The sequence below is a fragment of the Callithrix jacchus genome, chromosome 10 (genome assembly GCF_049354715.1).
Source record: "Callithrix jacchus isolate 240 chromosome 10, calJac240_pri, whole genome shotgun sequence".
NCBI lineage: Eukaryota > Metazoa > Chordata > Mammalia > Primates > Cebidae > Callithrix > Callithrix jacchus.
This window is the reverse complement of record NC_133511.1, coordinates 10,750,669-10,822,757: the sequence shown is the minus strand read 5'-3', so window position 1 is coordinate 10,822,757 and position 72,089 is coordinate 10,750,669. Positions and strand designations below refer to the sequence as shown.

Below are 72,089 nucleotides of genomic sequence, written 5' to 3'. Positions count from 1 at the left end.
AAGTGATACACACTTAAACAACCAAATCTCGTGGGAACTCACTCACTATCACAAGAACAGCAAGGAGGAAATCGGCCTTTATGATCCAATCACTTCGCACCAGGCCCTCCTCCAACACTGGGAATTACAATTTGACATGTATCATCAGCTATTAGAATAAGTGATTTTTTTTTCTGCCCATCTCCACCCTGATCTACAAGTGTCAAAAAAGAAAAAAAAAAATCTTCGAATTCCTCTCTTAAGTATCATATGACGTAAGGAAAAACCCGCAACTTCCAAGGGCAGGAGACGAGTCCCGCCTGTGCTCTTAACTGGCTGGTTGGCCGTGAATGAGTGCTTTACTGCTCTAGTTTATGCTTATCTGCTGGTCAAGTGCATAGGTTGAAATAGACGATTATAAAGTCCGCTCCTGTCCTGAAAAACATGAATGATGATTTACAAAGATGGCAACCTGCAGATAATCCCTGAACACAAGACCTTACTGATAAGGGTAACGTAGAGGCTGAGCATACAAACTACTAGTGTTCTTTTGGGAGTTTGTCTACGAATCCAGAAAGACAACCTTGAAAGGAAGCTTTACAGCTCAACTTACTCAAATTTCATTCAACATTTAAAATCATGATGAAATATGAAAAAAGTTGATGATTTGCTCTCCTTTTTATAGCCTCATTTCAGGGCCTAATCTGCATATTTTTGTGCAAGGATGGGAATGAAATAGTTGAGATGTCTTTCAAGATATTCCCTTAGTGTGAACTTTTATTTTTTAGTGGAAAGAAAATGTTGCATCTTGTATTACTCAAATTCTTTGTCATTCTCTAAATATTTATGAAAACCCTGATAATATCTCCTGTTATTCTCAGTAATATGATCATTTATCTCAAAAAATTTGTTTTTTGAATCATCTGAGGATCTTGATAAAAATAAATTCCCTACATCCCCTTTTAATTAAGGAAGACTCCGGAATCCAGTGTACACTGTGCCAGGGCACACTTCCTTCTCAGCATTTGCTTCTGGCTCTGTGAATTCAGGGGAATGTAAGGTCCAGAGACAGCCTACTTGGTTTTATCTGGGGCAGGCCCATATGACTCTTTATGGGAAACATGAAGTTCCTGTCTTGAAGGAGACAGAATGATCACTGACCCCTGTGAATTTGTAAAATAGAAAAAATTCTGGAATAGTAATCAGAGGGAGTCACAAAGCCAGCAGGATGATCTTTTTTTTTTTTTAGGAAAAAAGAGTAGAATCTTGAGTTAGGAAATGAGAGTTCAGGCCTCGGCTCTGTTGCCTGGGCAGAGTTATTTATAGGGACATTGGCAATGCTTTCCCAGTTGGGTTGCCCTCTAGGTTAACTGTCCTAACACAGGTTGTTGGGTCTTTTAGGGAGCCTAGGAATTAGCTCCATCTTTGCTGATAAACCTCTGAACCAACTGAGGACTAGGATAAAGAGTCAGTTTACGGACAAAAGTGAGGATGCTGATGAAGATAAGTGAAAGAGTCAAAAGTAGTGTGCTAACCCCTTCCTCCCCAAACTCCATTCTGGAACAATAACTGAGGGAATGCACGGGTTGGCATTCTTTTCCCAGTGTGGGTGGAGAAGAAAGAAAGAGACTATACCCTTTATGTTGAGGACTGTTGGTACTTTAGCCCCACTGCATCAGAAAGGTAAGACCAACCAGTTAATTCACCTCTATGGTGACAGAAAACTGCTCCTTACAGAAAGCACAGAAGTTGGAAACAGACATTTCCTTTTAGGACAAAGGATAAGAGCCAAGTCACGCTGGGGATGGGCTGACTTGAGGTTGAGTTGAGGAGGCCACAAAACATTCTCATGACAGAGGGTTATGGTGAAGCCCCTGACCTGCTGATGACTGGAGTGACAGCTGTTTGAGGTCTATGTTTTTATGTTCAAGATTCAAGGTTGAAGGCAGGAGCATGTGGTTGGCTGAGTTTGGGTCACAAGGCTCCCCAGGGACAAGGGCAAGTGGATCCCCTGAGTGGGTCCAATCAGACTATTTATATTGTGGAAGAGTCAATTCCAATAAAATAAACTAGGCATCATTTAGGAAGGGGAAATAGCTCTCCAAAATCAATAAAAACCCACTAGAGTCACTTCATTTTATCAACTTTCCTTGCCTATGGGATCTAGCCCAGGGTTTGTATACAAGGACATTTACAGTCTGCCAGTAGCTTAAATTTCTAGACTTATCTGTTGTATTTCTGCCCTGTCACTTTTTGGCTTTTCCCCTCTAATCATTCCATACATATCCCATGTTTTTTCATGCCTCTGTACTCTGGTTTCATCTGCCTGGAATATTTTCTCACTCCCTACCTTCTATCTTTATACCTGGAGGACTCCTACTCATCCTTCAAGGCCCAACTCCTATTTACTTCTTGCCTTCTTGATAACAAAAGGCAGAATGAAATAATCCCTTTTCCTCAATTTTCTGTGCTAACATGCAGGTGTACAAATAGTAGAGATACGTACACATATGTACTGTTATATTACCATGTTGTATCAAATTTATTTGTTTATCCATCTGACATGACAAGGGCAGGGATTGCATATGTCTGATACTTCTGGGCTTCACAGAAACGTGACAGTGATTCCGCACGTTCAGTTGTTTTTTGTTTTTTCCTGAAATCTTCACACAAAGGCTGTTTATATGTAAAGAGTACTACACTGGAAGTCGGAGGACTAATTCTCTCCTAGATTTCCATTTTTATAGCCACAGAATCATAAGGTCTCAGTTTCCTTATCTGCATAATTGGAAGGTTGTATTGAAGCAGTAGTTTACAGATACTAACGGCATCTTAAACAAGATAGAAATTAATTTCTCTCTTTCATGCAAGAAATCCTGAGATAAGAAGGCCAGGTCAGCTATAGTGGCACCACAAAATCACCAGAAACACGAGTTCACACTAATGAATCTTCTGCCCTATTTAGAATGTTGCTTCTTTGTCCAAGATGGCTGCTGGGATCAATCCAGGCTCCATCCACACGGGCAGAAGAAGGGAGGAAAGAGAGAAGGAAAGCCAAGGCGCTCAGTTTTCTCGTGGAAACTTTTGAGAAGTTTTATGCCTAACACTTACAGCTCATTGGCCAAAACTTTTCCATGTGGCCAAACCTGGCTTCAGAGAAGAATGAGAAGTGTAGCTTTTCAGCTGCACAACAAGATGCTCAGCTATACATAAAGGTTCTCTTTGCCAAAGCTACAAGGGAGAAACAACAGTGAGAGGTAACCAATGCTCTCTGCTATCTTGGACTACTTCGGCTAAGGCGATTAGAGAAGACCTGTTAAAGGAGATTAAAGCTGAGCTTACATTTGAAAGATGAGAAGGATTCAGTTAGGGAAGAAGCTATGGGAAGAATGTTCCATGAAGAAGTGACAGTAAATGCAAGTTGGTTAGCTGAGTTGGTAAGACAGAGGCCACACTATATACTCATCAACTGTTCACCAACTGCGTCAATTTCCTTTTCCTGGGCATTCTGAAAGTCAATATATACCAGCCTTTCTTGCGGTTAGGTCGAGGTCTTGTGACTGAGTTCTGGCCAATGGTCTTTGTTCCTTTTCCAGGTTCTGGGAAGCCCCACCCTATCTTCTTTTTTCATGGCAATCATGAATGCTATGTGTTGAAGGTGATTATGTCTCAAAATGGAGAGATCCTGGATCCTTGAGTCCCTTCTTAAAGGAGGACACATCAGACCCTGATATTAGTAAGAGATAATCATTTTATGAAACCACTGACACTTTCAGGTTGTTTGTTCACTTAGTATATCCTACCCTATTTTGGCTAATATAGGTATATTTAGAGGACAAATAAAAAGCAAGGATGTCTTGAATACAGTAAGTGAAGTCTAAAGTGGGAATGATATGAGATGAAACCGGAGAAAGCAGGTACGGAAGCAGACACTGTGTGATAAGTTTGTAATGATAATCCAGTACGAAGATGATGGTGCTTGAATTAGAGTGGTGTCAGTTGAGATGGAGAGAAGTAAATGGACTCCAGATACATCCTGGAGCAAGAAACACTTCTTTTATACACAAAATAATGTAAAAAATGAAATTTTTGATTGCAGAAGAGGTGGAGGACCTAGATCCACATGCATATAATCTCCCCTGCTCTCTACCTTAACTCCAAGACATTTATCTACAGAACTCTAAGATTCATAGACACACAGTTTAAAAACACTGGACTAGACGGTGCTGGAGATCTTTTCAACTCTAAGATTCTGTAATTTTATTTATTTCTTACTTATAAGACATATCGCCTGGACTATTTTCAGTTTGACTCTTTTGTAAATTAAATGTTACTTTGGGGAGCCAGATTAAAAAAATTGTATTGAATCTTCAGAAACTATTGAGCAGAATGCCAAGAAATTTAGATGCCTGGTAAGAATACACTTTTTAAAATATATTTTTTTCAATTAAGTAACTAACACATGTTCCTTATGTAAAAATCTAAAAATAAAATGAAGAGAGAGAGAGAGACTACAAAAGTTACCATGGTTCTACAACTCAGAAATAACCATAATTAATTTACATGTTGGTTTCATCGAGGTGAAGAGTGGAGTCTTGGAGGATGGCTGTGCTATGTAGTCAATTGTCTTGGGAATGGGGGTAGGTTGGGAAGGGTGTAATATAGCCAGTCTTGAAATCAGAAAGAAAAGGATGTAAGGTGTAGATATCTAATGTGTCTCTAGGGACTCTGATCTGCGTTCTCAGTCCAGCCACGGTCTAGGACTGTGACTACTTCTCTCAGGCCCCAAACATTCCCACTGGGAAAAGAACAGGCTGCCAGTACAGGCAATGTAAGAAGAAAAAACAGCAGCAACAACAACAAACTCAGCTGGACATGGTGGTGTATACCTGTAGTCCCACCTACCTGGAAGACTGAGGCGGGAGGATCAATTCAGCCCAGGAGTTCGAGGCTGCAGTGAGCTATGATTTTGTCACTGCACTTCAGGACGGGCAGCAGAGTGACACCATGTCTCTAAAAAAAGTTTAAAAACATTTCTTCAGAATCTTAGTTTTCCAGGCAAAGTCATAGTATTGGAATCAGAAGAATCTGGAATAAGTGTTGATTCAGCTCAACCTCCTTGCTTTCTCCACCTGGCAGAGGAATCACTGTGTTTTATGACTCCTCTGGGGCATGCGGTAGAGCCTGACAGGCAGTGTGCTACTGCGGTTTAGAGGACAGTGTCTGAAACCAGGCTGCCTGGGTTAAAATGCCAGCTCTGTAATTGACTACCCAAGTGATTTGGAGCAAGGTACATACGTTCCTGTGCCTCAGTTTCCTTTTTAAGAAAATAGAGTAATGATTCCTGACTTGTAGAGTTTCTGAAGGAGAAAATAAGTTATTATAGGTAAAATACTTGCAGCAGTGCCTGGCACTCAGTGACTTTTCAATAAATGATAGCCATTATCAGTATTTAGTAGGAGAGCTGGGACTTAATAACAAGTTGCTGCATACCTGAATTTGGTGGCCACCATCCGCCTTCTCTTTTTACCCTTCATGTACTGAACATGCCTGCCTTCCAGCCTCTACATGGCAATCATAGTCAGGTTTGAACAGCATAAACCTGATCATGATGCTTCTCTAGCTGAAGCCTTTTGTGGCTTCTCCTTGACCTGGAATTAAGTCTTAATTGTTACCCTGTCTTATTCGAGACCTCCACTACCCACTATTTTCCTACCTCTTCCTTGCATTCCTCTCACCCTCAGCTCTCTGCGCTCCAGCAATCTGTTCTCTTATTTCCTCTTATTTCCATTTAAGGCTCCATGTTTTCTGTGTCTTTGGACTTTTGCTCGTGCTATTCTCTCCATCTAGAACACTCCTTTCTCCCTCTACCCCCTTTTATTTTGCTAGCTTGTACTCACCTTGCAGGGTTCAGCTTAAGTATTACCCTCAGAATGGGTAAAGAGCAACCTTTAAGTAGGCCTTTGATTCCTCACTCTATTAGCTGCCCTTATGCTTATCTGCTATATATATATATAACTATGTATGGAAAAAATATGTATTGTACACAATATATACACACATACACTTATTCATAAACCAAAGACTGGAAATAATGAAACCAAAATGTAAATTAATTTTAGTTATTTTTGAGTTGTGCATCCTTGGTAATCTCTCTCTCTCTCTCTCTCTCTCTCTGTGTGTGTCAGTAGAGAAACTCTAAAAAACCTTTTCCTTCTTTTTCCTAATCCCTTTAGTAACCATCTTCCATACTAGTTTATAAGAATCATGAAGTTATCATTATTAGTGTTATTTTATCATTCTACTCCTCTGTACTTAGGATAGCGTACCTAGAGGTGCTTAATAGATATTTGTGGAATAAATCGATACAAGAAAGAATGAATAATAATACATTTGGTGATATGGCATTTGTATGTGTATGGGGTGATACTTAAGCAGAGTACTTCCATCCTTCATTATCATCTTTTAATATGAAGGAAAGTGTACATTTTATAGATGTTGAAAAGATTATTTAGTATCACTGCAAGAAGAGAACATCCTTGTTAACAAAACTCAGCTAGTATGAAGCATTGCCTAATTTTTCTTCTCTGCTCCAGGCCAGTTTACATAGAACAACATCTCATTCCTGCCTCTCCCCAAAAATATCAACTGCTTTTCCAAAGCATCATCTTTTTGAGATAGATCCTTACTTTCTATACAGACAAAGGTCTTTTCCACACTTTCCCAGATTATTGCATGTGTAAGTTTGTCATCGTTGATGTGACAAAGTACCACATATTTAGTGACTTAACACCGCACAAATCTATTATTGTACATTTCTGGAGGTCAGAAGTCAGAAACAGGCCTAACCCTCAGGACTAAAATCAAGGTGTCTTCCTTCCAAAGGTTCCTGGGGAAAATCCACTCTTAGACGTTTCCAGCTTCTAGAGACTGTCCAGCATTCATTGGCTTGTGGTCACACCGTGCCAATCTCTGTCTGCTGATTCACCTCCTCCTATGACTCTGATTCTCCTGTCTCCCTCTTATAAAGACCCTTTGGATCATATCAGGCCCATCCAGATAGTCCAGGATAACCTCCCTATCTCAAGATCCTAACGTAATTGCCTTTGACAAGTCCCCTTTGCAATATAGCATAAAATATTCATAGATTTGGGGGATTAGGCTGTGGACATCTTCACGTCTGTTGGGGGTGGGCAATATTCTACTTACCACATTGCACTCTTCAGACAGGAAGCAGATCTGAATCTGTTGCCTCATCAAATAGTCTCATATAAAGACCATCCAGTTCAATTCTCTCCTTAGAAATGAGAACACAGACTTGCCTGGGAAGATGGATGTTGTTCCAGGCCAGAGTTTTCTAATTACATGACATTGACCTAAGAGTGAAAGAACACAGAGGGGCAAGTTTAGGTGCAAGTAAAAGCAGGCACCTCTTGTTGGCTTTCACAAGCTATGAACAGCAAACTCTTCCAATGAGAAAGACTAGTTGCTGGAACCAGAAGGTAGAGTTAGGAGTATTCCATGTCTTGGGCTATTCAAATGAAATTGATTTTGCCCTAAGAATCTCTTCCGTGTTTATGCTTTGGTCTAAGTTAGGCTTTTTAGCAACTTAGTTAGAATCTTACTTGTATTTGAATTTGCTCCATTTGATACTTAGCCTTTTACATTTTCGGGCATATATTGTTCTGATTTGGAGGTTGATTTCCATCTGTCATGAAGCATCCTTAACAGGGCTGCTCTTGCCTTTGGCATAGGCCTGTGATCTTGGGCCCAGTCAGTTAAGGACAGCAGAATAGGATTACTTTGGTTTCAAGCACATTCCTTTGCAAATCTCAATGAATGATGAGAGGAGACTGTTCTTTTGTAGGCCAGTGGGTTAGCATGTTCACTGCTGAGCCTTCTGAGACGTCATGAGGCATCTAGAACTGTACGTTTATATAAATACATGACAAGGAAGGGAACTGTTCAGGCACCCCAGTTAATTTGTATACATGCTAAATATATGACTTGGTAGTTTTTTTTTTACTGAGTTTTGCTCTTGTTACCCAGGCTTGAGTGCAATGGTGCGATCTCGGCTCATCACAACCTCCGCCTCCTGGGTTCAGGCAATTCTCCTGCCTCAGCCTCTGAGTAGCTGGGATTACAGGCATGCACCACCATGCCCAGCTAATCTTTTGTATTTTTTAGTAGAGACGGGGTTTCACCATGTTGACCAGGATGGTCTCGATCGCTTAACCTCGTGATCCACTCGCCTTGGCCTCCCAAAGTGCTGGGATTATAGGTGTGAGCCACCGTGCCTGGCCCAACTTGGTAGTTTTTTTTGAAGCCTATCTTTTCACAAGTTTCAATGACTGGCAAGGGTATATGTCTATTACTATACTTGAAATAGCGATGTTGCCGTCAGATCACATTGTCTTAATGGAGGTTCTTTTCATAAGTGGCACAAAACGAGTGGCTATGAAGAAGAAAATGATCCTTTCTTTTTGAAATAATCTTGAAGCCAGAGTTAAAAAAAAAACTATTATTTGGGTTGGATGCTTTAAAAATTACTAAATATAGACCATTGAAATAAACAACTAGTGAAGACGGTTTTTGGGTGCATATAAGGTAAAATGTTACCTTCAGCCATTTGGAAACATAGACAGGCACTCTTAATATTTATTTACTTTAGAAAGAAGGTTTTGAAAACAAATTAAAGTGAGCTTGTCAATATTAGCATTCCAGTACTTTTAGTATACTGGTCTTCTATGAACTTATTATGTAGTGTGCAGTGGTTGTTATGATCAAATGTTGAACTTCCCCAGATTTCATGAAAAAAATTAAGCTGATGGGTAGAATAATACATTTTTCTCTCACATATGTATATTTAAATTGTTTGTGTCTGATGCTACTTGTTTAATATCATATAAGCTAGTATCTATTTAAGTTTTAAACACTTAGCGGTAGGTTTATTTTGATATTTCCTGGTATTCTACATAGAGTATCATCACTTTCAGCCCCTATATTATTTGAACAGATTTTAGAGTTTAATTTGATAACCCTATCCCAACACTGTCTTTTGATATATTAGCCTAAATAACTAACTACCGGACTTGGTTACTCATGTGTCCCTGAGGCCTCTCAAACATAATAGTTCTAAAATAGCAACCTTCCCTCCTAAGGCCACCTGTTTTCTTTCTGCAATATTCACCCAGTTTCCCAAACTTTAAACTTAGAGACATCCTTGATTCCTCTTTCCTCAATATTTAATTGGTCATCAAGTTCTGTCAAATTTGCCTATTCAATATCTCTATAATTAATCTCTTTCCATTGCTGATTTTATCATCTTGGCTCCAGTTTCTGTCTTGAAAATGAGATACTAAGGCAACTTTCCAGCCTTTCCCTGGAGTCCTGTCTCCTTTCATCTCTTCTTTGCAACCTGGAATGATTTTTCAAAAAGACCAATGTGATCATTATCCCTTCCTTTTGGAAAAGAAGTCACTGGTCTCAGAATAAAACCCAAGCTCCTTTGCATGGGCTATGTCACCATCCATGTATGGCAAACATGATCTACACTCCCTGAAATTAATGTCACAGCTAGTATAACCATGTGCAATTCCCTGTGTGCAATAAGCGCTCTTTTCTTTCTATTTTGGAGTGCATTCAATCATCCATCAAAATGCTACCGAGTGCTGCCTCTCTACTAGGCACTGTATGCCATTACAATGTTCATAGTCTCATGGGGAAACCATATATAAGTGTAATATTTTTTGGCTATGTGCAAAGAAAGACCTATGTACAAGGTTATAGAAACACAAAGTATGTGTGCCTAATCCAGCCTGAGAAGATCAGGGAAGTCTTTCTGATAAAAGAGGCAACAATTCTGAGTCTTAAATGATGAGAAGGATTTAGTTCTTCCCCTAAGAAGTTAATATGACCATTGAGGGTAGTTGCGTAGCACTTTACATGTATGTTCATGATAAGAAATCTAAAATGTAGTGGGTACTATCTGTATGTCAGGCAGTGGATTAAATGTTTTACTTGTATCTTGTTAATATTTTTCTTAGTATTGCATTATAATGTCCATCCAAATAGTTCTCTGTATTGTGTTCACATAAATCTAGAATAATGAAATAAAAATTGATGTTAAAAAGTGAAGTACACTTATGATAGAGCTAGTCCTTTCAGAAAAGTGGTGTTTTCACAGATCTAATGAGGAGACCACATTAGAAAATCCCAAAAGAAGGAAAGATTGTTCCTATGAAGCTGGAAATGAAGCTTCATAGTAATTTGGAAACATATTTGTTCTGTGAAATATATTGAACAAGTCATTTTCAGAAGTAAATTTTTTTGTTGTAAGAAGCTGGTACTATAGTTCCAGTTCTTTCGTCATCTCCATCATATCAATATGTAGCGTTCATAGTGCTACATTGAGACCAGCTCTGGTTGATGCGCACAAACAACTGTATTCAAGAGGGTTGGTGAGGCTGAAAAGAGGAACTGGTGAGGAAAATGGTGATCGGGTGGTGAGAGGGGAAGCCAGAGAAAGCACAGTGAGCTCAGGAGACTAGAGTTAATTCACAGTGCTTCTCTTCCCACACAATTTCAATTTCTGTTGTGTACTCTAATGGTGGGACAGTATTGTTTCATTAGGAGGTGAGAACTGCAGAGGTAATTTCCTTGTAACAATGCTTTCTGAAGCCACTGTTTCCATCATCTTCTTAGTAAAAGTAGCTCATGCTGGTTAAGTTGTTTCAACTTCACTAAACCTGAAGAAGACACAAATAAATTTATAAAGACAAGAGTGAATTCCCCTAGTAATGGAGAAAAATGTTCCAGTCATAGCCCTGAAAAGCAACCAACTGAAGAAGAAGTGGAGACTTTCCAGTGAAGTTTACAAAGACCATCAAGTTTGGATTTGCCATAGGCAGTCAGACAAGAAAGGAAGCCTTAGTCATGTCCATCGCATTAGGACCAAGGAAGTCTAAAGATTGTGCTGTCATTCCAGAATCATGTTCAGAAGCAGAAGCTTTTAGTGAACCACAGGCAGTGTCTTTAGAAGCAAAGCTGAAGATGGTGAATATTGGATGGAACAAACCCACAGCCACAAAACCAAGCCCTTTCAATAAAACACACAAGGGCTTTTTGATAATCAGAAACTATGGGAGGAAAATATAAATTCTCATCTTGGAAATGTTCCCAACCAAGATAATTAAATGATGTCTTCTGAGAATGGGATATGGCCGCTACTTTCTTTCCTAAAAAGAACTTATTTTTATTTTGGATTGAGAGGGATACTAATAAATTCATGAGTTTGGAACTAGAGGGAATTCATGTTTTATGTAAAAATTTTAGACACTTGGTAATTTTGCAATTTCATGTGATCAGTATCTAAATGTAACAGATAATAAATCAGGAATGGTGGTGGGGAGAGGATGCTGTGAAGCTGACGTGATCAGTAGTAATGATGGAGAACTAGCTTGAAGCTGTGCAGCCAGGAGAAATGCCCTGGCCACTCACATCATCCATCTAGTCTTGTAAGGACAACATTGCTGTTTCCACAGTGCACAAAATGCTGCGGCTGGCCCTGTCCACACTATTGGACACCAGGTGCTGGGTGCCAGCACTGGCATGGTTGCCACTGAAATTTTACAGTCTCAGTCATCTTGACTACTGTTGCCACCAGCAATAATTGTTTATGGTATTTTGTTTTGTTCAATTTTTCATCTTTATTGCTCAATTCAAAGACTGGGGTATGTGTCTATTTGGCAGAGCCTAGAGCATATACCTTTGCCCTAGTGGCACGACAGCCTGGGTAAAGCATAATAGTACTGGGGAATTTTAGCTTCTACAACAAGAAATGGGTTCTGTCTTATGCCTTGGGAATTCCTTAAATAAAGGAAGGGATACTGATGCTGGCAAATGGAAATACCATGTCTACTCTTCTCTCCAAAGCGCCTAAGTTCCAAATGCCTGCTGTGTCTGATGACAATTGAGACTGTAAGCTAATGATTTAGATGAAGAATTATGAGGTGCATAATTGAATTCATAATTGAGCCCTGAAAACTATGTATCCCAGGCCTCTTGCTGAGCGTTCTACCTCCTGAGGTTAAAACTTACCAATTTACTCTTTCCTCTGTTAATGTTCTTCCCATCCTCTGTTTAATTACTGCAAAATCCAAATTATGTCATTGATTGCCTTGGTATGCTAGTAAAGTGAATTTGCTGTCCAAACTAAAGGTTAATAAAAAATGAATATAGTTTTAAGAATGAAACTTGATGAAACTATGTTTAGAAGTAAAAGTCTGTAAGATGAGCAAAGCAAATTTTTGAGTATAAAGAGTTTGGCCTCTTTTACCAAGGACCTGTCAAGATAGGCAGCCTTTGCACCAAAACAGTGAAGAAGGTGGCCTGAGTCATCATAGGAAAACATTACGTGCACCTGGGCAATGATTTCCACACAAACAAGCATGTGGGTGAAGACTGTCATTATTCCCAGCAAGAAGCTCTGCAACAAGATAGCAGGCTGAGTCATGCATCTGAAAAAGCAGATTCACAGGGACCCAGTGAGAAGTATTTCCATCAAATCGCAGGAGGAGAAGAGAGAAAGGAGAGGTAATTATGCTCCTGAGGTCTCAATCTTGGATCAGGAGATCATTGAAGTAGATCTTGACACTAGAGTAATGCTGAAGCTTTTGGACTTGGGAAATTCATCCTAACTGTAGCCTGAGTGACCTGCAGATTGAACTATCCACCACATGGAACTATTTGAATCTTTCTGTAATATGGCAATACTGTCAATAAACCTGGAACAAAAAAAAAAGAAAAAGAAAAAGGAGAAAGAGCTTGTATCTTTCCCCTGTAAAAGCAGAAAGTTGTTACATGACATTTAAGATTATCATCTGGTATCTTACTATGTTCTGGGAGGTTTACGTGAATTATCTCATTTAATCTTTACTATGTGATAGGTGTCATTATTAGTCCCATTTTATAGAAAATGAAGCAAAAAGCTAGAGAAGTTAAATAACGTGCCTAAGACAACACAAGCAGTAAGTGGCTGTACCATAAATTCCATTTCAGGTCTGTTAATTTCTAGTTTTTATGCTTTTAACTATTACATATGGAAAATTAAAAATAAAGGCGTCTAAGGATGTGTCTACTTGCAATCACGATATAGTTATTTAAGAAAATGCTTCATATTTACAAAATCTCCAAATATGAAAACACAAAATATTGAATTATTTTATAAAATAAAAGAGATTGTTTCAAATAAACATGATAGAATAAACATAATGTTTTCTTCTGCTTCCTCCCCCATGTCTCACTAGAATGACAATAAAAGAAATTTTAAAAGGCACAAATTAGCAAGGACATAAAGGCATAAACTTGTAACAGACAAATAATTTTTTTAAATTTGGAAGTAGAAATTTGGAGGAACTAAAAGGAACTGACTTAAGTGGCCTAAAAGATCAGATATCCAAGCCTGTAGTATGGAAAGCCAATGAAAGCAAACCGATTTATCCTGCAGAGCTTGAGGAAGGCACAGGAATTTGGGACCATGGGTATATGGAAAAGTAGGAGGCTCAGGATGGGGCTTAAAGAGATGGATTGGTTGAAAATATTTATTTATATTAGTGGCTAGGCCCCCAGATCTTCTTCCCTAGTGCCACTGTCCCCCCACACTCTGGCCAAGGATTTGAGGTTCACTCTAGAGAGAATGAATTACATTCTCTAGATAGTAAACACAAGCTAGTAAACATATTCTCTTTAGATAGAAGCACACAGGTTCTCAAATTGGAGAAGCTGTACACATCTGCAGGTAAGTTAGAGGAGTCCCTTTGAAGAAAATAGAGAATGTTAAGTGTAAATATGCATTTTGGAAAAGAGACCTCCAACCCAACCCCAGTCAGCTTCCTGAACACTAACAATGAAACTTGTAAAACCATTTTCTTTATCCTAAGCAATAAGCCTAGAAGATTTTCATTTGGGAAGCATAACTTGCACAAGGAGGAAGTGCTATGGAGACTACTTTTGTCAAAAGACAACTATGTCCATATGTGATCATCTTGCAGGGAAACCTACCAGATAAGTCCCACACAGAGCTACTTAATTTCCAATCAGGTATCCACAAATCATCAAATGTTTGAGAAACGGCTCTAACAATGCACTGAACAAACAGAAAAAAAGGAAAAGTGATGAAGCTTTTAAATATGCTCAGAAACCCAAAATAAGAAAACATGCCCATTAAAAAGAATAGATTGATTGAAAAAGAAAGATCTTGGATATTAAAAAGTGATAACAGAAACTAAAAATTTAGTGGACAGCTTGGAAAGTGAAGTTGAGAAAGTATTTCAAAATCTGTCTCCCAAAAGTGATGAGAAAAGGCAGGAAAATAAAAGGGTCAGTTGAAGAGTGCTGAAAGATATGATAATAGAAGTTAACACAAGTTCCAAAGAGAGGGATCAGAAGAAATAAAGAAAATATTATTGAAGATCTTTTCTAAAAATATTTCCCAGAACTATGGGAATTAAGTTTCAAAGAAAAGACTGAAAGATTGATCAGAAAATTGGAGATAAAAACAAAAACTAAAACAAGGCATAGCACCATAAAAATTTAAAACACCTGAGATAAAGGAAAAATCTAAAAAACTCCAGGGGTGGAGGGATAGAAGGATAAAGGGAGGGATTATTACATACAAATGATTGCGAATGAGAGTAAGATTGGTAGACTTCTGCAAACAATACAGGAAGCTAGAAGACAATGGATTTACAAATCAGAATTTTATATCCAGCCAAACTAACAATCAAACAGGAGAGAAGAAAGAAGATGTTTTTGGACCTGCAAGTTCTTAGCAATTTTATGTCCCAAGAGTCTTTCCCAAGAAGCTCCTGAAAACTGTGCTTCCCTAAAGTTATGATGTCTTCCAAGGTAGAAATCAAAGTGTCTTGGAAACAGAGACTTTAACATAGGAACAAGATAAAGTCAATTTCCAGGATGTCAGAAAGAAAAGTCTAGGACAAATGTGGTGTGGCAGACCTCCAGAGCAATCTAGTCCTGTTGAGAACATGAGGAAAGAGGGCTCCAGCAGGGATGTCTGCAAGAGAAAAAAATGTAAAAAGCAAAACTGATGGCTTACTAGTTGTGCTAAACTCAGCTCTGTCAGAGTTGGGGAAAGAGTGACAGTTACATGGTAAACCAAACAATTTGACTAAATCAGGAAATTATTAATTCTAGAGAGTAAAATGTTATAGAAGGAAGGAAATGAAGCTACAATACACTATAGTGATTTACTCTGCATTATTTCTACATATTGATAAAATGTGAACAGTAAATATTGATTAAACCAAAAAGGCTGACACAGTAATTTTAGAAGATTAGGAAAAGGTGAGTTTGTACATTTATTTGTGTGTAAGAGGGTGAGGGGCATGGTTGTGAGAGTCAGATTCTCATCTTACATATTAGAAATTAATAGCTCTCAATTAAACTTTTAAAATCATAAAGGAAAAATATAAATATTTAGAAATATGGAGGTAAACACCAGAAGAAATAGACAGAAATATTGAAGGTGGCTGATTCTGGGGAGTTGGAATTGAGAAAGCAGTAGGTATTTGCTTTTTTATGTGTTATTTTAATAAAAACAAATTAAGAAAGCAAATATACTCCTTTAAAATCTAACATCTTGACAAACATCTTGTTACATAATTCTTATGGAATTATAAATATTGACTTTTTTGCCAAACATCTAAGTAATTAGATATCTAAAAGCGATTCCAAAGTTGTAAAGTAGAAAAGCTACAAAGGGAACTTGTAGAAGGGGAAAATAATTTGTTCCCTTTCTACAAATTATTTGAGAAACCATGTAGTTTATTTGAAAGTATTTCATATCTTAATATGTTCGGAAGGACATACAATAAATATTTTTGCATAAAAAATTGAGCAGGAGTAGTAAATGTTCCAATTTATAAAAATAATGAGACTATTTTTTGACCATAAATGTTACATATTATGTACTGACTGTAAAAAGTTCAATGCTACTTAACACAGGATCTGGTCATACATATGGGAGATGTTTGCTAAGTGTTTGGAACTGAAATTTTTGAGTGCCCTGAAGACCTGATGGAGCCAAGAATTAAGGGAGGGGGTACTCTCAGTTGACTTGCTACAATTTGATTTGTCACTTTCCTGATGGAATGAAAACGAAATTCAGAAATTCCTAGAGACTTTTACTAGGAGTGAAATTCCAAGCTTTTATGATTCTTGTCTGTAAAGGAACTTATTGGACTCCATGCATTAGGTTACTGACCTACATCTGGATTCTAAATGGATTCATGGTTTTCCTCATAGTCTATAAATCACACATCCAAAATAAAACCTTTTTAAATCTACTCCAGTCCTAGCCACTTTGTCAGTATTTTGTTAGCAACTGAAGAACATATGTTAAAAACAAAAGGTATTTCTAATATAAGGAACAGATTTTTTTCTGTTTCATTATTTTTATATTTCAATCTATTTGGTTCTTCTGCAATTAAAATTTTTCTTTCATGTATGAGTAACACTAATGTTAAAGTTTTCTCGTTTTAAGTAGTCTTTCCATTTTTATTTTTTAATTTAACAAATAAATATTTATTATTTATTGAAAATGTTGTAGAAAACACCATCTGAATATTATAACAGATTATAGAATGCTCACCATGCACCAGGAATTATTCTATACATTTTGCTTACAGAAACCCACTTAATCTTCTTGTATTACTTTTCTGTTACTGCTCTGCTAAATTACCACAAATTTAGTGGATTACAACAACACATCCTTATCATCTTGCAATTCTGTAGTTCAGAAGCCCGATGTGTTCCCACTGGGCTAAAATCAAAGTGTCAGCACGACTGCATTTTTTCTTTTCCTATTGGAGGCTCCAGCAAAGAATGGTTCCTTACCTTGTTCACCTTCAAGAGACCGCCCACATTTCTTGGCTCAAGTCTCCTCTCTCCATCCTTGAAGCCAGGCATTGCTTCTGTGATCACATCTCTTTCTGACTCACCCTTTTTCTCTCCTTCTTTCACCTTTAAGGATCCTTTCGTTTATATTGGGCCTGGCTAACTAACCCTATTTTAAGGTCAGCAGATTAGCAACCTTAATTCCATCTGCAAACTTAAACCCCCTTTGCTATGTAAGGTAACATACAGGTTCCAAGGATTAGGATATGGACGTTACAGGAATCTTATTCTGCCTTCTGTAGCTCTCAGTCATGCTAAAGGTACCATGATGATTAGCTTTGATTTACAGATGAGGCACAGAAAGGCTATGCAAATTCTCTGAGGTTTCAAAACTGAGATCTGAATCCAGGCAATATGGTTTAGGAGTGATTACTCTTAAAAACCACATTACACTAAGATAACTCATAATGAACATATTGTACTTTTTATTTTACTATTTTTTTCTGTGCTTTTAAACGTAATTATTAGGTTATAGGCATAATTTTGTGACCCTTTTTCTTACCCAGTTTTTACTTTCTGCATGAACTTCCCCCCATTCTTTATACTGTCTATCTGGCATCCCATTTCAGCCCCAGGGCCTTTGCACATGCTATTTCTTCTGCTGTGATGCTCTTTCTTATATCTGACTGGTTTACTCAATTTTACTTTACTATGTAAACATCTTGTCAGGAAGACCTTCTTTGATTAAGGTTTCTAAGTACACACCCTATATCTTTTTATCCTCGCACTCTGCTTCATTTTTTTAAGAGAATTTATCATTAATTGATTTCATGTGGCCTATTCCCTTACTATAAAATAATCTCCACAAGGACAGGAGCTTTTTATTCATTGATGTAGGCTCTCAGTGTTTCTTGAATTAGTGAATGAACAGTGGGAATTTTATTTATTTATTTTTGTTTATTTATTTTTTTAATGTGACATTTATTCAAACGCTGGCAAGTCATTTTTTTAAAAGTAGTGAATGGGTCAAGGGGACATGACAGCAGGTTGAACACAGCTCGCAGGATCCCAGATTGCAACCCATGAGCTTTAGAAAAATAGAATCCAAAATACCGGCCGGGCATGGTGGCTCACTCCTGTTATCCCAGCACTTTGGGAGGTCACGATGGGGTGATCACTTGAGGAATTTTAAAATTAAGGAAAGCCATTTATAACTTCACTACCCTAAAAAATATAATCTGTCTTCATGTTCTATGCATTGTCTATTTGTAAATATAATTTCACATATTTAATTATAGCACAGAAACATTCACATGTGTGTGTACATGTATGTATATATTCAACTGAATGTTACATCTTAAGCATCATTCATTCTGTTCTGTAGTCTTCCCAACTGTTAGTTTTAATACCTTTATGAAAAAAATACTAAATTGGTGTATATAATTAACCATCCTTTGATTAGATGTTGTTTAGATTATACTTTGTTCCTTTATTAACCAACTATTTAATCTTTGACTGGTAACCTAACTGCTCTGCATTTATTTGCTCATTAGGAAAAGTATGTCTAGATTATTACTATTACATACAATAACATAAGTAAAGTACCCAGATTATGTCCGACAAATAATTATTTCCTTTAGATTATATTACTAGTTCCCTTTTCTGGTTTTATTTCTAATATGTTACTATTACGAAATAACGCTTCATTGAATAGTTCTTGTTATTGACATTTTTGTGTTATTCCTTAGGAAAAGTATCCAAGAATGGTATCACTGAGCTGGAATGGTTCAAAATATTTGCTAAAGCAATTAAATCATGTCAACTTATGACGAATATTTATATGTTGGTTTTAGATATGTTTCCCAAAAGACAGATAAGTGATATGCCTCTTTATATTTTATTTAGAGCACAAGGCTTTTATTATTTCAGAAATATTAACCGTTATTCCCATTAATACTTTAAGCCTTCCAAGGTATAAAACTTTCCTTTGCTTCATGCCTCAGAAATATTCAGAATTATATTTAAAACTGTGAGATGATGATCTCAGTCCTTTTTGGGCTGAGTGGATTGTTCATTCATTCTAGCTCTGAATCTCCTTCGAATTTCTTAGAATTGTGCCCAAATTATTTCCTTCTGAGTTTTTTTTTTGAAAAAAAAATCTTTCTAGTTTAACAGTTGCTTTTAAAAATAGATTCATCATCAGTTTGTTGCTATAGTTGTCTATATCTTTCCTGATCTCAATTTAGTCACAGCATCTGTGCAAAATGGTATGAAAGCTATTTATTACTCCACCATCCAGAGGGAATGCTTGATTCCTGACATTTATATTCCCTTGAACATAAAAGCCAAATTAAAAGAAAAATCAAACTTCATGTTTTGGGGACTGAACAGATTGCTTACCATGGTTAGTAGAGAATGCCCTCCCCCGCCTCCTCTTCCTGAATTAGAAATACATTTTCATGGATGGTGTCCCTAAATGACCAGATATTTTTCTTTTTAATTACATTTGCTGGGACAGTTTGCACTGGGGAAAAAAAGGCCTACTGGGAGGACAGAACAACTTAATGGTTAAGAATAGGCTTTGGAAGCCCGTGTACCTGGGTTGGTCATCGATACATCTGTTGCCTTGATCCAGTTGCCATTAGATTTCTGAGCTGTCAATGGGGATAATAGTCCTTAGCCCATAGGTTTTTGTAAAGATTAAATAAATTAATGTATGCAAAGTATATGCAAAATGTCAAATAGAGGAAGTGACAAAAATGTTAATTATTATATAATAGTTAAGGTAGAAACAAAATGACCTTTTCATGCAAAAACATGAGCATCTTGACAGCCATTGCTACAAACCTTAAGAGATTTGCCATTGCCTGCCATTAAATCCGCTAAGGGTTTAAATGCTTTGTCAAGCTGACAGGCATCACTCTGTGATGGTTTTAAATTCTGTACTAAATTATATCTTTTAATAAGACTTGTTCTTCTCATTTGGTATAATAAAGAAGACTCTAGTATAGTTACATGGGTGATTATACAGACCACATACTCAAACCATGTAAGGTAATTTCTGACCACAAGTCATGAGATAGAAGAAATGTGAGTTTCTAGAACAGAAAAAAAAAAAAAAAAAAAAAAAATTCTATTGTGAGCCTTCACGCCACTGAAACTGTAGTGCTTACTTTGAGTTGATTTGGGGTGCCCTGTCCCCCAGAATTGGGGGATGGGAGTGTGATGTTGTAGCCAGGCTTGTCGTCTATAGATGCCAACATCTGTGAGCAATCTTCATTCGTATTCCATTGTCTGTAATTAGTCTATTATGGTTTGTAATTGTCACGTTCCTAACTGAAAGCCGTTTTTTGGGTTGCTAGAATCTCCTCGTTCCTACCACGATCCTTCAGGTGCCAAAGAAGTGAATCTGTAGCTCTCAGTCCATGTCAAACCACCAGGCACTCTGTGGGACCACCTAGAACTCTGGCAATTTCCATGGCAATCTTGGCTGCCCAGGATTTCTCAGCTGCTCTCAGACCCCACCAGAGCAAGGGATACTCTGTGAGGGAGCTGTGGGCCAGTCTTTGCTGATGCGGCACCCAAACTTTCACCTCCAGAGTCTCTGTCTCCCAGGGATATGGGTTTCCCTTTTATATTCTTCAGCCCTGTTTGGGAGTTTAGCATTTCTTTACCAAGCTTCTTTTTGCAAGGGACCCACAAGTTCTACAGAAATCTTGTTTCTCTCAGACCCTCTCTTCCTAGCCCAACAGAGAATCTCAACTAGATCCCAGAATGGGAAGGCTTTTCTGACTCATCATGCATTCCTCCAAATCCATAGTTTATGCTTATGACAGAGGCAGGAGGCGGCCAAGGGTCCCCGGTGAAACCCCGCCTTCAAGCCTAAAACAGCTTGAAGACTGAAAAACCGGACGGCTGGTCCCAGATGAAGCGCGCCCTTTCCGGACTGATTCTTTCTTAGTAATACCCACCTGAGCACTAGGAGGACGGGGTGGGGCCTCCAGAAAAGTTCACGCCATTATGGGGGCAGGGGAGGGGGAGGAACCTGCTCCTGCGCGGTGACCTGGGATTCCGTCTGTGAGGCGGGAAACCTGCTGGCAGGACTGTTTTGCTTTGCTGAGGGTTTTTTCCTTTTCCTTTTCGCCCAATAAATTCAGTTTTCTTCACCCTTCTGTTTGCCGGCGAGCCTAATCTTTCCTGGTCATGTGACAAGGGCCCAGTTTTAGCTGAACCAAGGAGAAAGTTCTGCAACACTTAGATTTCTCTTCTGAAGCACAATAAATTAAGATAAAAGAAAATGTTAAATAGCAACTTGCCAAACATCAGGAAAGACATAAAAAACGAAAGCTTTTAAAGACAAAATCATATCAGATGCAATTAAAAATATTCAAAAATTTGGAACCAAGTTCATATTCAGGAACATGGCATACATTTTGTAGGAACTCACGCAAAGTTAAAAAAAAAACAAAGGAGCTATACAAATTCTTACTACTAGTTCTTTCTCCCAAACTCAATTGCAGAAATGTCATAGAAGTGACAAAGTGTATGGATTTGAGGATTTAACATTAAAAATTGGGGTATCTCTGAGGAGACAGGAAGTGGTTGAGTCTTACGTGGGAGAAAGCAGTGGCTGTGGTATGAGAGGCATGAGGACCTGGGGATAAAGTGCAGGAGTTACAGAGCTAGGTTCTCTTCCTATTTCCACTCTATATTTGAGGACCTATGCTGGTCCCTCCACCAGTGGAGTTTTTAAAATCTAAACAAAAACAAACATTAAAACCAAAAATCCCAGCTGGGCTTGGTGGCTTACGCCTGTAATCCCAGCACTATGGGAGGCCAGGATGGGCAGATCACCTGAGGTCAGGAGTTCAAGATCAGGCTGGCCAACGTGGCAAAACCCTGTCTCTACTAAAAATACAAAAATTAGCTGGGCGTGATGGTGCATGCCTCTGTAATCCCAGCTACTCTGGAGGCTGAGGCAAGAGAATCGCTTGAACCCGAGAGGTGGAGGTTGCAGTGAGCCAAGATCACGCCACTGCACTACAGCCTGGAGGACAGAGCAAGACTTTGTCTCAAAAAACAACAACAACAACAACAACAAAACCCAAATCCCCATCCGTTCTATCCCAGTGCAGCCAGGGTCCATAGCAACCTCAGGGCCATGCTGGTGCTTACTGTGGTGAGGAACCATTAGACAGCAAATTGGTGGTGGTACTGGGTATTTTATCACTCCATCCAACTTCCCATTTGCGAGTTATTAAGTTAAAATTGACAGAGGAACACACAGCAGGATCAGGGAGCAGGAGCTGTGCACAGAGTTGGGCAGAGTTAGGCTGTGGAGCCAGGGTCTTCCAGGTTGGGTCATGCCCTCTTCTTTTTTAAGCCTCTTAAGAGAGGCAGGATAACCAGGGATGAGAGTTTGGCTTTGTCTCCCATTTCATATTACCAACCAGGGACATATGAGCTCAAAGGAAACACTACAGAAAAGCTATAGAAAGATGCACACATTTTAAAACTGTCCAGCCCTAAAAAAATTATCCAGCCTTAGATAAAAAAAAAAACAACAACAACTCAAATCCTGAAATATGCCACATGGATGAACCTTGAAGATGTCAGGCTAAGTAAAATAAGCCAGTCATAGAAGAACACATACTGCATAATTTCACTTATATAGGTGTCTAAAACAGCCAAACATGTAGAATCAGACAGCGGAATGGTGATTGCCAGGTTGTGGTGGGAGTGGGAAATGGGAAGTTACTAATCAACAGGTATAAAGTTTCAATTATGCAAGATGAGTCAGTTCTGCAGAGCTGCTGATCAGCATTGTACCTAGGGTCAACAGTACTGTATTGTGCACTTAAAGCTTTGTTAAGAGAGTACATCGCATGTTAAGTGTTTTTGCCATAATAATAATAATTTTAAGAAAGACTGCAAAGTGAATAAGCTATGCCACATGTAATGAAATTCATGGCCTTAATAAGTCAAGCATTCATTACTAATTTATATTTTCAAAAAGATATAGAAGAATTGTTGAATGAATTTTGAAAAGAAGAATCAAGTGGAAAAATTGGGTCCGGAAAATATGGCTATTGAAATAAGAACTCAATAAATGGGTGTCTAACAATATGGCTGAACAATTAGTTCGCTATAAGATCAGGTTAAGAAACTCTTTCAAAAAGCACCAAGATGTAATAAAAATGTTAGAAATATAAAAAAGAAAACAAATGATATGGAGGGTAGAATGGAAGTCACACCATACTAATCAAAGGTGTTCCTAGAAAGGAAAAAAATAAGTAACTATAAGATAGGAAATATTTGGAAAAAATGTAAACAAAAATTTGCTTGAATTCCAGGTTGAGAGAACTCACTGGGTGCCAAACAGGTTAGAAGATAAAACAAACAAACAAAAGAACGCCTGAAAACATTCCAGACATTAAGTACATAAAAGCAAACAGAAAATTCTAGCTTCCTCTGGGAAGTTTCATATCACTTAAAAAAGAACAAGAATCATACAGATATTAGACTCCTCAATGACAACACTGGATGCAAGATATGGAGTTGTCCAGATGAAACAAGTTCTATTTTTAATATATTCATGTAAACAGTTATAAGTATTAGGAGGTAATAAAGATACTCTCAGGCATACATGACCTCAGGCTTACTACATGAAGATCCTCTTTGAACTCATGCTTGGAGGAAGTTCTCTGATTAGAGGAGAAATAAATACAGATGAAAATGATAAAATATGTGAGAAAACAGGGTAAGTAACTTAGTAAAGTTCATTATTATTTCAAAAGAATGGACCAAAGAAAGTATATTTATAATCATGAGGAACTAAGTTCTAGTCAATTAAAAACATAGTTGGGGTTACCAGGTCAATGTATCCATAACCATCTATTCAGAGCCGCTTGTTTGGCACCCCGGGACCCCTGCATAGTGAGACAGCCAAGAGTGGGCAAGGAAACAGCCTGTTGCAGCAGAATGACCCTGGGGTGGGAATCAGGAGATCGGAGATTTACTTCCGTTCTGCCACTAATTTGCTGCATGCCCCTTGCAAAATAACTTATCTCGATTCTTCCAGTCTTTTTTCTTATGTGTAAATGAGGCAGTTGTACCAGAGCTAAGTTATTTTCAGTTTTCTTATTCTATGACACACGTAATCTTTAATCGGCAGCAACATATGGAGGTTTCTATCTACCTATATTTTTTAAATTTAGTATTATAATCACAAACAATAGTGGCCAACAGTGATCCTTTTGGAATATTAAAGCTGAAACTCTTCTAAATGCTTTTGTGAAAATATTATCTCAAGCTAAATGACATTTATCTCTCAGTTAGGCAGTAAAGGACAGAAATGGAATTTACATTCTACTGTTTATGCCCATATTTTATCGACTTCATTAAACTTTGCATTTAAACACTGTATATGTCTGTAACTTATTAGAAAATTAAATGAGAGTGACATTTGATACATACAGATGAGATGAAAGGTTACATTTGCATGAATCCCTGTTTCAGTTTTCAGTTTTAGTTCTGAAGTATAAGAGTCCTTTTTCTAGTCATTAACTCATTCTGCGCATGTATTGATTAGACTATAATCTGCTCGGAAATAGGAACTGTACCTAGTTTTCATGGCCCACAATAAGCACTCTATAAATGGTTGAATGAAGGAAATCACTCAAACACATATATGGATACCGCTTACTCCCATTCATGGTCTTATGTTAGTGCAGACAGCCCTCTGTTGGTGTTGGTGGTCAGGTCTTCAAGTGCTTTTGGTCACCTCTTTCCCAGTTCCCTATTCCAAACCTTCATCATGGTGGACACAAGTCACCTACACAACCCTTGCCACCTTCACTTTAAACTAATGACTCTCACATCTGCTTCACTGAGAAAACTGCACACTAGTAGAATAATATTAACACTCACAGTCTTTGTGTTGAGTATATTTTGGTGCTCTGTAGACAGTAAAACCCTCCTGCAATGCTAGTAAGTGAGGACACCTGGTTGGCAGTGAGTTCTAGGATCTGAGAACCCATGCCCAATTATGTTGTCCCTAAGTGTGAGTTGTTGGACACCTTATTGCGCAGTCCGTCACCCAAGTGTTTAGTCTATCTCACAGACCTGAGTTCTTCCAACTCCCATTTTTCTTTCCTTAGTGTATCCACACACCTGCTCATTCTTTCCTTTTCAAGGTCTACATTCCACCAGTGCATTTCATCTCATCCCCCTTACCTTTCTCAGGAATTTGCTTTTTCTCTTGTGCCTTTAATTTCTCCTCTGCTGGCTCCTTTCCCTCAGTCCAATCATTCATTTATTTATTCAATCAGAGCAGATTAAACTATTCATCCAAATTCTTCACTCCTCTTTAATAGGGTTACGTGTCCTCCCCTTTACCAAAAACTCTGTAGTATTCTCTCACTCTCATTTTTCTAGGTCTGTTTTCTCATCTGCAAGATGAAGTGCTTGAATAAGATCAAATTCTTATAGCTTTAATCTTCTGTTACATACTTAATGTTTAATTAGCTGCAATGATATGGACATTTTTATCTCTATATTATATATGTTTTAAATTTAGTTTCATAATCATAAATGATAGTAGTCAGAGTATATTTTCCCACCTCATTGATATTTGGCTTTGTTATGTGATTGCTTTGACCAATGGAAAATGCAAGGAATTAATAGCCAGAGCTAGCCAAGGCTTCAAGAAGCACGACATGCTTCTGTTTGCCTCTTTGTTTTCCAGTGGTCTCCTGTGAGAAGAACGTGCCCCCGGTAGCCTCTGGTTTAAGAAGCACGAGAAAACACATGGAGATGGAACTGAACACAACCCACAGCCTGGAGCCAAACCCAGCCTAAGCCAGCAAAGCTCTTCCAAGATCAGCCAAACTCAATTTGACCCAAAGATCCATGGGCAAGGATAAAAATGCTTGTCGTTTTAAAACATCAAGTTTCAGGGTGATTTGTTATGCAGCATTATTGCAGTAGAAATGAAAGAATACACTACTTAATCCCATTTTTCTATTCAACAATTATTAGTTGGGTAACTGATACATGCCACATGCTTATAATATAGGCTTCAGGGATACCAGGGTTAATAAAGTCAGATGGCAAAAATAAATGAACAAGATAGTTTTACATTTTGACAAATGCTAGGAATAAAACGAGATGGGTGATGTGATACATGGTGGTGAGGCTGTGGAAGAGGGCACAGTTAGTTTGGATGGTCAGAGAGAGGCTCTGAAGGAAGCATTTGAATGAGATCAATAACAAGGGTGAGGCTGCCAGAGGGTAATCCGGCCACAGTACATTCCTGCAGAAGAGCCAGGGCAGAGGTTCCATGGTGGAAATGAGTTTGGCTTAGGAACAGATTCAGGTATATCTCAAATAACTGAAAGCTGTAAAATTAACATCAGAAATATTCTGAAGGCTGGAAGCTAGGCTGCTATCTGGAAATAAAAGCCCGCCTCAGGAAGCAGCTGAGCCAGACTCGAAAACAAGGGTGGCAGCAAAGAGCAGTGGATTCTGGGCTGGGCTTGCTGGCCACCCACTTGTCACAGGCCTCTGGGGCGAGGTGGGTCAGCTGGCTTAAATATGCAGCTGGACGAACAGCTGCTGTTTGACTGCATTGGTAATACTCTGTCTTTAGTATCTGCGTCCTATTTTGTGTTTCTTGGGCCCATGTTTTCCAACCTCAACTAGAGATACTTTACATTGTTTTCACTGCATGCAAATAATTTCACAATTTTTTTGTGGAAAGCCTTTGTGCCCTCCTTTCTTGTCCCCCCCATTATTTTAATAGAAGTCGTGTACATACATGGTATAAAGAGTCAAAGGACCCTGTAAGGTTTGTTATAAAAACCAGCCACCCTCATGAGCAACAGCCCCCTGCTGACATTTCCCCATTCCAGAGGCATTTTCATCTTTTTTACATGATTGACATTTCACCTTCCTATCTCTAAATAACATACTTAGTGCTACTTCTTGATTTACTATTTTTAGGAATTTTAGATTGATTTCCCTCAATTGACTAGGAGGGCTTAGTTTTCTTCCTTGCTTCATTTATCAAACACCTTTCTATTGTATCCTATTATTGTTTCCTCTTGGTATAATGTTATGATCATTTTTCTGAGCTTAATATTTAGTATTTGTATTTTTATCATCACATAAATGCTTTTAATAGCTGGACCAGACTGTAAGATGTAATTATCTTTCCTTTCTGTAGCAGGTGGCTTCTAACATGGTCCACAGTGATCCCTGATGACTAGTATTCGATGCTTTGTGTATTTCCCTCTCCTTGAGTGTGGGCTGGGCTTATTGACTTGCTTCTACTAATTAGAATACAGCAAAAACAATGGATGCCACTTCTTAGATGAGATTGCATAAAGAGCAGCTATCATTTTGGGCACTATCTTTGGTTTGCTCACTCTTAGTGTGGTATGTAGAGCTCTAAAGACATCCCCCCAAATTCTTACCCACTGTATTCAATCAAACACTAATCTCAGTACTGCTATGAAGGGATTTTGCAGATGGAACTAAGGTTGTTCATCAGCTGACCTTGAAATGGAGGGATTATCTTGGGTCATCCAGATAGGCCCAATCTAATCACATACAACCTTAAAAGCAGAAGAGCAAGACAGGAGAGTAAGTCAGAAGAAGAAGGCAAGAGCAGGAGACACGAGGCAGAAAGGAAGATCAAAGAGATCAGAAGTGTGAGAAAGCCTCAGCCTCTCATTCATGGGCTTTGGAGATGAAGGGGATTACCAGCCAGGGAATGTGGGGGACTTCAGAAGCTGGACCCTGGTCAACAGCCAGCAAGGGCATGAAGATCTCAGTCCTACAGCCACGTGGAACTGAAATCTACCAACCGTCTGAATGAGGCTGGAAGTGGATCCTCCCCCAGAGCCTCCAGATCAGAGCCCAGCCTGACTGGCACTGATTTCAGCCTTGTGAGATTCAGAGAAGAGCCTCTGAGCCTACCTGGTCTTCTGACCTATGGTGCTGTGAGATCATAAGGGAGAGTCCTTTTAAGCTGCCAGATTTTGGGGAATCTGTTATAGCATCAACAGAAAGCAAATACATTGTGAGAAGCTAGCTGTCAAGTTAGGAGCATACAAAGGAAATTGGGAAAGTGATAATGTCAAGCATTCCTCATGATAAGGCTTATGTTACTGAATAAAACCTTCTGAAAGGATTACGCGAACAAGGTCATTCACTTATTCAACAAGCACTTACTGAGTGCACGCTGGGGACATGGCCCTGAATAAGACAGACAACATTCCCGTTTTCATGGAATGTACATTCTAGTCAGAAAAGGGAGTGGGTGACTATGGATTATTTTTGTGTTCTGTTCTTCCAACTCTACTTATAATCAGGAGAGATTTCATCACCATTAGCTTCATACTTTTAGGAAAACTCCAAGATTATTTAAGAAGCATTTAATAAACACCTACTGAAGTCTCAGATTGTCCAGGCTCCTTGCACCAAATGTGTGGTCAACAGTGATTTTAGTCCTCACGAGTCTTACATGAGGAGAAGACGGCCTATGTGGAAGTGCATAGCTACTATGCAATGTGATCTGTGCGAGAGGAGACAGTCAGGTTAGCCAAGCGGGGTGGGTTTCGGTTTCTGGAGCATTGGTTGAGGTGCACAATAATGAGATGCCTTCTACTTAGCAAGCACTGGTATTTTCGCTTTGTCTCTGAAAATAACAAAAGGGCCTGTATTTCTTCTCATTCTCATATTTCTGATTACAGAGCAGATCTCAGAGAAAGGTAAGAATGCATTATCCTTGAGCATTGCCTGCATTTTTCATTTCTGTTCATAAAAATCAGGGATCTATCAGATATTTGGCCTTGAGCTGGCTAGATGTGTTTGTTCAGTAGCAGAAGATTAAGATTTCTTGAAAGGCTCGGTTTTTTGTTTTTTTCTTCTTTTTTTGTTTGTTTGTTCCTGAGCACTAATATTTTCTGGCATTTGCTATTCCCAGAGTAATCTCATTACCATTACTCATTTACTAATTTAGTGAGAGACCATTTAGCTCAGGGGAGCCCTTTGTGTATTTTAGAAAGAGCTACATATTCAGGTTCCTTTGATCTTACAAAGAGAATGGAAAAGGAAGCTCTTCATTTTATATGCAGAAATAACTGATTCGAAATCAACCTTTTTTCCTTTATATACAAACATATGCATAGACATATGTAACCTGAGTAGAAATGTCTTTTATGTGTTTGTGTACATAACTCACCGTGGTTTTTTTTTGTAAAATACTGCTCTATTTGGTTTTCTCATTAAGATTCAAAGAGCTTCATATTTGTAACTCTTTTTTTATTGATTCAATCAACAATCAACTGCACTATGACAGTTTCGAGGATATGAACATGAGTATGAAAGAGACCTCAAGTAACTCAGCTTGGTTGAGGTGCAAACACGTGGCTTAATTTATATGCAGAAGGAGAATGGGTAAGAAATGCCTTGCCTTTGACAGAAGCTGGACCAGTGACAAGATGATGTAGCAATCTCTATCACAAATAGAATTTCAGGTTGGGATATAGCTTTTCTCCTTCAGGAGTGCCTCCCTAGGAACAATAGAATTGAGGTAAATAGAATTCTATTAGAATGAATTAGGCAGGAACTAGGAGTGAAAATTGGATGGGAAATTTCACGAATTTCTGTATAAAGAATTGGTGTATATAAAATTTCACCAATTTCTGTATAAAGAAACTGTATTAGGCCAAGCATGGTGACTCATGCCTGTAATCCTAGCACTTTGGGAGGCTGAGGCGGGAGGATTGCTTAAGTCCAGGAATTCAAGACCAGCCTGGGCAATATTGTGAGACCTCATATGTACTAAAAGTTAAAAAAAAAAAAAAATTAGCCGGCATGACTGCATGTACCTTTAGTCCCAGTTACTCCGGTGGCTGAGGTGGGCTTACTTGAGCCCAGAAAGTTGAGACTTCAGTGAGCTGCGATTGTATCACTGCACTCTATTCTGGGTAACAGAGCAAGACCTTGTCTCCGGAAAATGAAAAATAAAAAGAAATAGAGGTTGCATTCGTCAAGGTAATGCTAGCTGTTATTTTAATTTTATCCTATGCTTACATAGGATAACAGTGTATTTCTCAATCACATCCAAAGTGACTGTACCTGGCTGATGGAAGCTTTTCTCCATGCAGTGACTCAGAAATCAAAGTTTCTTCCAGCTTGTAGCTTTACCCACTTCAGCACTGTTTTTCAGTGTCACTGTGTTCTTCACCAAGTTGGCAGATGGTGAAAGAGATAGAGATGCTTGTGTGAGGCTCCTAAGGTCCATTGAGCGTTAGTAGCGGCAGACAGCATTTCTTGTCCCATTTTATTGGCTAGAACTCGGTCATGTGACCTCATCTGACTAGTGGGAGAGCTGGGAAAGATAGTCTAACTGTGTGGCTGGAGGAAAAAAGATCTAAACAGTTAATCTCTGACACAGAAGCCTTGGGCTGAATCATAGTATTTTAAGGTTGGAAGGTACTAGAGGGTTTTGTACTCATTTATTTTCTTCTTTCCTGCGTAGAGCACACATCAACTCTTTCTTAAATGTCGTACGATCTGGACTCTAATCTGTTAACATCCAGCGTTAAATTGTGGTTTCCAGAAAGGATCGCATTACTCCAGATATGATTAGCCAGTAAAAGCACAGTGGGACATTTTTATTTTTTTTTCTCATCATGTTAACATTGCCCAAGACCATCAAATAGTTCTTACTTTTTATCATTGCATTTACTCACCTAATTTAGATGTCATGGTTTGGAAAAGTGCGAACTGCATTTTGAAGAAGCCAACATAAACTTTTTAAGGAAATGTTCCCCTTTCTTGGCCGTTATTGAGTTCTTAATGTCTCGCACACTACCTGGCACATAGTAGGCATTCAATAAATATTTAATGGATGAAGAGGATTTTTAAGTATCTCTCAAGATTTATTGAACATACCAGACAGTTTCATATTTTCCATTCATTTATCTTTCTGGGCTGCATCCCAAGTAATGTCTGCATATCAGTTTTCCAGTTTAATACATTTTTAAAATGTCAGTGTCTGTACTTTTAATTTCTAGAATTTCTATTTGTGATTTCCCCCAGTTTATTTGCTTTTTGGATCTTAATTTTTCCTTTATGTCTCTGAATATTTTAAACATATTCTATTTTTAAGTCTCTTTCAAAATGGTCTAAGTTCTGTAGATTGTGACATTTGGAAGTTCTCCCTTCTGTCCTCCTCATTGTGTGTGTGAGCTCATCTTCATCTGGTGTTTTTATCATGGGACTCTCAGGTGCACTAAGGGTGGGAAAATCTTATGGGGTGTTGTTGAATTTATTCTCTACTGAACTTTTTTTTTACATAAAACCAATTTTAGATTCATTTTTATGTTGCTATCTCATTTTAGGGTTGTCTCACTTTGAGGCTAGTAAAGATGTGGACCACATACTCACAAGTGGCATGAGTTTGGGGTTCTTGTTTCTGGTGGATGACTGGGAATAGAGCCTGAAGTCTTAATTTCCTTCTTAATGGACTTGAAACCATATTATTTTCAGGCATATATCTAGTTCTTGTACCTCGCCTGTCCATTCTTTCTTCATTTTTGGCATCCTTTCTTGCTTTTTGATGCTTAAGCATATATTAAAAACATCTTAAAAAATATATTCCCCCCAGCATTTCAATGGGTTTGGAGCAGGCGCTGGGGGTTCCCACTGTGGTGAACACTGTGATGCATGGCCCAGAAACCCCTTCACTGAAGGATTTGTTGACCCAGCTGCTGGCAGTGCTGTCTGTAGATAGTGCTCAGCTGTCGGCCCCTTTGGGGATTGCCTCAGCTGCAGGGAGCCCCCTTGTCCAAGGTCATGCTCCTTTCTTTCCCTAGGCAGCCTGCATCCAGTGACTGATTAACACAGGAGCATAAAGGCCAGGCCATCTTGGCCCAACTCAGGACAATTCTGAAGAGTCATTCTAGTTCTCAAGCTTACCATGAGTTCAATCCTGGGAGTCCCTGAACCTGCATGGCAGCTTGATTTCCCTGTTCGCCTGTTGCTTCCCTCCCACGCTTTCAGGAACACTGATTTCCAGGGCTCTCCTGGGAAGCATCATCTACTAACCTCTGCATCACAGTCTGCTTCCTGGGGAACCAACCTAGGACACCCATATCAGGCCACTCTATATTGACCAGAAGTCTCATATTATAAGGCATTTAGAAAACTTTTTCTTTACATTGTTGATGTGAACAGCTGCCAAGCCAGTCAAGTCACCTTATCCTATACTTGTGTGATAGATTTATGTAAGAACTCACTTACTATATTACATTTTTTAAAAAAAAATTCTGCCATATGTTTCAAGCTATTAGGATCACTTAAAATTTTGAATTTTTGGCCTTTTGATTTCTTCTCTTTTCCAGCTTTGTGACATTTTGAAGTTTACATGCAGACCTTCATCCTGATAACTGATAAAAAATATTTATAGAAAGAATTAAGAGCTTCTTGGATTAACTCCTCCTCAGAACACAGAACCACTTCTATACTCTACTTTCAAATAGTTCAAAGCCTATGCTACCATCTACATTCCACTTTTACCTAGAAGGACACCATGAGAGACTTTACCAAATACATGAATTTGTGAAATCCTGGTTCAATCTGTTTACTGAATTCCTCTCATTTAATAACTTTATGGAAAAAAAAAAGAAAATTAGGTTGGTTCATTTGGTATGTGTTATTCACAGAGAATATATTTTGTCTCCTGGTGATTACCTCATTCTTTTCTAAATGTTTACAAGATTAAAATCTTAGCTGCTAGTATCTTGATTATAGAATTCTTCAAAAAATCTCTCATTTCTCCTATGCTGAAAATGAACATATATACAATTCTAGTGATTAATACTCCTGTTAGTTAACTGATTAGTTTTTATCAGGCTTTAAAAATCTGTAAGAGGTGGCAATGTTTTATATCTCTTATAGGCAAAACATAGCATATAGACAACATTTTACATATAAAGTTTAAATTATGCATGAACATGGACACTCAAAAGAGTTGGTATTTGGGGTGTTGAAATATCTTTAGGTGATGGTTTTTTAAACAAAATAGTTAAATACCCATTCTTGATGTTATTTTTGTAAAACTAAGAATAATGTTTTATTTTCTTAACATGCAAAGGACATCTTTCTGAAGACGATAGCCAACATCATTCTCAATGTTGAAACAGTAAAAAAATTCCAGTTTAAATCAAGTATAATACCTACCCTGATCTATATCACACTGATAATTTTTTAATCAATTTTTAACAATGCAGTAAAATGCAGTGCAGAGATGAAAGCTATAAAATGAGACACATGTACCATTATTTGCAGATGGTTTAACTACAGACCTAGGGAATATGAGATAATCAAATAAAACATTTTTAAATTAATAAAATGTAGTAAAGTGATTAGTTAAAATATAAGTATACGGCTTGCTACCTTTAAAACTCAAGAGCCAGTTTTAAGAGCTGAAAGAAAAATATTCTATTCCCAGTAGCAACAACAAAAACACTGATAAAAACAAACCACAAAATTTAGAGGATTAAACCCAATAACAAATGTATAGGATGTAATGAAGATCACTATTGTTAAACTTTACTGGGAAATCCAAAAAGAAAAGAATAAAAAGGAGAGGTACCATATTTCAGAATGTATGTTCTAGAGAGGAAATTCTCTCCAAACCAAATCCAGGCCTACTCCAATAAAAACCTTAATTAGGATTTTTTTTAAATTTAAAGTTCATCTAGAAAAAGAGACAGATTAGAATACCTAAGAAAAGTATTTTTTTTTTAAACAGAGAGAAATGTCTGATATCCTTCTACCAGATATTCAACTGACTTCAACCTGGAAGAGCACGAGGATAAGATAACCTTGTTCTTTCTCACTGCTCACCCTTCACCCTATTACTTTCTCATCCCTTAATGGAAATACGAACAGGTTTTAAGGTTTCCAGCTACATTTAGATTTTTAAAAACACATTTTGGTCACTTTAATCATAAGAAAACATTGATTTTAGTGGTTATAATATCCAGTGTAGTTTAAAATTAAAACTGTTTGTTTCATTTAAAGTTGTATTTTCCTTCTTCCCTCAACGAGGACCAGAAAGCTGCAGTAACAGTGATAGATGCAGGAGGCAGATAAGGGGTGTCCCCAGAGAATCTCCTACCCTTTCCTGACAGATTCTTTCTGAATAATGCCCGCATGCATACTGGGAGAACAGGGTGAAGCCATGGAAACTTCTCGCCTTGTGCAGGGGGCAGGAGGCTGGCTTCTTCAGCTCCTGAAGAGGTCTGGTAATCAATTTGTGAGGTGAGAGCTCATTGGCAGGACTCCCTCTAGCTTTGCTGAGTGTTTTCCCCCTCCTTTTTTCCTTTTGACCCAATGAATTCTGCTCTCCTCACCCTTCAGTGTGTCTGCTGTGCCTACACAAGAACCTGTTTTAGCTGAACTAAGGAGCAAAAATTCTGCATCAATAAGGGCAAAGAATGTCCTAGGCTTCCTGGCTATTAGGGAACAACTTCTATTCGATTGACTGCATGCTCTGGCTCCTTAAAGAGAGAGGCGAAGGAGAGATGGGGGAACAGGAAAGGTCTTGCCCACCTGCACAGTGATGATTACCAGATGGTGCCCTCTGGGTGCGCTGATGAGTCTTTGTCTCCAATGCTGATTCTTTCTCTCAGATGGAACCCTCCTGGGTTTTTGGAAGCACCGTCATTTGGAGCCCTCAGATGGTGGGTTCTCTTTTCTTTTTTTTTTTCAGAGTTTTACTGTGTTGCACTAAAGGAACAGCAGGAAGGTTATACAATTTTCTCTCTCATTCAATTTTGAAAATCAAAGTACTTGGAAATTCTTAAAATACCTTTACCACCAGATTAGAACAGTAAGCATAATAATCAATTTCTTAATAAGAAATATCTTACAAATAAAAACACATTTAAAATAGCTTCAATTGCATTCTTCACAAGTAATTCAGCATATATTTGTAAGCATAAGTAAACATGATATAAAAATATAGAGGGTGGGTTCTTAACATGTGTGGTGGTGTCCCTCTGCCAGCCACCTCTGATTCATCCCTTAGCCCCTGGGTATCTGGCAATCAGCTCTTCCAGGGCCTGCACATCGCCTGTCCCTGCAGTCATCTTATGCAGGAGTGAGACCATCTCCACGTGGCCCCCATTCCATCTGTGAGATACTCCTTTCTTCCCATGCAGGAGAGGTGTGGTTAAGCTTAGGTTGCCCTCTCTCTCATGTCTCCTTAGGCAGCTCCTACGCTCAGCTCTTCATAATCTGTGCTCCCTAAACTCCAGAGAATGCATACCATGCTCTTTGAGCGGCGTTCCTTGAGCCCTCACTCTCCCTTGACTGATGATGAGGGGAAACCCTTTTGTCCCAGACCCTCTAGAGGGGTGGTAGAATGAGAGACACAAAACACCTTAACAGCTCTCTGAAAACAAATTTTTCCTCTTGACCTTTTAAATGTCAGCACTTTTATGCTCAGGGGTAAGTAAGCCTAAGAGTCCTAAATTGATGTTGAGAGGGCTGAGACAGCCTGAAAGGTGCTCCGTGACCACTGCCTCCTCGTGTTCATGCCTTTGTTTAGTTCTCTCCCTAGTAGAAAAAAGCAACCAGCAAAGGCCAGTAATTCAGTTTACAACAGAATAAATGGAAGTGGCCACAGAAGTGTGAAAAAAAAATTTAATATCAAATCAAAATAACGTGTATAGTTAACAAATTAATTTTTATGGAATAAAATGTCAACAGGATTGACAGAGTTAAAAGCATGACAATAAGTCGTGCTAATAAAGCCCCAGTAAGACAAGAATTTGCATAATCTCTGCTGGGAATATAAATGATAAATAGTTTTGAAAGCACTTTGACAGTAACTATTGAGAAATTTAGCAGAATTCATACCTTTTGGTCAAATAATTCTACCTCTAGGAATCTATCCTAAAGAAATCTGAAAAATAAATTATGTAAATTAAAAAGACTATGAAAATAAAATTAGGTAAAAAAGACTTTATAAGAGCACTGTTTAAACTAGGTAAAGATTAGGGGAGATTAAGTGCCTACTAATAATAGAATAGATAAAAATAGACAAAAGATTTATAATGCATGTGTATGATGAAATATTAATCAAGCATGAAAAATCTTTAATAACGTGAGAATACTCATATTGCAGTATTCACTGAAAAATGTATGTGAAATGGAATGTGCTCATCCCCTCATTAAAATTATTTATTGAGTAAATATGCCTAGTATTTTGTACACATTGTGTTAAATTCATGTAATGATCCCTATTTTGTTGCGTATGGTTATAACTCAAATTACCCTTGAGTGTTCTGAACCTTGAGATTTTTATAATTTTTATTTACTGCCCTGTACTTCTCTGTATTTTTCATTTCCCCCCATGTATGTGTAAAGCAATAAATGAACCGCTATGAAATCTCATTTCTTCCAGTACTTTCACTGGAGTTCTGCCCAAAGATTAAGCTGCCTCAAGGCCCTCAGTGAGGTAAGATATCTGGTTATCACAATCATCTCCCAGTTTTATTACTAGTTAATGGGATGTGGGAGTGGTGGGTAGTTAGAAACAAACAACAAGAGCAGCTGGCATTTTAGGATGTAGTGAAAATCGCAAGGTTTGCCTAAGGAGAGCTTTTTAAAGAGGACAGTGTGGCTTGCTGCTGAGATTCGGCAAAGCTGGGTGTGTGTCGAGCTCCAGAGAGCCTGGCTGCTTAGCAACTGCCACATAAAGTCATCTTTCTCTCCTTTAAAAAAAATGCCAGGCTATGCATGACTGAAATGAAGATGTTCTAGTTCGCCGGAGCTCGGAGAGCAATTACTCGTGGCTGTCTCTGGCATTTGTGCCAGACACATCAGAAAATAACATGAAGATGCTGTGCACACCCCGTGTCCTCATCTCCAACGTGCGGCAAGGAGTGTGCCGAAAGGAGCAGCTGCTCTCCCAAGGCCTCACGTCCTCTCCTCTTCATAGACAGAAGAGCAGTTCTGGACTTGGTGGACCTGGAGAAACCTTTCATTTTGACGGCTAAGAGCGGGGTAAGAGGGGCAGAGTGGAGGGTAGAATGAGACATTTGGGTTTACTGAAAGATCCTCCATTTCAAGGTCATTTTTCTGCTTGCCTCAAGAACAGCACCCTAGAGAAACTTTTTTTTTTTTTTTTTTTTTTTTGCCAAGACAGAGTTTTGCTCTTGTTGCCCAGTCTGGAGTGCAGTGGCTCAGTCTCGGCTCACTGCAATCTCCACCTCCTGGGTTTCTGTGATTCTCCTGCCTCAGCCTCCTGAGTAGCTGGGATTACAGATGCATGCCACCACGCACAGCTAATTTTTTTTTTTTTGAGACAGAGTTTCGCTCTTGTTACCCAGGCTGGAGTGCAATGGCACGATCTCGGCTCACCGCAGCCTCCGCCTCCTGGGTTCAGGCAATTCTCCTGCGTCAGCCTCCCAAGTAGCTGGGATTACAGGCACGCGCCACCATGCCCAGCTAATTTTTTGTATTTTTAGTAGAGATGGGGTTTCACCATGTTGGCTGGGCTTGTCTCGAACTCCTCACCTCAGGTGATCCACCTGCTTCGGCCTCTCAAAGTGCTGGGATTACAGGTGTGAGCCACCACACCCAGCCTAGAGAAGCTTTCTAAAAGCCAGATTAAAAGGCCTTTTGTTCTGTAGTCACTCCATCCCTCCTGTGTTTGCCTTACAGAAATTAACAAGACCTGAAAGCCTTGCCATTCTTCAGATTCTGCATACCTGCTGTGTGCATAGCCACCCATGTCATGTTTTGAAGCATCTGAAATAACCTTGATTAACTTTTCTCCAAAGAATGATGCACTTCCTTCATTGTCACTTAGAGCTCCAAGACCCCTAGGAGTTACCTCTGGCAGCTCTACTCTTACTCCTTTCTTCTTCAGGACAGCGTGTAGGTCATGATGCCATCTTTTCTAGCTCCCATCAAAGTAGCCATATAGAGTAGGGTGCCTAGAAACAGCAACGGTGAGGTCATAGGGATCAGGGGGAGGAAATGGTCCATGTGACAAAATGACTCTCTTCTTTCCCTGTGAAAAGTGTGAAAAATAAGCCATTAATGGTTTTGTATGTATGCCTGCACTACTTTTATTTGTAGAATTATGATTAATTTTAGCAAGTGACTATTATTTATAAGAGCACTAGTCTATCAGGGTATTTAAAAAGGAATATGACATTCTGTTCTTCAAAATGCTTACTGGTTAATGGGAGAGGCAGATGTATAGTAAACAAATTATACAAAGCACAAAGAAAAAAGGGGTGAAGGGACAGTGTTTCATGGAAGCAGTAGCCTGGGGAGAATAACCTCAGAGTCTCAGGCAGCCCTGATGTCATGGTGCAGAGGAGTGCTGGGGAATAGCTAAATAAAAAATCCCCCTGGATCTAGAGACAGAAGGAAGGGTCACTTGGAGGGCAGAGAATCTGAAAATAAGAAGAAAGATTCTTCAGGGACCAGATACGGATGGTACTAACATGATGATAGAATTCTAATAGGTGAAGCCTGAGAAATCCACAGGAGGGCAAGAAACCCTGCAGAGTGGAGGAGATTTTAGGGATCAAAGAAGCAGATGCCTTCCTTAACTAGAATAACCAAAAGGACTAGCCTGCAGAGTAGGAAGGGGAGGAAGGGACCACATTGGGAGGCTGATTAGGAAGTAGACTCTAGAAATAGCAGAGACCAAGGCCTAAGTGAGAACACTAACATTTATTATGCTATTTCTGTGTACCAGTCCCTGTATAATTGTCAAGGACAGTGAAAGGTCTGCAATTTTACCCTGCTCGCAAGCCTGACAAGTGAGTTTGTCAGTTTCGAGGATGTTGGTAGAGGCCATGAAGCTTCTAAGTTAGAGATGAAGGACTTCACAATCACGGCACAGCAAGTGGCATGAACATCAGCATATGTGCATCAGTTCCTCTTGCTCAAGTCCTTTGGGGATAATCCTGATAGGACCTGATGAATGTCTGCACACATAGTTGGTTTCATTTCAGGAGATGAACCTGGAGATAAGGAACTCCATATCTTTTATAATGAGCAGTCATCATGCTTGTACTTTGCTATGGCAGGAGACACTTGTGCAAGACTGTTTGCTGTACACATTCCCTTGATAGTCCAGAACAGAGAGTATTAATAGTCAATACCTCTACTTGCAAGATGTGCAGATTTGCAACAGACCCATAGAGAATTGCCTCCCAACAGCTATGTGCTTACTGCTTACAAGCATATCTGAAGACTGTCCTTTAAAATGTCCTGAAAGAGCCATGGTCTTCAATGAACAAGGCACTATTGCTCTATTTTGAGCATCCTTGCAAAACAGAAGCTGAGAATTTTAAAAAAGAGTTTAACGTTCAAAAATTCTAGAATGTTTTCAATTTCCCCATGTTTCTTAATTTTGCTGCATCTTGTCTGCTTGTCTAGGGGATGAGTAGGAACACCTAGATAAAGAGGTTTCAGCAAGCCAGGAGAGAAACGAAAAGACAGCTGGGGTCTTCTACCAGCATCTATGCAATAGACTGGGGTAATCAGTCCTTCAGCAAGGCATAGGCTTTGCTGTGTCTCCAGTCTCTTTATGATGAACTCATCACCCCTGAGTCTGCATGACTGAGCAGCCTCTCTGTCACTGTTCAGGGCCTGCCTCCCTCCAGCATTGGGAAAGAAGACAAGTGCTTGTACCCAGAGATTCAGCCTCAGGCTACAGCCACATGTGGATACTGTCTAGGCAGGCCATTTCCTGGATCTTATACAACAATGTGCTTAAGAAAGAATTAAATCTATTCAGAACTTACAGTGCTAATCTTGTGCCACTTTAGCATTAATTAAAATCTCTCTTACACTCAAGATTTCTAGAAAGATTCATTTGATCCGTAATATTCAATCTTAGCCCATTCAGAAGAGCTGAGGTTGCTGTGGATTTCCAAAGCATTGCACTCCAATATTCACTTCCTGTTTGTGGCAGTCGCTTATCAATTCTTACAAACAAATTGCTCTGCTCTGCTAAGATTCCAGCTCCTTCCTTTTTTCAAATCTCTTTTTAAAAATGTGGTGCTTCAGACATTTTATTATCCACAGGGCTTTAGGCCAGGAATTGATTTCATTTGGGAAAGTGGCCGGCTATGAAGTTGTACACTCCTGGATTATTAGTAGTTGGTTCTTAGAAAAGAAAAATTGGTTAGAGAAAACTGAAAACTACCAATGTCACTTACGATTTGCCACTTTTCAATTTCAAGATATAATTGAGTATTTTTCTAAATTCTGAAACCTAGCACTTCCAGAGAAATTCTCATCAGTGATGAAGACTATAGAGTAATAATTAAGTTTAAACAACGTTGTGTACTATATGTAGTCCCTAAAGGGGAGGGAAAAGGAAAAACCACTTCAGAAAGTTTTCCTAGACTTTCCTTAGATAACACCTGGAAATTCATGTGGAACTTCTTATTTGGTACAGGATTAAGTAAGAATGTAATATTGAAACTCACCACACATTAAAATTTATGATGCCCTTAAGAGACACGCAGCATTGATTCATTGTTTTTCTACAGAATCTTGGTAAAAATTTCCTGACTATCTTCCAGCCTTAACCAATAACGACTTTCCATGAGTAGACATCCTTGGTAATGGCGTTTGGCAATTTTCTTAGAAGGTACTGCTCTCAGGGTTAGACAAGCTGGTGGTTCTTATTGAAGAACTCAGTGTTTGAATTACTATTATCATTGAGGTTTACAAGGCAGGATTACATTCATCCCCCAAAATGGGTGTGGACCATGGGTCACAGTGCAGCTTAGGCAAAGAAGTATAAATCGCTTGGCCCAAGGCAAGTGCTAATGGGGACAAAGAAGTATAAATCGCTTGGTCCAAGTGCTATTAAATAATTAGAATGAGAGCGCGCACACACACACACATGCACACACGTAATATATACTCTACTTCATATGCACAGGACAGTGTAATTTGTAAATATGTACTTTGCCCCATTACTGAGGTAAGTATGGCATAATAAGTAACAGCTTAAACTTTAGAGAGAGAGAGAGAGAGAAAGAGAGAGATTTGAGTTCAAAACATGGTTATTTACTTGATAGCTAATAATTTAACTTCTTTGTACCGTAAGATTAAGAAGGAAAAATAAGAGAACATATCTTCTAGGTCTCATGAGAAATAAAAGAAAATAATACATATAAGATGGTTAGCATAGTATCTGGCACTCAGTGTCTGGTATTGGCATTCATTAAATGCTGGCTCTCATAATTATTAATACTGGAATTATATGCAGCAGTCTTAAAATGGGTTAGTATTATTAACCATCAAACATACTCAGCAGCAAAGTTTGAGAGTGGGAAACTCAGAACAAAGACTGGTCTTGCCTATAAATCTACCAGGAAATTCTAAGTGCTACATTTCAGAATTATTGACTTAGTAAAATATTTAGGGTAGAAAATTAGATAAAGAGATTAAAAACAAGAACAATTTTGAAAAAAAAACTCATTTATCAATTTATTCATATTCGTATTCAATCGTTTTTGAGGACCTAGTGCCCACCATGAAAAGTACGTGTGCTTGAAGATATTAAAGAAACATCAGCTCTCATCTGTGTTCCCCCTTCAAGCCTTCATGAAAGGAGAAGCATATAGTTAATATTTGTTTATTTAAAATTAATGGAAATATAAATATTGAGTTACTTTCACTTTTTTCCTAACTATGGTAAATTCAGATCTTGGTAAATAGAAATAGTCTTTAAAATTTCAAACATATCTAGTTGATGAACTGCCCATGCAAAAATGCCTGTTACTGCCTATTTTACAGTAGACTGATTAATCAAACCAAAATGCAATACTCACATTACCCATGGACTAATAAACTAAGTCATTTATTCTTAAGAATAATAAATAAAATACTTTATTCATAAGATCCTAATTTATAAGTTATCTTCACTCAGAAATACAACCCTAAGATTTATACTTCTACCTAGCTTCAGTTTGAATAGATGTACAATCATTTAAACAAAAGCAGTTAAACTAAAAAGGAAAGCATTCAAAATGATCTAGAAAATAGAAACTTTTCCTCTTTCTAGATCTCTATAAGAAGGCTCACTTGAAGGTAAAATCAGCACCACCGTTTTTCACTCTTTTTTTTTTTTGAGACTGAGTTTCGCTCTTGTTACCCAGGCTGGAGTGCAATGGCACGATCTCGGCTCACCGCAACCTCCGCCTCCTGGGTTCAGGCAATTTTCCTGCCTCAGCCTCCTGAGCAGCTGGGATTACAGGCACACGCCACCATGCCCAGCTAATTTTTTATATCTTTAGCAGAGACGGGGTTTCACCATGTTGACCAGGATGGTCTCGATCTCTTGACCTCGTGATCCACCCGCCTCGGCCTCCCAAAGTGCTGGGATTACAGGTTTGAGCCACCGCACCAGGCCCACTCTTTCTTTCCAAAGCAGTGGTGGGGCTAAAATTCAATGGACAAGGATGACAAAGACACCTCCTTGAGGGCTAAATGCATTCCATTACAGTGCAACTGAAATAGAATGGTCCAAAATCCCCTGGGTGGGAAGTAATTTGAAGGAGCTTTATATGGGTTTATTGGAGTAAAGGGAGGAACAGAAGATTTCCCTCTTGAACTTGGCCCATAAATTCATTTCCAATATAGGACACCTGCCTGGATACCGAGACAAAAGAAAGAAGCCTGGGCCGGCTGCCTCATTTTCAGGTGGGAGAAAGAGACCTGAAGGACATAAACTTCCAAGAACACGCCAGTATCTTTTCTACTAGTCTTCTCTTTTGAGAAAGTTGGACCTTAATTTCCATCAAAGGAAAGTGTATTAAAACGTTTGAGTTAGGCTGGCCCGGAGAGAAGATTGGCATTGTGAGCAGTAAGGTCAACTCTATCTTAACCTATCTAGAGGAAAAATCGGTTCAGGATTACGTCAACAGGATGAAGTGATTATCATCCTGGGATCTGGATCCTATGGAGGGGAAACGTGGTCCACACTGGGTGCTTTGGACTCTGGATACCTGGGCCATTTAAGTTAAACATGGCTTCTGCCAGTGGGGATCTAATAATCCAAAAGATGCCCTGGTCTTCACAAGCTGCCCAAATGATGTAACTGGATTACCAAAATTTCAGGTACTCTTTCTGAAAGCTCAGATGCAACATCTGCTTCAGTTAATTTTGGTCCGGTGTGTGCACCTTCTTCTCCCAGGTTGAAGTTACACATGCTGAAGTCACACCACAGAAGTGAAGAGCAACAGAGCCCAGAAGAAAGATGTGGATGAAATTACTCACATTTAGGAAAACATAAACGGGGTTTCACCATGTTGACCAGGATGGTCTCGATCTCTTGACTAGTTTTACAAGAAGCTGAAGTAGGTACTAACCACATATTTTAGTTTTGTTATCAACAGCAATAATCTGATTTTTCAAAGGACACGTGAGTTCTCTTCATTCCTTCCCCTAGTGTTATCTTGTTTTCAACAGGTATCCAGTTACTCAGGGACACGGCTCAAGTTTTCATCTGCAGGGCAATTTCTCCTTTATATGTCTATTGTCTTTTCCCTCTACCTGTGAAGATTTGTTTTCATTTCTTTCTTAGAGTTCTGTCATTATTTTTAATTTAAGCTTTCTAATCTTTCAATCTTTGCATAATTTGGTTTCCAAGATGCATTCTTCCTCTAGAGAGTTTTGATATAATTTTTAAGTGTTTCTTTCAGTCTTCTTCATCAAATATAATATAGATTTGACTACGTTCTTCTTCAAGAGTTTATAAAGAAATATTTAGCTTGGGAATACGAATCAGTTTCTTCAGAGCCCTTTTTTGAATGATCACGTTAGTGATTTCCAAGTGGTCTCTCTCTGTCCAGCTCCCAGTGACCATTATCTATGCTAGATCTGCCTTGTTCAGTAGGCATTCAGTTTGGAGCTTGATCTGACGTTTCTTCTTATGGGGAATGTTGTGCACACCTTCTTTAGAATATTTAACTATTAATGTTTGTGCATTTCATTCATTTTTTCCTACTTCAGCTTCTTGTAGAAATAGTTTATGTTTTCCTAACTGTGAGAAATTTCATCCATATCTTTCTTCCAGGCTCTGTTGGTCTTCACTCTTGTGGTGTAACTTTCAAGCTGATTTTGGCCTCAGTCATGTGAGATTGGTTGGATCCTGATCCATCTTCTAGTCAGTGATCTTATGACATGAGCTCTCACCTTATGCTGTTTTGGACATTTAGAGTTTCCTTCCCTCAGTTCTTTTTCTAGCAAGTGTATTTTAAGCACAAAGACTAGGACCTCTTCAGTTTTCTATTTGCTTCCAGGCACAGCATTCTGGTAGCTTGGTCTCAGGGATGGTCTCCATCAAAGGTGAGGCTTCATGGCCATCAGCCATGTGGCCCCAGTGGCTGTCACAGTGTGGCCTCAGGTTGCCAGCGCTCTGCTGGCCATGACATACTACAGGTTACTTTCGGAGTGTTCTATCCACACCATAAGCCAAATCCAAGTAATCTGGCGTAGCAGCCAAGGATCGGCAGGAATGACAAAACGGCTGTCCCACCGTTTTTATTGTGGCACATCTAGAATTAGATTAAATTTGAATGGTTACCCAGGGAAGTAATGAGGATGTAAAACTGCCTTAAGTGAGTGCCTCTCCCTGGTTTTCACAAGAGATGGGGTTCACATTTTCTTATATCCGTGACTGTTCTAGTATTTCTGGCCACAAGCAAGCTCCTCTAAAGGATTCACCTGCTACATCTTGGGTCAAGGCCCCTTCTTCCCTGTATTGAATCACTTGTTCTACAGTCTTAGAGACGTAATCCTGCCTGCAAATGTACCAGAAATCTTCATACCCATGGCAGCAACCACCCCAGTTTATTTCTTGTCATTGTACGAGTGTGTCTGTGTTTGTGTGTGTGTCTGAGAGAGAGAGAGAGAGAGAGAGAGAGAGAGAGAGGAGAGAGTGCATGAGCCGGGATTTGGATCTAAGTATTTCTGATTTCAAAACCTGTTCTAAAAACAGAGTTATGGAACATTACATGAGGCAGCAAGATCAGTAGTCAATATAAGTTGAGCCAATAGCATTTCCAGAGAAGAGGGTCATTAGCATGGATATAAGCAATCAGAAGAGATTCATGGAGGAGCTTGGATTTGATCTAGGCCCCCAGCAATGACTACAATTTGGATTAAGTGAAAGGCTCTAGGTCAGCTCTCAGAGTCTATATCTGAGTTCTGTGTCTTCCACTTGACTAGCTATGTGATTTTGGATAAATTTCTTCACTCAGTTTTCTTACCTTGCTAATGAAGAAGCTTGATCCAGGATTTAAAGTCATCTCAGTCCCTAACATATATATTTGATGGTAGTAAAAGTGTTTGGTAAGTGCATAAATGCTGTATCATTGTAATTTCAACCCAAAATAACCATTTTGTGTTCTGTCCCAGTTAAGAGTTTACTGCAGGTAAAATGCTTGTTAAAATGTGAATTTATGGGCCGGGCACAGTGGCTCACGCCTGTAATCCCCGCACTTTGGGAGGCCGAGGCAGGCAGATCACGAGGTCAAGAGATCAAGACTATCCTGGCCAACATAGTGAAACCCTGTCTCTACTAAAACATAAAAAATTAGCTGGGTGTGGTGGCCCGTGTCTGTAGTCCTAGTTACTCGGGAGGCTGAGGCAGGAGAATTGCTTGAACCCAGGAGGCGGAGGTTGCAGTGAGCCAAGATGGCGCCACTGCACTCCAGCCTGGTGCCTGGCGACAAAACGAGACTCTGTCTCAAAAAAAAAAAAAATGTGAATTTATTTGGTGACAATGTGTTTCATTACCTGTTCAATTTAATAAGAATTTATTGAGTACTTTTTGTATGCCAGGATTAGGTATGGGCCTATAGAGATGAATGAGACAGAGTTCATAAAGAAACTCACTATTTAGGAAGTGAAATACCAATAACGGAAATTATGCAGTTATATTCAGAATATAGATGAGGGAGACATTAAGAATCAGGGAGCAGAGGACAGGGAAGCCTACCCAGAGGTCATGATTCTGAGTGGAGTTTTGAGAAATTATAAGAAACTCCCCAAATAGACAAGAGGCAAAGAAAAGGACATACACAAAGACACCAGGTCATGGACGGTCTTTGGAGGGCAGAAGTCTCCAAGCAGCATGATGCCGTGAGTGAGTGTGCAAAGTGTCAAGTGTGACAGTACGGAAGGCTGCTGGCCGGGTGGCCAGTCGGGAAGGACTGTGAAAAATGAAGCAAGAGGGGGTTAGGTATAAAATTTCAATGGCCTTTGTATAAGGATGTAGCAAAAATGCAAATTTAGGAGGCATTATGAGTCTAAGATAGGAAAATGTAACATAGGAAATGTATTTGTTTGCCAGGGCTGCCATAACAAAGTACCATGGAGTGAGTGGCTTGAACAACAGAAATGTAGGCCGGGCGCGGTGGCTCAAGCCTGTAATCCCAGCACTTTGGGAGGCCGAGGCGGGTGGATCACGAGGTCAACAGATCGAGACCATCCTGGTCAACATGGTGAAACCCCGTCTCTACTAAAAATTACAAAAAATTAGCTGGGCATGGTGGCGCGTGCCTGTAGTCACAGCTACTCAGGAGGCTGAGGCAGGAGAATTGCCTGAACCCAGGGGGCGGAGGTTGCGGTGAGCCGAGATCGCGCCATTGCACTCCAGCCTGGGTAACAAGAGAGAAACTCGGTCTCAAAAACAAACAAACAGAAATGTATTTATGTATTTTCTCGCAGTTCTGGAGGCCAGCTGTCCAAGATCGAAGTGTTGGCAGGTTCGTCGGTTTGTTTCTTCTAAGACCTAGATGTATAGATGGCCATCTTCTCTCAGCATGTACATGGTCTTTCCTTTCTATGTCCTAATTTCCTCTTCTTTGTTTTTTTTTTTTTTTGAGACGGAGTTTCGCTCTTGTTACCCAGGCTGGAGTGCAATGGCGTGATCTCAGCTCACTGCAACCTCCGCCTCCCGGGTTCAGGCAATTCTCCTGCCTCAGCCTCCCGAGTAGCTGGGACTACAGGCTCACGCCACCTTGCCCAGCTAATTTTTTGTATTTTTTGGTAGAGAAGGGGTTTCATCATGTTGACCAGGATGGTCTTGATCTCTTGACCTCGTGATCCACCCGCCTCAGCCTCCCAAAGTGCTGGGATTATAGGTGTGAGCCACCGCGCCCGGCCAACTTCCTCTGCTTTTAAGAACATCACTCCTCTTGGATTAAGGCCTACTCTAACCTCATTCTAACTTAATTGCCCTTCTAAAGACTGTGTCTCCAAATACAGACACATTTTGAGGTTTGGGGGTTAGGACTTCAACATATGAATTTTGGGGAGATACAATTCAGCCTGTAGTTGGGAGTCATTCATTCAGACTTAGTTGAATCTACTACAATCTGGACTAACCCTTACAATCTGGAAGCATATTAATTATATTGTCTGGTCATAGGCACTTACCTTCTACCTTCTTTCAAAGATGCTTTCACTCATCCTTTATTGAAAAGTCTTCCTTAATTAAGCAAAAGCCAAATGACTATTTTCCCTCAACTCTAATTTCCGGACCCAGACCACAGATATTATGGCAGGCATGGGATTTAAAGAATTGTCCAAATCACCCTGTCTTTCAAGGCCCAACTGAAACACAGCTTCCTTTGTATGCCTACCCAGATTTTACCTGGCTGGAGGACAATTTTCCCTTCTCTGAACGATGACACTTCACTCATGTTTTTCACAGAGTTTAACTTATTTTGGTTTCTGTGTTTCCATAGCTCTCAAAGAAGCTTAAAAGCATCTCTACCTTGTGTCTTTCACCTCTTTGAGGGTAGATTTTTAAGTTTTGTTTCATGTTACCTGACATATAGCATACATTCAGCATATGACGGCAAAATAATTGATGTAGTGTATGACTAAATTCTTTATGGAATTTTGGATTTTTGACCACTTGAGATGCCCTTTCTATGCTCATTGCTCTGTCTCTTCTTCTGTAAAGTCCAAACAACCTTGTACTTACTGGAGCATTAGCTACTGGGGAAGAAATGATGGTGCTCATATTAAGTATTGAGCATGGAGCTACAGACCCCGAGAAAATGATAGAAGAGACCTTCAGGGAACCTATTCATGAAGGAGGTTGTGGCCAATTCAGACAGAAGGAAGGAAGGTAGACGGAGCACAATTTTACAGGGCTTTCACCAAATCCCAATACTTTTCTATAGCTATCACACAGAATTCTGTTCTTTGACCAAAAAAAAAAAAAAAAAAAGCTTAAAAGAAACACAAAACACTGCACCCTTGCTGTTTCTTCTGAGTCACAGTGATTTTTAATCTTCAGGTTGAGAACTCTTGTAAGGGATGGAGTATGGAAAAAAAATTCCTGCAAAACCTTCCATGATCGATATACTTACCAAGTAATACTGTTTACACTTCGGACTAAGCAGAAAAGAGAGGCCTCACATGTATAAGCACTGCCATTTTTCAATGGGCAAACAAATATACTATTAGGATTAATAGAATTAAAATGCCTCTTAAAAACTCTCACTAAATTATTTTTTTCAACTGCTTGATATTGACAGTATTCTGGAGAGTTTTTAAAATATGTGAAATTAATAAGGTCATCTTACATGAAAAGTTTGGAAGTCAAGAACTCTTATATAAATGCTTATTCCACATTCAAATATTGAAATTTCTGCTCCAAGAATTAAAATCAGCAGCTAATGAGACATTTAAGGCTTTGTTTCCATCTCTTTGATGCAGTTTTGACTACAGTTTTTTTCAGTGCAATTCCTTAGGATGGTTCTAGGATAGGGCTGGGAGCCAGTGGTTTGTTTATTTTTCAGCCAGCAGGGAGAAACTCCAGGATTCCTCTACAGGACACATGAGGACTCGAGCAGAGTGCAGACAAAACAGGATATTACTTTCTGATTCAGTTACATTAGAGAATTTCCCAAAGGGCTCTCATGTTGCTTCTTCTAAATAATCTGCATGGCAAAATGGCCCCAGACCTGCCCTGTGACCCCTCTGGATATTAGCATGAATAGGCATTGCCAGAAAGAAGTGATTCACTGAGTAGAAGTATTTAACAAAGAATAAAGAAGGTGCTGGAAGAAGCAGTGATGAAAGCACGTGTATATAAAAGGTATTCTGAGCATGGCTTTGAGAGAAAATGTATGTTTGTAGATACTTAGAAAGACGCAAACCTATCTTCCGAAGTGGGAGGAATGTTATCAACTTGAGATAGAGGGATGTGAATTACACTTGGGTTTCAAATGCATTGTCAGTATGTTTGGCATCATCTTTACCTTTTTCATTATGTGGACTTGGACTAATATCTATGCAAACTTTGAGTTCCCTAAACATGTCTTATAGAAGATTTGAGTTAGGGTGGTAGGGACTATCTAGGCTAGTTCACACCAGCTTCACTTTTCAGTAGTCTAGACAGGGCAGTGGCTAGCATGGGCTCCATCCTTCTTTCTCCTCCTTTTCATGATCCTTGACTCTTTACTTCTATCTAAGCCTGTCGTAAGGAAGGACTGTAGAGAAGCTAGGTAAAACTTAGATGCACTTCTATACACTAAAAATAAACTATTTGGAAAAGAAATTAAGAAAACCATCCCATTTACAATGCCATAAAAAGAATAAAATACTTAGGAATAAATTTAATCAAGGAGATAAAAGATCTGTACACTGAAAACTATAAGATATTTAAAAAAACAAATAGAAGATGACACAAATATATGGAAATATATCCCATGTTCATGGACTGAAAGAATTAATATTGTTAAAATGTCATATAACCTAAACAATCTACAGAATCAATGCAATCCTATCAAAATTCCAATGGCATTTTTCACAGAAATTGAAAAACATGTCCTAAAATGTGTATGTAATCTCAAAAGACCATTAAAGCAACATTGAGAGAGAAGAATAAAGCTGGAGGCATCCGATTTCCTGATTTCAAACAATATTATTCAAAACGACAGTAATCAAAACAGTGTGATACTGGCATAAAAATAGGCACGTAGACAAATGGAATGAAAAGGAGACCATACATGTAAATCCATGTGTATATGGTCAACTCGTTTTTGACAAGGGTGCCAAGAATATACAGTGGGGAAATAAAAGTCTCCTCATTAAATGATGTTGGGAAAACTGGATAGCGACATGCAAAAGAATGAAATTGGACTCTTGCCTTACACCACCTACAAAAAATAACTCAAAATGCATTAAAGACTTAACTGTAAGATCTGAAACTGTAAAACTCCTAGGAGAAATCACGAATCATCAGAGAAATGCTAATCAAAACCGCAGTGACATATCACCTCACACACGTTAGGATGACTATCATAAAAAAGACTGGCGATATCAGTTGTTGGGGAGGGTGTGGAGAAAAGTGAACCCTGACATACTCTTGGTGGGAATGTAAATTGATACAGCCATTATGAAAAACATTGTGATGGAACCTCACAAAATTAAAAAGATAACCACCATATCCATCAATCCCACTTCTGGGTATATACCCAGAGAGAATGAAATCAGGATTTCAAAGAGATATCTGTATTCTTATGCTTATTGTAGCATTATTCACAATAGCCAAGCTAAGGAACCACCTGTGTGTCCATAAATGGATGAATAGCACATAAATGGATGAATAGGTTTTAAAATATTATTAAATATACATGTATATATAACCCACATATACATGTATTCTACATATAATATTCCATTGTGTATATCTACATTGACACACATACACAATGGAATATTAGGCAACCATATAAAGAAGGAAAGACTACTATTTATGAAAACATGGATGAACTCAAAGGAAAATAAGTAAAATAAGCCAGACACAGAAAGGAAAATACTGTATGATCCACTTATAAGTGGAATCTAAAAAAAATCAAACTCATAGTATCAAAGAATGAAATGGCAATTACTAGGGGACTGGGGTAGAGAAAACATATAGATGTTGATCAAAGGGTACAAGCTTTCAGGTTTGAGATGAATAAGTTCTTGGGATCTGAGGTACAGCTAGGTGGTGATGGACATGTTGATTAATTTGATTGTGATAATCATTCCACTACTTATATATACATTTATATTAAATCATCATATTGCATACTTTAAATATATGCAATCTTCACTTGTCAATTAAATATTTTAAAATAAAAAATAATTCTGATGCATTCCCAGTGGCTGTAGGACAGAGTTCAGAGTCCCTCCGGCCCCACACTAAGTTGATAGCCCCTTCTCTCATCCCACAGGCAACTAAGGCAGCAATCACATCATAATTCCCCTTGTTCACTGAACTTCCTTGGCTTGATCACACAACTCAATATCCAAAACCAAATAAAACAGTCCCCCCTTTCCTGTGGTTTTTCTTTCCAGGGTTTGAGGTTTCAGTTACTTGCAGTCAACTGTGGTCTGAAAATAAGTGAGTATGATATAATAAGAAGTTTTGAGAGAGAAAGAGAGACCACATTCATTTAATCTTTATTAGAGTATACTGTTATAACTGTTCTATTTTATTATTAGTTATTAATCTTTTATTACACTTAATTTATAAATTATAACTTTATCATAGGCATATATGTATAGAAAAAAGATACTACAGTACATATAAGGTTTGGTACTGATGACATCCATGGTTTCATGCATTCACTAGTTGTCTTGGAATATATCCTCCTTAGATAAGTTGGGGGGGGCTACTGTAATCTGATTAAAAAATGGGTGCATATGTGGAGAAAAGAGAACCCTCATATACTGTTGGTGAGCATTTACTTTGCTACAGTCTTTGAAGGTACAGTTTTGTCTGAAATGCCCTTCTCTACTTGACAATTTTCTTATTCTTAAAGGGCTCCTCAAGTGAAACATTTTTGTGACAGTGTCTCTGACTCCTTATACAGATAAATGCTCAGCACACAGCAGACATTCAATAAATTCTAAGTATTACTATTGTTAGGCAATTGTCCTTCCCACCTCTGGAGTCCCACAGCTCTTGTCTATATCAGCCAGAGCATCTAAACACTGGTATTATTGCCATTGTTTGCATATCTTACTCCCTCAATAGCTTGTTTTGTACATTAGCAACCAGAACAGAACCCGCACAAAATTTGTTAAATAAATTACGTTCCAATTCAGATGCCTGGAAGTGCCATTGAGTAACACAGTAAGTCAAGAAGACAAGTTATAATAAAACAGGGAAGGATGGTTACTGGAGAATGGAGTTGCTGCCATCCCCTAAAGGGGACTGCATCTACTCTAACCTGGTCAATTGCTATGATGCAGGATTATTTAGATTTAAAAAAGAAAAGAAGCTGTAAACCTGAATTTTTATGTGAACTCTCTGAATTTTTAAATCTTGGCAACTAACGTGAATTTCCAAAACCACTATGTGGGATAAGCGAAACATGTCTGAGGGCTGCTAGTTTTCATCTTGTTTAGAGACTGGAGGTGGCAAACGAACATTGACTGGCCTCCTGAGGACACCCCACTTCTTCCATAGTCCAGATGGCCCTGCAAGGCTTTCTGCTGACATCAGGAAAGGGGTGCTTTCCTTTTCACTCTCCAGAGGACACTGCAGTCTTCCATTTCCAGTGTCTCCATGGGTTTTCAAAGTGCTGACAAGCTGCTCCTCCACAGAATCTCCTGCCTGTGGCAGGGACTGGCTGTCAATGCTGTTCAGAATTGGGCTTGGCATCCCTTGAGCAGGCATGTCTGTCTTGGGGTCTGGACAATACAATTTCTAAGTAGGAAGAAGGGACAGATGTGCCTCAGTTAGAAGGGAAAGGAGTGTCCCCTACCTCATCTCCATATAGGGATGGGGGCTTGGTTGGTAATCAAGGGAATTGGATTTTGGTTCTGACAATATTTGAAATTGTCTGAGTAACTGTTTGCCTTTTATTTGTGTTTTCTTGGTTATTTTTCACAACAGCCCTGCACAAGCAGATATTTTTATTCCTATTCCCTTGATATGGATACAGAGCTTGGAGAGGGAATATGCCTATTATCACACAAGCAGAAAATGTAGAGCTGAGAGTTGAGCATTGGTGGTCTGTGTACCTTCCAGGACCTCCATCTTTTAATTCCTCTGTGGTATCCCTTGCAGCAGAGGTGGAGTTTAGCCTGGGAGGAGTGAAAGGTATTTCTTGTACTTTCTTCTCCTGTCTGGAAGGCTCAGGTAACTGTGCCAGGATGGGATAATTCTGCCCCAGTTTCCTAATTCCACAGTCCCAGCTCTAACAGGCAAGGAAGAGAGACTCCAACTTCCTATAATAAGATGCTTATTAGACTCTGTTCACCTCAGAATTTTCAAAATATGTTTGATTCCAGAGCCCTTTTTTGGAGCACTTACTTTATATCCCTGGTAACCCATGTTCTATGGAACACTTTTTGACAAATGTTCCATTTAACTGCAGCAGAAGATGACCTCTTTTGGGAGAATGAGGCTTAAGAATCTTCTGGGCCAAAGAGAGCGCTTAAGAATAACAAGGCTGACTCCCAAATTCTGGCAAGAAGGCTAAATTAGAGAGACTTTAGACTGTGAGAAGACTCAGAGAGGCAGCCAAATAACAGATTTGGCCTTTCTACAGATTATAAATAATGCTTTAGAAAGAGTGCTAATTAGGGAATGTTTAAGAAAGCACCTTGCTTGTGACAAGGCTTGCTAACTCCAGGAATGGCTTACCATGGGAAGACAGAAAGGGTAAAGCTGGGAAATACTGAAATTCACAGGATTTTGAACAGAATAGCATCCTTTTGGCAAGGCTCAGGTAGGGATGCTTCCAGAATCAAAAGGTTGATTATTTTGTTTCAAAATTCTTAAAATCACCCGTTTTAGCCATAATTTAAAAATCCACATTTAAAAAATGAGGACCAGAAAAGTCAAGGAACCACACATAAAGCAATGATTGGGGAGCTCAGCCATGCACCCTCATCTCAGAAGCTCGTTTTCTGCACGCCACCCTCTCCCGCTGAATCTTCCAAACAGATAAAAATGACCAGCGGTCGCACCAGGCGGCTTCTTGCTGCAGCCAAGCAAACACGGGACGTGAGATGACCACAAATGGTCAGCCCCTCCGGAGAGCATGCCTGATGAGAGTACTCACCCAAAGGAAGTAAACTACAACTGAGTTGGGGATTCCTAAATGTCACAGCAAGGCAGATTCCAACTTCTCTTGACTTCGTGAGATGCCATAATCAAAAATAAATATGCAAGCCTGGGCACTCACCCCTGGGTAAAGATTTCATGATCTGTTGGGCTGCGACAGGCCATGGGGGTAATTAGGCTCAACTTTCTGTCTTTGCATTGCCTTCTCAAGGGAAGGGTGTGGGGTAGGGTAATGGTTGGAAAGGGAAATGAGGATGCTAAGCCTTTAGTTCATGCCGAGCGGTGAAGGTAGGCATCCCCACCACTAGTGAGAGAGAGTCCCTCGCTCCAGGCTGTAGTCAGAAAGTCTCACTAGTTAGCACTGACAGGCGATGAGTCATCCCTCCAGCTTGAATGAGGCTCATTATTTAATATGAAGTGCCAGAGTGCCAGTTGGCATGGTTGGAAATAAATATATCCGAGTGCTGTCAGCACTGTCATCTCAACTCCTACTTCGAAGCATTTCAGATGCTTCCCCCCTCATTGTTGCTGGTAATAGGAGGCTTGGTGCAGATCTTTGAGAAAAGAGGTGGAGATAATAATGTCTATTCTGCAGGACTACAGGGTCTAGAGACATTGCATAAAGCAAAGTGGCCAGGAGCATACCTGGTGCAAAGTGGGCAAAGAATGGCCATGGTTACTCTGGAAGCAGCATGTTTGGGAACTTTGATGGGCTTGGGTTTGAATTGGGGTGTTGCCACTTACCCTGTGGATTTGGACACTTATTCTAGCTTCATTTTTCTCATCTGCTAAATGAGCAGAGTAATAATGCCTTACTATCTACCTTGAAAAGTTAACATCAAAGGTAATGCACATAAAGTGCCCAGCACAGTGTCTGTAAATCATAGGAGTCGAATGCTCATTATTACTCATCTAAATACTTGGATGTAACCTACATTCACTCTTACAGGCCAGATAGCACTATTCTAGTGGTCCTTCCTCTGTCCCACCTTGGCTATGTTTGCTAAGGTGGAGGGTCTAATGTGTGTGGAAAAGGAAAATAGTAACAGCTAACATTGACTAAGTGGTTACTATGTGCCACGTTTTATTTTAGCACTTTATGTATGCAAACTCATTTGATCTTTACAACAACCCTGCGAGGTTTTAAAGATGATAAAGCCGAGGTGTGGAGAAGAGCAACTGACTTCCCTGCCCATGTCACAAATCCACTGAGTGGCTGAGCCAAGACTCACACTCAGGCAGCCCTCACCAAAAGCTGTCCTGTTCCCTACTATGCCACGGACTCTTGCAAGACACAGATATAATCCCCTTTTTTTCCCTCAATTTGTTGAAGGGCATTTCATGGATATAATACCATATAGTCATAAATGTAAGCCTTTGAATAGACTTTACGAAATCGTTGGTTGATTCCTATGCTTTCCAATTTGCATGGGACTCTCAATTTTTCAGATGAGACAACTGAAGCCCAGAGACAGAAACCCCTAGGGTGTGGCGTGGCCCCAGTTTACTCTGCAGAAGCTCGGTGCTGTTCTTGTGACACTCACCTGAGCACTTCAAGAAATGGCTTCCAACTCATGTGTTTCAGGCCTGGGCCAACTCCCTAAATAATGGTGGGGTCAATCTACTCTTTCATTTGTGTACCTATGTGTGTTGTTAAAAAGACTTCACTATTTTATAGCAGTTTCAGGTTCACAGCAAAATTGGAAGGAAGGCACAGAGATTCCCCACATACCTCCTGCTCCCACACATGCACAGCCTCTCCTATTATCAACATCCCCAACCAAAGCAGTGCATTTATTGCAATTACTGCAATTGATGAACCTACATTGACACTCGTAACTACCCAAGCCTATAGTTTATATTAAGGTTCACTCTTGGTGTTATACATTCTATGGTTTTAGACAGATGTTTAATGATATGTATCCACTATTATAGTATCATTGAGAGTATTTTCACTGCCCTAAAAATCCCCTGAGCTCTGCCTGTTCATCCAGCTCTTTATACTAACCTCTGGCAAATGCTGATCTTTTTTAATGTCTCCACATAGTAAAAAAAAAAAAAAAAAAAAAAGTTTTATCCTTCCTAGAATGTCATATATTTGGAATCACACTATATGTAGCCTTTTCAGATTGGCTTCTTTTACTTAGTAATACGATTTTAGATTTCTCCATGTCTTTTCATGGCTAGATACTCATTTCTTTTCAGCATTGAATAGTATGACACTGTCTGGATGTACTATAATTTATTTATTCATTTGCCTATTGAAAGACATCTTGGTTACTTCCAGTTTTGGTAATTATAAATAAAGCTGCTATAAATTATCTGTGTGCAGGTTTTTGCACGAACTTAAGCTCTTAACTCCTTTGGGTAAATACCAAGGAGCATGATTGCTGAATCGTATGGTAAGAGTATGTTTAGTTTTGGAAGAAACCACCAAGCAATCTCCCACAGTGGCTGTACCATTTTTCATTCTTGCCAGCAATGAATGAAAGAGTTCCTGTTGCTCTACATCCTTGTCAGAACTGGGCATTGTCAGTGTTCTGGATTTTGGGCATTCTAGTAGGTGTGTGTGGTAACTCCTTGTTTTAATTTGCATTTCCCTGATAACTACAATGCTGAATATCTTTTCAAATGCTTATTTGCCACATGTATATCTTCTTTGGAGGGGTATTTGTTAAGGTCCTTGGCTCACTTTTTAATTGGGTTGTTTTCTTATTGTTGAGTTTTAAGAGTTTTTTCTGTATTTGGAATAAAAGTTTATTTGTCAGGTATGTTTCTTGCAATATTTTCTCCTAGGCTGTAGCTTGTCTTCTCATTCTCTTGACATGGTCTTTTGCAGAGCAGAAGTTTTTAATTTTAATAAAGTCTAGCTTATTATTTCTTTTATGCCTCATGCCATTTGTTATGTATCTAAAAACTCATCACATACCCAAGGTTACCTAGGTGACCTTGGTTTTCTCATATGTTGGAGTTTTATAGTTTTATGTTTTGCATTTAGGGCTATAATCCATTTTGAGTTAATTTTTGTGGCAGGTGTAAGGTCTTAATTTATTTTTGCTTGGAGGTGTTTTAAAAATTATTCTAATTTTGGGGAGACAAATTTGAAAAAAAGTGTTTCCCCACATATATTCATAGAGTTTCTTTTCCTTAATTCGAATTAAATTAGATATACAAAATTGGTTTCTTGGCTGATAAAACACAAGTCGCACAGTTATGACAAAATACTATAGCTAAACATCTGTCATTTGGACAAAGGACTCCTGGCTGTCACTTGCTCTAGTTGGATTGGTAACAATCAATAAGAGACCCACATTGAAAGGGTGAGTAGCAACAGGCCTGAAGCCTGTCTTACACGTTGAATTTATGGGTCCTCTACCAAATTCATTTACTGGGGATGCATATGGGAGCCAAGTGGTCTGATCACATGCGTGGATATTATCTTGCATTCCCACACTCACTCTGTGAGAAGCCACTTATTTCTTCCAAACTGCTCCAGCTGCCAAAAGAAACTGCCATAAGTAGTCACAAGGCTTTAGGGCATGAAATGGAGGGAAAATATTTTAGTTTGTTTTGAAAATGAAACGTGATAAATCACAAACTAATCAAAACCTCTGTCCGCCCCAACTTGGAGCCACTCTCTATCTGTAGCCTCTTGCTTAGTGCTTCTTCCTTATTAGACCAATATTTTCAGAGATTTATCTCCAATCTCAGAAACAAGCTAGAACACTAAACATGACAAATGCATTCCTAGAAAACCATATATCTAAGAGACTCTGCAATATACAGTTCCAAATATATTCATGATTACCTAGTGGAACTTCTTAATTTGTACTATGGGGCTGACTAGCTGGAGTATTCACCCTGCCTTTTTTTTTGTTTGTTTTTTTGAAATATTACCTTTTGAAAATCTACTCCATCTCAACTTTTTGCTAAGAAGCAGCTAAACTCTGTGGGTTCTTATGCAGGTAGGGAAGAGTATAGTGTGCTGGAGAGAGGGCAGGAGTTCAAGTTCCTCTGTGCTATAAACCAGCTGCATAACCTTAAATAAGAACTTAACTTTGCTGAGTTTCAGTATACTACTCTGTAGGAAGAAATTGGAAAAATAACACAGAGTCACAGGGGTCACCATGAATATGAAATGAGGAAAAATAAGAAGCATTTGATAAATTCACAATTGCTTAAATGTATGACTTTCAATTTGAGAAAAGCTAGAATGGCTGGATCTTCTCTTGTCTCCCAGCGATTCCCTTTCCCTGCTGCCATGACTTCCTGGCACTCCCATAGCACTTGAGGTTAAGGTGAGTAAGCCATGCAAATGTGTAATGCATGTTTCTAGAAACGGAGACTCATTCTGACAAAAATCCATCCGATTTATTTATTTGTTCCATTGCTTAGTAGTATGATGGTCATGAAACAGGTTATTAAATGGCCTCTTGCTGGTCTCTTTCAAAAGACCAAATACCCCTACATTCCAATATAGGGTGTTTAAACTATCTGTGCTCAAGGATCTTTCAACGACGGTGCTATAAAAGTCATTTTTGGTACTGTTAGGCCACCATAGACCAAGGCCATAGAAGATGTCTGTGTAGTAGGATGTCAAATATTGGTGTATTTCTCTTCCCTGTCCCCCATCCCACCTCTGGGGGTGGAAAAGGAGAGTGCTCTCATTTCTGCCTCTTCTTAAGCTAGGAGAAATAGGGGGACTCAAGAGAAAAATCAGGCACCTTTAATAATGCCTCATGGAATTGGGGGAGCATAATGACTAGAGTGAAAGTTGTGGCTCGATTTACCTAAGGTGGCCAATTCAAGAGAGAGGGGCTGCACTGGGAGTTTTTCCACTCTTGGTGGAGAGAGGATGAGGGCATGCTGCTCAGAAACCAGCTTTGGCTCACTCAGGCCAAAATGGGGAGCCTATTTATTTATTTATGACACAGAGTCTTGCTCTGTCACCCAGGCTAGTGCAATGATCATAGCTTAACTTACTGCAGTCTTGAACACCTGGGCTCAAGCAGTCCTCTCACTTCAGCCTCCTGAGTAGCTGGAACTATAGGTATGTGACATCATGCCCAGCTAATTTATTTTATTTTATTTTTTGTAGAGGTAGTGTCTCACTTTGTTTCCGGGCTGGTCTGGAACTCCTGGCTTCAAGTGATACTCCCACCTTGGCCTCCCAAAGTGCTGGGATAACAGGCATGAGCCACAGCACTTGGCCCTTGAGCCTTTTTAAATTCTACCCATGATTGCCTGAAAAGCCATGAGACCCAGTAGGGGTGGGTTGACAGACACTGAGGAAGGAGGAACTATAATGTCTGGCTGAGAAGAATCCATTACTTACCTGCTGTGAGCCTCAGTTTCCTTGTGAAGGCAGTTGCAATTTAGGGACCTCATTGGAATTATATCTGAGGAAGTCATGAAATGCTCTTATGGAGAAGTAGTTAGCAGGTCATTCTGTAGGGTACCACCTCCACGTTATGTCAATGAAGTCAGGCAAGAGCATGCTTCTCATCTCTTATACCTCCTACAGTGAAAACCCACATTCAGCCTCAACTTCGCAGGCCCAGAGGCAACCTGGGAAGAAGATGGAGACAGAGACCAGCAAGGCTCAGAAGGAGAGAAAAGTCAGCTGCCCCCTGCCTCTCTGTAGTTTCCTGGGTGAAGCAAACTGGAACTGAAAAGAGAAAAAGGTTTAAATTGGGTGAGAATATGGAGTTGTGTTAATTAAAATGACTGTTCTTGTGAATGAAAGTGACTTGAAGGCTTAGTACCCTAGAATGGTGAGAAAAGCTGTGTTATTTGTGTGTGTTTTTACTGTTCTTGCTTAAAATAAAAAAAAGTTTCCTGTTTAATTGCAACATTAGAAAGCATATTCTAAGCTCTTCAGAAGAGGTTGATACTTCCTTTGTGAGTTCTAGTACACAGTCAATTTTTGTAGCTAATTCATGTCTTTGAAAAATAAAACTATGTTCTTTATTTGTAAAGTACAGGATTCTATACATATTGATCAGATTAAATTTGTTAATTACACTGTTCACATTTATACATTCTTATAATTTTATTGTCTTCTTGTTCCTTCTGAGAAAAATATATTAAAATCATCAACAACTAATGCTTGTAGATTAATCAATTTCTCTTTATAAATATGTCAAGTTTTTATTCTTATGTAGTCTAAAGTGAGGTTGATAGGTACATATACATTTATATTTGTTATATCGTTATGGAGAGATTTCACGCTTATTATTGTATAATATTATTAGCAGTGGCAAATCCATATGGCTGTGCAGCAATCTGAATTTTTGCCTCCTGAGAAGAAAGAATTTGATAAAAGAACATTAAGGCAGAAGGAACAACCCAGGCAAGTTTTAGAGCAGGGGTGAACGTTTATTAAAAAGTTTTAGAGCAGGAATGAAAGGAGGTAAAGTATACTTGGAAGAGGGTCAAGTGGGTTACTTGAGAGATTCAAGTGCATGGCTTGCCCTTTGACTTGAGGCTTTAGACTTTGGCATGCTTCTGGGGTTGCATTACTTCTCTCCTGATTCTTCCCTTGGGGTGGGCTATCTGCATGCATAGTGCTCTGCCAGCCCTTGGAAGGGGCCACATGTGCAGTGTGTTTACAGAAGTTGCACTCATGCTCACTTGAGGCATTCTTCCCTTACTAGTTGAGTGTTCCTAGAGGAAGATCACATACCAGTTAAACTCTGCCATTTTGCCTCTTAGTGTGCATGCTTGAGCCCACTCGCCCAACCGAGATCATATCAGGAAGCTGCTGATCACCAATTTCAAATGTTTTCTACCTGTTTGGAGACTGCCTTCCTTGGCACTGGCTGTGACCAGTTATAATTTTAGACAGACAGTTTAACAACCTTCTGACCATAACTTGATGGTCACCTAACATTCCTGGTGGTGGGTGGGGCCCTCTCCTGCCTTGCTTATGTCTGCCTATCTACTGTAACAGTATCTCTCTTTAGTTAGATTAGATTATGTCTTGTTAATTAATGTTAATTTTGTTAATCCTATTGAGTTCTATTTTAAATTCTACTTTGCCTGATATTGAATATTATCACATCAGACCTTTTTGGTTAGTTTTGCCTTTGTTCTATCCCTTTGTTTTTAAACATTCTGTGTAACTGTTTTCAGTTCATTTATTTTGTAAACTGCCAAAAAATAAATATTTTAATTTTGTATCTAACATAGAAACCTCCATTTTAAAGCAGACTTCAAAACAAGGAAAATCATCAGGGAAGAAGAGGAGTATTATATTGACAAAGGGGTAATTTATTCAATAAGGCATAACAATTCTTAATGTGTATGTACCTAACAACACAGCATCAAAATATGTGAGGTAAAAACTAATAGAACTGCAAGGAGAAATAGACAGTCAGAGAAAGTAAGACCCCTCTATTAGTAATTGACAGAAATAGCAGGCAGAAAATTAGTAAGGACATAGTTGAACTGAACAGTACCATCATTGACATTCATAGATTGCTTCATCCAGCAACAGCAGAATTCACATTCTTCTCTAGTTCACATGAAACATTCACCAAGATAGATCACATTCTGTGCCATAACACACACACCTTAACAAATTTAAAAGCACAGAAATCATGCAAAATTTGCTGTCAAACCACAATGGAACTAAAGTAGAAATCAATAACAGAAAGATAGCTGGGAAACCCCAAAATGCTTACAGATTAAAGAATATGTTTAAAAATAACACATGAGTCAAAGAAAGAAGTCCCAAATTAAAAAATATTTGAATTAAATGAAAATAAAAAGACAACTTTTCAAAATGCATAGGATATGAGGAAAGCAATGCTTAGAGGAAAACTTATAGCATTAAATGCATACATTAGAAAAGAAGAAATATTTTAAGTCAATAATTTAAGCTTCCAGATTCTGAAACTAGGAAAAGAGCAAATTAAGCCCAAAGCAAACAGAAGGAAAGAAAGAAAATCAGAGCAGAAACCAATAAAATGGAAGACAAAAAGAATGAAGTCAATGAAACTAAAAGCTAGTTCATTGAAAAGATTAATAAAATTGATAAACTTCTAGCCAGGCTGAGAAAAACGAGAGAAGACACAAATTACTAGCTTAAGAAAGAAGGAAAGAGGGGTCATCGCTACTGATCCCATGGACATTAAAAGGATAATAAAAGAAATACTTTGAGCAACTCTATGCCCTCAAATTTGACAACTTAGATGAAATGGACCAATTACTTGAAAAAAAATCTCTTTTAATTGATGATTTTATTCATTAATTAGTTATTGTAACTATCTTTACTTGAATTCATTTCTGCCCTCCTACTTTGTGTTTTCTGCTAATCAAATTTTTTTCTTTCTATTTTCTACTGAATTAATCTAATTTTTTAAAAAATGCCTTTGTCCCTTGTTGCCCCCGCCTTCAGCCCCCATTTAGAGGCTATTCATTGTTTCTAGCATTTAAATAATTTATGCTTAAAAAAACTATCAGAAACGGCTAGTTATTTTTTATTGTTTATTTATTTTGGTTGAGATGTGGCTGCCTAAAATAGACCACACTTTTCAGCCTCCCTTGAAGCTCCATATGGCAACAAGGCACCATGAGACTTAGCATCTTGGAGGTCATGAGGACCTTAGCAATAATAGTTTCAGTGGATTGGTGGAGGGGAAAGCTGAATTTGCAGGCAAAAAAGTGAGAGATGAACAATTAGAACAGGAAATAAAGACAACTCTTTTCAGGAGATTTTGAAAAGAAATAACATATTAAGATGAAATTCATATAAGATACAATTAAACATTTAGAATGAAGAATTCAGTGGCACTGAGTACATTTACAATGTTGTGTAGATGTCACCAGTTAGTCCCCAAACATTTCTGTCACTCTAGAATAAAACCTCATATATCATAAAGCTATCCTCCACCCCACTCTGGCCCCCTGGGAACCACCAATCTACTTCTGTCTCTATGGATTTAACTATTCTGGATATTTCATCTAAATGGAATCGAGGAATAGGTTTGTTTCTCTTAAATGGAACTGAGCAATGAGGTAGTAGTGGAGAGGAATATGGGGCCCCACAGCTAAAACTCAGGTCCTGTGCTCTTTCCGTTTGAAGGTGGAATCTCTGTACTTCTGAGCAGGAGCTTCTTAAATGGGATGCTGGGGCCACTTCTAATTTAAGTAGTTTCTGCTCTTCCCTAGTGTGTACTTCTGAGGTGGCAAACAGGGATGGGGATAGGGGAAGAAGTCTCTGCTCTTTCTGCTTTCCAACAGCCCTCATCTACGTGGTTATTGAAATTAAAGTCACAATACATTTGAAGTCTCTTTTATTCCGTTCTTCATAGTCCAAAAATGGATGGAAACAGATCAGTGTAGAGATGAAAGCTGCTATCCCTAGCTGACTCCTCTTGTCACAATGACACAATAAGAGAATACTTGGCACAGGGAGCTCAGGGGTGATGTTGGACATTCTCAGATGGAGGAACTGAGACCTTTGAAGCCCATACTGGGACTTTGTTCTTGGCTGGAAAGCAATGCTCACATATTAATTATAGCCACTATATAGGAAGCACTTATTTTGCTAGTACTATGGCTGAGCACTCTCTATGCATATTGTCATATAGCTTCATAATTGCTTTGTGAGGTAGGTGCTATTAATACTAGTATTCTCATTTTTCAAATGAGGATACTGAGGCTCCCAGCAGGTGAGTGACTAGCTCAAGATAATACAGCTGGAGTAGATGGGGGCACATGTCAGTTTGATTTTAAAGCCTGGCCTGAGGCTTGACTGTGCAATGTTCTCTATGTTTTAGATGAACTTTAAAAGCATCTATGGAGTGATGGAGGGGCAGTGGCCACAGGAGAGCTTGGCAAGAGAACCGTGCAAATGCCCTTTGAGGGGGTCACTCATATTTTGTATTCTCCCATTCAAATCAACCTCAGTGACTCAATGTTTTCTTGCATTTTATGCATTTTGCTTTGCAGTTAGAATTGGCTGAATGTTACCCGTGACACTGAGCCAGTGCCTTTTTATTTTCTCACATTTGCATTCAGCCATTTGAGGGCTGCATTTTGTCCCTGTTTGCTCCCAAGATCTGGTTTGTCTGCCATGGCCCATCCATTGCTGTTGACTTACTATTTCCTCACTTGACATTTCAGCAGCCTCGCTTCTCACTTTCTACCTTCAGCATGAATGTTCAAGTGTGGTTCTTCACGCCCCCATTCACGCTTGCTCTCTCTCCCACTGCTTCTTAAAGCCTGTGAGCCCAGCTGAGATGTCAGTTTTAGGCCCAGGGGAGGCTTCTCCTGCTTGGGCTCCTCAGCCTGAGGCTGTGCCATGCAGACTGTGGTGCACCTGACCACATGTGGCTTTCTGAAGGATGCTGGTCATGTGGTTGCAAAATATACCTTTTATGGGCATCAGAGACAAACTCAGGGACTTCAAGCAGTGTTCAGTATGTGGTATTGGTGGTGAAGATGGTTTCGTCCTATTTTGGCAAATTTGGAGGCAGAGACAAAACAGATGAGAAACTCTTAACCACAAAGAAATGTCTCACAGAAAGCAGGAGCAGAACTCTCAGAAGTGATTTAAAAACCTGTTGTCTGTATGTATAAGGCACTGTGGATACATAAGGTATCATCATGGTAGGGAGCTAGGAGAAAGGTTCAGGAGAACACTCTGTACTATTTCTGCAACTTCTGGTGAGTCAACAACTTCAGTATAGACAGTTAAGTAGTCACAACAATATAAAGTATTTTAAAAACCTGTATCTACTTTTATACCTGTATCCAAATCTAAATCTCAACCAATTTTACTGCAGATTTGCAATTGGGAATTGAGCCAACTTTGTTATGCCTCTACCCTGTGGCTTTGAATTTCTCACATGCCACAGTCCCTCTTTAATAATATATATATTTTAACAACTTTTCAAGATAGAATTCACATGCCATATAATCCACCCTTGGGTACCTATCTAGGAGTGAATTTGCTGGATCCTATGGTAACTCTATGTTTCACATTTTGAGGAAGTGCAAAATTGTTTTCAAAAGCAGCTGCACCATTTGACATTTCTACCAGCTGTGTTTGAGGGAACCAATTTCGCCATATCCTCAACAACACTTGTTATTATCTTTCTTTTTGACTATAGTTCTCACGGCTATAAAGCGGTATCTCACTATGGTTCTTATTGCATTTCCCTGATAACTAATGACGCCAAACATCTTTTCATGTGCTTATTGGCCATTTGCACATGTTCTTTGGAGAAATTTATAAACTTTGTCCATTTTAAAATTGGATAATTTATCATTTTATAATTGAGTTGTAAGAGTTCTTTATTCTATATACAAGTCACTTATCAGATGTATAATTTGCAAATATTTTCTCCAATTTTGTGGGTTGTTTTTTTCACTGTCTTGATGGCATCATTTGTAGACACATCTCCTCTTGAAGTCTCAAAATCTATAGGAATATACAGTCATGTACTGCAAAAAGATGTTTCAGTTAATGACAGACTGCATAGATGACAGTGATCTCATAATATTACTCTATCATATATTTTACTGTACCTTTTCCATGTTTAGATACAGAAACACTCACCATTGTGAGTGTTCACACTCTACAGGTTTGCAGCCCAGGAGCAATAGGCTATACCATACAGCCTAGAGTGTGTAGCAGGCTATGTCATCTAGGTTTGGGTAAGTACAATCTATGTGGTTCATACAATGACAAAAATCACCTCTGGATGCACTTCTCAGAATGTAGTCTTCAACATCAATATTAGATAGATCAACGAGACAGAAAATTAACAAGGATATCCAGGCTTGAACTCAGATCCAGAACAAGTAAACTTAGTAAACATTTATAGAGCTCTCCACTTTAAATACACAAAATATACATTCCCATCAGTACCATATCACACCTACTCATAGGTTTAAATGAAATATTGATCGGCCATTATTAAGCACAATTATTGGCATAAAAGAGGTTTTCAATACCAATTTTTAGAATAAAGCAACATTCCCGTTCTCTCTCCCTCTTTTTCTTCCTCTTTCTTCCTTTCCTTCACTCCTTTTTTTCTTTCTTTCCTTCTCTCCTTTCTTTAAAAAACAAACAAACAAACAAACAAACAACAAAAAACCCTGCATCGTTCAAGGGTAAAAGAAAAAAAGGAAAGAATGTAGCCTTAACCATACATGGTGCATGACTGTGTATTAGGAGAGGCTGAATAAAACTCAACCCCACGATTTTTTAAAGGTAGTATGGGCAGAAGCTAAAACATTGTAGTTAAAAGTTGCCAGAAGTTCTCTATCTTGCTAAAAGTGAGATTCAGTACTTCTTGGGGACACCCTCGCTCTTACAGAATCAACTTAGCAGGCCCTTTAGCTGCATAAATGTAAGCCAAGTCCCAACTTACTGCACTGATGACGATTTTCTTCATGCTGAGGCTTTAAACAGAGAAGGTGGTTTCTTTTGGTTAGTGTAAACTCCTGGGTATGTTTCAGTGAAAGCAAAACCTTTGCAGATTTGCTTTTGTTTATTTGGTGGTGAGATGGGTGGGGAAAATGTTTCTTGGAGGTCTGTGCACCGTGCCTGCACTGTGGCCCATTCTGACAAGACGGATGGTGTTTGTGTTTGTGTTAGAGTTATGTAGGAGATGAGCACAGAGAAAAGAAACCCTAGGGACTGCTTTCCAAGGAGGCCTTCTGCTATTCTGGGCTCACCCAGTGTGGCTTTGGGGCCCAGGTGGCAAACTGCAGCACTGAATCAAACAGAGAATGATTCTCCCCTCTTTGCAGCCTAAAAGTGGTGTGTTGAAGGCACTGGGGTAGCACCTTTGGAATAGACATAGAAGTGTCTGAAAAGGCACCATTGGCATTAGATACAGTGAGGTTCTTCCCACAGTTTTAAAATTAGCAGCCCAAGAGGAGACAGAGCAGGAGAGGATGGGAAAGAGCAGAACAGAAGCATATGGTGACTGAATCACAAAGTTGTGATGCATACAGGAACAACTGGGGTTCATCTGGACAGGGGGAGTTTGAAGTTTAACCAGCAAGCTGAGACATTGTAACTTGGGCCTTACAGGTTCCTGTGACTGCAGTAGTACCCGCCAGTAACCTTTATAATGAAGCAGAGCTGGATCAGGAGTCACATGCTGGCAGCCTGGTGGGCAAATGTGGTCATTCTGTGGACATACTTGATTTGATCAACACAAATTTTAATCAGATTTGAATTTAAAAATCTGTGGTGCACACGTGTTCCCTCTAGTTTAACACAGTCCCTACCCCTCCCTATTGTCTTATACCATCCTCATTCACACATTCATGCTACCCACTGGTCCTTTGTGGCTATTTAAGTTACTGACTCCTTGATTAGTCTCTAAAACGTCCTTTCGTTTTTGACATGCTGTGGTTCAGTTTGGCTTTGGTAAGAGTGTTTGTAATATCCCAGCCCAGACTGTGGACCTACAGACTCAACCAGCAGTCCCCAACATGGGGGTTGGGATACCCATTGTGGTCAATCGTCAACTGTGATTGCTATTTTACTATCTTTTAATGCCTTTTTGAAATGAACCAATGAACCAAGATTGAGTCGCTGCCTGGAGGAAGCCAAACTATACAAGCTGTAAGAGACAGGAATACCAAGAAAGCATTACCTGACTCTGTAACCTCCAAACCTGCTCCTAGGATGAGTTCTAGAACCAATTCTTAATTTTTACCATATATTTGAATAAATCTATGCCAGCATGTTTTTCCTTTATGAGTTTTTAGTCACTAACCATTAAATGTGTCATTGATGATTGATTGTTTTTTTTTTTTTTTTGAGACAGAGTTTCGCTCTTGTTACACAGGCTGGAGTGCAATGGCGCGATCTCGGCTCACCGCAACCTCCGCCTCCTGGGTTCAGGCAATTCTCCTGCCTCAGCCTCCTGAGTAGCTGGGATTACAGGCATGCGCCACCGTGCCCAGCTAATTTTTTGTATTTTCAGTAGAGACGGGGTTTCACCATGTTGACCAGGATGGTCTCGATCTCTTGACCTCGTGATCCACCCTCCTTGGCCTCCCAAAGTGCTGGGATTACAGGCTTGAGCCACCGCGCCCGGCCCGATTGATTGTATTTTAGATATCAGTGAACAGGTGGCAAAGGCATCTTTTGGGTCAATGATGTTTTCCAAGTCTCTTGGAATTTCACCACACAGAAACTGACTATTCTGTTTCATACAGTTTGGATATTTGTCCCCTCCAAACCTCATGTTGCAATGTGATCCCAAGTGTTGGAGGTGGGACCTAACGGGCAGTGTTTGGGTCATGGGGACGAACTCCTCATGAATGGCTTGGTGTCATCCTTGTGGTAATGAGATTCTCAGTCTGTTAGTTCGTTCATGTGACAGCTTGTTGTTTAAAGGAAACTGGACCTCCTCCTCTCACAGTCCCTTTCTTACCGTGTGACACACTTGCTCCCACTTCATCTTCTGCCATGAGTAAAAGCTTCCTGAGGCCCTCACCAGAAGCTGAGCAGATGCTGGTGCCATGCTTGTTCAGCCTGCAGAACTGCGAGCCAAATAAGCCTCTTTTTAAAATTGATTATACTTTAAGTTCTGGGGTAGGTGTGTAGAATGTGCAGGTTTGTTACATAGGTATACACGTGCCATGTTGTTTTGCTGCATCCATCACCCTGCCACCTACAGTAGATAGGGAGCTAGGGGAGGAATAAGCCTCTTTTCTTTATAAAGTACCCAATCTCAGATATTCCTTTATAGCAACACAAACAGACTAACACATTGTTTATCAGACGCCAACCCTGAGAGTTAAGGGAACTCAATAAGAAAATGACGTCTTTCCCTAGGCACGTTTTTCTATTCTGCTAGTGACAATATTATCAAGTCACAGGTGAGTAGTGCCTTATATATTTTAGAATCAACTCATGGGATTATCTCACATGATCCTGACTCCTAGGACATGACAGGACAGACAGGATTGTTCTGACTTTATGCAGAAGGGAGCTGAAACACAGAGAAATTAAGAGCCTGCTCAAAGACACACAGTTAGTTAAGTGGTTGAAACGTAAAATTCTGTGAGTTCGGTCACATAATACATTCAAATACTTAAAAAGAAATGATATAGCATTTACTCTAACACTCTTCCTTGTACACAATATTTACACAAGACTCCTGATTCCTCATTGTGTGTTTTTTCCTTCCTCCTTGTTCTCCTGATCTGAACGCCCACAGACTGGAGCAACAATTGTGATCAAGACAAAGCTGACTGAAGATTCCCAAGCTCAGGTCAGTGTGCAAGTTTATGATAAATTACTGAAAGGATGTTCTCAGAGGAAAGGTTACGTGTGGTGGTGTTGAGAACCACTGGCACATAAAAAGCATAATAAAATCAGTGTAGCATAGAAAGGATAGTCTACTATGAACTTGATCTAATAGAATCAAATCAAATAATACCCACAGTCGCACAAGCAGGATATAAGAACAGCAATCTCTGATCAAGACATTCCTGTGCAGATAAAACCCGCCCAAGGGGCTCACCATGGTTTGCATTAGCAATGCTACACTCCCAGGGAAAGAAGAGATGTCAGGAAGTGCATCAGCTAAAAGCGGGTGAAGTTCAAAGCCAAGAGTAAGAAAACAATTAGAAACAGACATCTTCTGCTTTACCACAGCTTGACCAGAGAAAAGTGGAGATGGTTTATATAAGCAACAGGGATCCTCAAAAGAAAGATATCTCTTTTATGAGGAAATGTTTAGGGAAAATTCAATTTTTCTAGGAAAAAGAGACTGTAGTATGTGAATGAGCCCTGTCGGGTGAGCACCTTGGAAGAATCGTAGCACTCTTAACAGTTTGTGCAATGACACTGTGGTCCCTTCTTCAAATGTCTACTTGGAATGGGCACGAGGCAGTAGTTTGTAGATGTGAGCTTGTGGTGCTGTTGGGAAATCCAGTCTAAACAGGTCCCTAAGAAACACTGAGAACATAATTCTGTGGAAATATTAGCTGTTTACAGTCATGAGAGAATTGAATTCTAAGAAATTGTGCAATAAATAAATTGTCCATTGCTGACAGTCACTAAAAGCTAGAATTAAGAGAAAAAGGCTCTCATTCAGAAGAAACAAATGGCTGGACAAATAAACAGGATTCTCTTTAGTAAATTTTCTAATTTATTTTCTTTGTGGCAGTTCATTGATTGAGAACCACTGTGTTAGGCCATATATAGCTAAAGGGTATTGTAAATAAGTTTCTTTTTCTGGGTAGATCTCATTTTTCGTCACTCATTTTTACCTTGGTTTTCTCCTGTACTTTTTAGTGGATTTTTTGGCACAATGGGAGACCTGGCAGGATAAGCCTGCCAGAGGTCTGTTTACATGAGAACAGAATTCATTCTAAGGAAGGGATAGCTGAGAAGCAAGGGCTTAGCTCAAGGACATTCTGGATGAGTACAGGAGGGGAAGAGTGATGCTAAATGCAGCCGAAGTGTTTATCACTCAGCTGTCCAATGATTCAGCAACTCTGGATTCATTTCTGAGTCCTGGAGGTAGGCAGCTTCAATAAAAAGTAGATAAAAACCAATAAAAATCTGTTTGTTAAAATCTCCACGGGTTACTGAGAGATGAAGATGTCAACAGAATTGGTGCCAGTGGAAATAGGAGAGAGCGCCCTTGTCACTAACATCAGTGTCTCTTTGGGGATGTGCGTGTGGTGTGCCACGGAGACTGACAGCAGATGCAGTGGGGACACTGATGGAATCAGCTATTTCTACTGGCATTAGCAGTGGCGTCTTCCATGGTCAAGGACAGAGCATGAGGGATCCAGATGAGCCCTGCTCAGTTGGCAGCCTTGGCAGAGGCACAGGCAAGGCTGGCGGGAACCATCAGCACAGCTGCTCCTTTGTCATCCGCAGCAACGGAAGTCATCATTACTGTGATCCAGGGCAGAAAAGAAAAGTCAGGGGTACGTGGGGACAGACATGTACCAGCCAAAGCATGCACTTGTGCTTTCCCAGAATTATCTGGGAAGAATTTCAAGGGCTTGAGCTTTCTTGAAGATTGTGAGTGAGTAGATCCTAAGAAATTCTGTTTTGTGGCTGCAATCCCATTTTAGCCACAGGCAGGTGTGTGTTGGGGGAACCACAGATGATACAATGAAAAGGAGAGCCTGTGTTCTCTGAGTTATAAGCCTAATTTTAGGGGTAGGATTGACTAGTTGGTTCTCCAAAGGGAAGGGGCCTGGTGGATTTCTTATATTTCTTATATTCAGGTGGTGAGCAATTTCTCCCTTCCGCTGACTGTTGGAAGGAAACAAGAAAAGAGGTCTGGTATAATCATTAGATCAAAAAGATACATGAACTTAAATGTTTATTACAGCACTATTCACAATAGCAGAGATATGAAATCAGCCTAAGTGCACACCAATGGATGATTGGATAAAGAAAATGTGGCCTATATAGACAGTGAAACAATCTGAAGCCATAAATAAGAAATGGAGTCCTGTCTTTGCAGCAACATGGATGAAACTGGAGGCCATTATTTAAAGTGAAACAACTCAGAACAGAAAAATACCACATCTTCTTACTTATAAGTGGGAGCTAAATAATGTGTACATGTGGACATAGAGTACATAAGGACGCAATGATAAATAAAGGAGACTCAGAAGGCTGGGCAGTAGGAGGGGGGACGATAAGACATTACTTAAAGAGTATATTAGTTATTCGGATGATGGATTGGATTCACTAAAAGCCCTGACTTTACCCCTGTGTGGTCTATCCATGTAGCAAAGTTACACTTGTAACCCTTAAATTCATACAAATAAAAAAATTTTTAAGATAAATGTCTGAGAGATGTGGAATATGCAGTTTGGTAGGAAAAAAAAAAAAGGAAAAATTTGGAGTTGGGAATGGAAATAGAAATCCAAGTCACCTAGAAGCACATTAGCTTTAGGTTCATGGAGACAGCTGAAAGTATAAGAGAAGGAGGAAGTCTGATTGGGAAGGGCAGGAATTAGAGAGAAGGCAGTCACCAAGAGAGGGAAGTCAGGCGAAGGGCCGGAAAAAGAAAGTCAG

General features: G+C 39.2%; 1 long non-coding RNA gene across 1 annotated transcript; it reads left to right on the top strand.

The window, feature by feature from the left end:
- The first annotated feature begins 36,594 nt into the window (after positions 1–36,594).
- On the top strand, positions 36,595–60,161 carry LOC144577957 (uncharacterized). The gene is made up of 2 exons (XR_013522800.1): positions 36,595–36,984; positions 59,580–60,161. It is a non-coding gene; the product is annotated as an uncharacterized LOC144577957 (long non-coding RNA).
- The last annotated feature ends 11,928 nt before the right edge of the window (positions 60,162–72,089 follow it).